The sequence below is a fragment of the Lagopus muta genome, chromosome 4 (genome assembly GCF_023343835.1).
Source record: "Lagopus muta isolate bLagMut1 chromosome 4, bLagMut1 primary, whole genome shotgun sequence".
In the NCBI taxonomy this organism is placed as follows: Eukaryota; Metazoa; Chordata; class Aves; order Galliformes; family Phasianidae; genus Lagopus; species Lagopus muta.
In genome coordinates, this window is record NC_064436.1 from 18,859,987 (window position 1) to 18,912,110 (window position 52,124).

At 38.0% G+C, this 52,124-nt stretch overlaps 1 protein-coding gene across 1 annotated transcript; it reads left to right on the plus strand.

The window, feature by feature from the left end:
• Nucleotides 1–6,318: 6,318 nt before the first annotated feature.
• Nucleotides 6,319–43,994, plus strand: PAPSS1 (3'-phosphoadenosine 5'-phosphosulfate synthase 1). The gene is made up of 12 exons (XM_048942481.1): nt 6,319–6,604; nt 13,521–13,635; nt 14,724–14,959; nt 16,239–16,377; nt 18,089–18,207; nt 24,832–24,945; nt 27,427–27,538; nt 29,340–29,545; nt 31,067–31,202; nt 33,072–33,340; nt 35,658–35,887; nt 43,143–43,994. Exons 1-12 carry the CDS (start codon nt 6,545–6,547, stop codon nt 43,279–43,281), a joined length of 1,875 nt encoding a protein of 624 aa, XP_048798438.1. The 5' UTR covers nt 6,319–6,544; the 3' UTR covers nt 43,282–43,994.
• The last annotated feature ends 8,130 nt before the right edge of the window (nt 43,995–52,124 follow it).

The following is a 52,124-nucleotide window of genomic DNA, read 5'->3' on the forward strand; positions in this document are numbered from 1 at the left end:
ATAATATTTAGGATGAAATGTCTTCCTTTTCAAAGCTTTTTCCTCAAATTAAAGCAACGCAAAACACTAAAAAGAATGAATATTCATATGCTACAGAACAAAAAATTGAAACTCAAAGCTAAGTCTGAAATCCTTACAGTCAAGCACTAATTGTGCAGACCTATTTGAAGTGCTCTGTTTTTCAAAGGTGGTTAACATCTATGTGCTTTTAATGGTTCCTGGCTTTTCTCCAAAATTTACATCAAAAGGTCTGATATTCAGCGACAAATAATGGAGATTCAATGTGTAAATATCTTTTTTTCTTTGCTAGCGTGCATTCCATGATCCTCGTCCTGCTTTCTAACAAGCAGATCACACTCTTCTGGAAGCCTTTTATGCACTTTTTCAGCAGTGACTCTTGTGAACCTGTCTTTCAAAGCTTAGTGATTCTGTGGCAATTCACTGATCTACTACAGTCCTTGTGTACAACACTTGTAGCTTTAAAACTTTTTCATGCAGAATGTTTTTCAGTCTTTTAAAGCTGTAACTGCAGTGTTTGAGTATGAATTATCCTGGGACTTGCTAGCTCCACTTAGAATACTTTAGAACTTAAAAGTCCATGTATTTACCCAAACTGATGAAGACTATTTATTAAATTTTCTTTCAAATAAATAATTTCAAGGGTAATAATCAATTAAGTTGCATTCCTGAGCTGTGCCATTTTTTGCACTGGCAAACTGGGTGTTACACAATGGGGGGGTATGATTGAGATAGTTCTCTCTTTAGCAGCCCAAAAATCTTTTCAGGATGGAGATTTTGCTCCTAAATGACTTATACTTCGTTGATGGACTTGTATGTCGTGAGTAATAAATTATTGAAAAGCATTCTAATAGCTCAGTTTCCATTTGCAATAAATCAAATGGCTGAGGAAGAAACTACATTAAAATATTTCTGAAAGAAATTCTTCTCTCATTAAGGAAATTGTTTACATTCTAATTATAAAAATTATAATGATATATGTATGTAGTGAGTAGCAAGGAGGAAAGTGATTGAGCAGTTAGGAAAAGCTGGTGGGAAGGCAACTCTGAAGTACAGAGACATAAGAATTTACTCTGCAGATTTCTATGTGCAGTATTTTTACATCAGATGAAAACCATCTTCTAATGGGAGGAACATCCCTTTCAACATGGGAAACAAAACCGACTTGGCAAAACATTCTTAAGGACGTTATGTCCTAGACTTGTTGATGAGAGTGAAAGTCCTTTGTATGCCCTCTTCCCTAAGAAAACAAGCTGTTAGTACATGTTTGCTTTGTTTCCCAGCTCATCTTTCCTAGCAGTTTCATAGCTCAAAAGAGCTCTTCCTTCCTTGGCTTTTGGCTAAGAACTATTGTGTTTTTAGCCTTTGCTCACCTGACAAGCTGAATCTGCTCATCCCTCTCCCAGTTTTCTTCCCTAAACACCTACCTGTCTTCCTGCCTTCTTTGTTTCAGTCTTAAGTGTAGAGTTACAAACAGGTCTAGCTTATTTGCAGGATTGTCATGAGGTTTTTTTGTCTGTGCGCTTGTTTGTTTTCCCATACAAAAAGCATTTTCTGCACACGTACGCACTTTTTTCACCTATTTAAGAAATATTTAAACTGGAACAGAGGAGAAAATCTTTAATTGTCCTATCTTTAGTTTCATTTCACCAGAGAAACCCTATGTGCAACTTGTCCATCTTGCTCCTGATGTTTAAGGAAAAAACACAGTGGTCCTTTTATCTACTGAAGACTGATAAAAAAAGTGAAATTATATGCTACAAAAATTTTTAAAAAGACAGTGTAATTTGGAATATGCATAGCTACCAAACAGATTAATACTTTCAAACTTTCCAACGTTGGAATTAGAGCCAGAGTTTTTAGGCTGTTACTTACCTAAAGACAGAAGTACACAACAGACTGACTATTCAGGTATCATGCTGTATGCCTGTGCTCCAGTCCAAGTAAGCAGCACTCCTGAAAATGTCAGCAGTCACTTAGTGTATAAGATACAGGGATAGACAATTGTTCAAAAGACATTTATCCTTAGAAATCCAGTACTTAGTTTTCTTGTAAATTTAACTGTTTTTAATTATGAACAAAACAATTGAAATGCAAAGCAGATCACCGAAGTGAAAAGCAACTGCCTTAAATATTTCTTATTCACTGAATGACCCCTAGTGGTCATTCTCCAGAGGAGTTGTGTAATTTTTTGCAACATATGGAGTGTGCACTATGTGCTTTTGCTTTACACTTGAAAGTCTTCCTTGTACTTGTAAAGTGAAATTAAATGCGACTTTAATGAGTGAGCACTCTACTACCTCAATGGGAGTTTTAAGCTTGAGTTCGAGTAGCTGTTCCCACCCCTTGCTGTCCCTCTTTGCAAGACAATACCTCCCCCATCTACTTCTCAGATTTGCAGCAGAGATGGCAAATGGCCACCAAGTGTAATCTCTCACCACTAGCTAAAATAGATCAAGGCTGACCACTTCATTCAAAACAGAGACTGAGTTCATCTGTCCAAAGAGCCAACGCAGCAGAGGAAATGCTGGTAATGTAATTGGACAGAGATCTCTAATCCCCTGTATTGTAGGACATAAAAAGAAATCTCAGCTGAACGTTCAGCAGCACACTGGAAAGCAAATGGCATTCTCATCACCAAGGATTTTGATTAGCAATTCTGCTGATCTTTTTGTGGGTTCTTTAAAAAGCTGAGCTGGATTGTTCTGCTGGATGCTTTTATCAATCCAGACACAAGAGAATTTATTAAATGCTTTTGCTAAAGATGGAGAGTTGGCTCCCAGAAACATTTCTTGTATTACAATCTTTCTCAGGTGTACAAAGAACTTCCTATATTTGTGTATTCTGTACTTAGATGAACATATATTGCCCACAAACATGAGCTGCATTACAAGAGAGCTATCCACATGTTAATTTGGTTAAAGTCAGGTAACAATTTAAAAGTGGTGTTGGCTGTCAATTTTTTCTTCTCCCAGAAGGTCTGTATGCTGGAAAAACTGCACCTTCAGTGGGAGACCACTGAATAAGCAACCAATGGTTAAGAGCCATTAAAGATTGCTTCCAGGTCCTACTTTTAAAAGTATTTGACAGAACAGCAATAAGCCTTTTCTATGCAAGGCAGCAATATCTATATTAAAGTTACCCTTCTCAAATAAAACACAAAGAAAAACCTGTCTGCCTGACTACTTGAGTTATGCTGTTGTAGTTCGCCTTCTTTTTCCCCCATAGAAAAAAAAAAGCGTTGAATGCATGCATGTTTACATGGGCATGTCATGTCATTGGAACTGGATGGCTGCCAGAGAAGGAATTCTAATATATATTCTAATTCAGACATTCTTCTTATGTTATTGATACCTGGAATCCTTTCAAAATAATCTTGCCTAATTTTGGACACTTTAAAGACTGATTTTAGCTGTGTTGCTTCATTGAAATCTTGGGAAAGGTTGCCTCCTGAAGCACTACATTAAGAATGTTAGATATAATATTTCAATATTTTGACTATATAAATCATTAAAAATAATTGGGTTATTTTTCCTGCATTTCTTCAGAACATAACTAAAAATAAATCAATTCATCGTTTTCTTACTGTTGTTAGTACCTAGCTCAAATTTTCTGAAGACTGAAACTGTATGGCAACATACAGTTATGTATACAGTGTTATGGTGCCATGTATCTGATAGGTAATGCAGTACAGATTGAGACTTTTACTGTACGTTTAGGATTGATTTGTATTGCATTGTGTAAGTGGCCACATAGAAGCTGGCTCAGTAGAGTTATTCTCTGTGGCATTCTCCCTATGTAAAATTAAAAAGTTTTCCCTGTGAGCTGTTGTTTTATGATTTCTGATTTCTGTATGTAAAATGTGCTCTGAGCTGACAGTCCTTTTTCAGTCCTTTCCTAGTATTGTGCTGTGATACTTTATCTAAAACTTCTCGTGCTCAAGCCTCTTTCTCAGCTTTCAAATTAGAATCCAACACAGTTTCTTTCATTATTCTCTGTGCTAGATTCTAGTAATTACCAGATTCTACTAACAAATATCTTCTTATGTTATTTACTGTTTTGAAATTAATCACAAATAGTAGTGGATGGTTTGTTTTTGTTGCTCTCAAAAGAACATTAAATTCAAACTCATTATGCTAATTTTACAGAGTAGCTGTTTGGCAGAAGTATTCAGCATCACAATCAATTCCAGAATACTGAGTCTTGGTGGTTCTTTCAAAGGCAGAGTGGTCACTTTCTTCTGGGGTCTCAGACTAGCCAAAGACTGTAGGTCATATTATCATTTCTGCCCCTCATTTTCTTGCCAGGCAACATTTAGTAAGGCACAGGCACACAGCATGATGGAGAACAGTTGCAAGAGCATCTGCCACCATGAGAATGGTTTTTGAACTCTGACTGGAATCAGATTAAGAAAATAACAGCAATTCATCAGATTCATTATATTATTATGAATTTCACTATGCTCCCATAGAAATTTGTTTTTGGAGTCCAGAAAACACCTGGCTTGTATATCTAAACATTGAGAAAGATTTCAGGAAAGTGGTATTGGAACTTACACCTCAATAGCCATGCAGCCATACATGTAACCTCACAAAGAATTCATAGGCTGTGCCTTTTCTCCAAATCTCTGTATAAACAAACACATCTTTATTTCCTACATTTATAGAATGTTGTTCTTATCTCCCTCTTCAACAGCTTGAGGAGGTTAAGATCTTAGAGAAGCAAAATGCATGGGCAGTTCTGGATGGACTTACACATCTACCTTCTTTATATCAAAACCATCATCACATTTTCAGTGAAATGGTTAACAAGAACTGATGAAATATGGCCTATGCTTGTCACATGAGCCTCAGTAAAGCAGGTAAACATAGATTGCCTGATCTATCTAATCCAGGTGTGTGGTTTTACTATATAGTTAATATTTTACTATACTACATACACAAGAATACACAATTTTATAAAATTAGTGCGATAAAAAGGTGGTCTTTTTAAAAGTTGTTCATAAATGTTTGCTTATTACCTTCAAGATTACGTACCTTCTCTGATCGTGTATCTATATTTCGCTAATATAAGGTCCATTCATCATCTTTCTCACAATGTTTTGTTGAAGGAATCATGCAGCTCCCTGAAGTCATCGTCCCTGGAGGTGTTTAAGAAACGTGTACATGTTGTACTTAGGGACGTGGTTTAATGGGTAAAGTTGGTTATAGGTGGACAGTTGGATCAGATGACCTTAGAGGTCTTTTTCCAGTCTTTATGATTGGAAATAAGATCTAGGATTATTCTTAAGCCACATAATACAACGCTGTGCAGTGTGCAGTTAACCAAGCCTGCCTTCAGTGTGATTCAACAGAGAAGCTCCCAACTTGCTGTTCCACAGAAGCATGATAGTTTTCATTTCATGCCTGGGCGAACATCATGTGAGAAATTCGGCTACATAAAATCCAGGCCCTCTCCCTGTCACTGTTTGTCAGAATGTCCCTATACAACAGGGGATCGTCTGCTGGACAATTTTTTCAGGGCACCGAGCAGTACAACGTTACTGTTTAAGTCAAGACCAAACAATCAACTTCGGTCACTGCATATCTTAGTTACACAATGATAGTTCTGTCCTTCAAATTACCTGACAGCTTTTTTTTTTTTCCTTCCTGATTTCAGAAAGGTCATTTACCTTGCATTAGGTCCTTTGCAAGGATGTCTTTCTGACAAAGTGCAGTAAATGCAAGTAGGGCCTTTCAATTTCCTGTTGAAAACGTCAGAGGACAAAAAATCTACAGATGTAAATGGTCTAACGTATACACAAAATGCAGTTTGGGTTAGCGTGATACCGTTTTCACCTTTAGCACTTAAGTGCTAAAGCAGTGCCTGTCTTGAACTAGTATAACTAGGTCAATATTTACACAGTAAATGCCACTCATGCCAGTACAGCATCACCTCCACCATAAGCTTAGCACCTGGGTGTGTGAGAGCAATTCCCTTCTGAACTAAGAATCCAGAGACACACAGTTGTAAATTCAGGCCAAGAGTCGTTTCCCAGCTTTACTCGATGGAGAAGACCGGCTGAAGCAGGGGTTTAATGGAAACCATACTCGCCGGGGCCACATCGCCACCAGCGCCCACTACTGCGACGCTCCAAGCCTAGCTTTGCGGCACGGTCCCCTCTTCCCCTGCGACGACGTGCCGGTCCGCGGGGACGCAGCCCCGTGCCGGCAGAGCCCCGCCGACCGCCGGGGGCAGCCGAGAGCGCTCCGCCCAGCGCGGCGGCAGCGGAAATGGCGGCGCCCCGCGGCTGCCTCCACCCCTCGGGCGCGTCACGGCGCTGCGCACGCCGGGCTGCCGTCTCCCACCGCGCCTCCTTCCCTCCTTCTCTCTTTTCCTCCTCCCTCCCGCCGGGTCGCGGCTCCTCCCTGCCCTACCCGCGGCACAGCAGCCGGCGGCGGCAGCAGCAGCTTCGTCCGTATCGAGCATCAGCGGGCACCGCGCGTCTTCGCCCTCCCTATTTCCCTTCATCCGTCCTCCCGCGGCCATGGAGCTGCCCGAGAGCCAGTGCAAGAAAGCGAAGCTGAGCAACAGGGTGCCGAGCTGGGTGAGCGAGCGGGCGGGCGGGCGGAGAAGCGTGGGTAGGAGGGAGACACGGCCAAGGCTCTGAGGTGATGTGGCGGCCGGCCTGGGTGCTGCCCTGCCCCGCAGCGGGAGGGATGAGGAGAGACGCGCGCGAGCTGGGACCGTTACCAGAGCGGCCGCGCGCTCCCTCAGGCGGAGTCGCCGCGGTCCCCCCCTGGAAGGCACCGTCTTGCCCCGGGGAGCCCGGGCCGCCTGTGAGGAAGGGCTGGGGGCTTCGTCCCCGCTGCTTTCGCCGCCAGCACTCTTCTTCCAGCGATGTGGCAGAAGGCAGATTCAAGAAGGTGATGCACAATGCGGGTATTCACACAGCTAGGGTGGCCAGGACTGAGGTTCTTTGTATGCTGGGTGTTCTGTGGAAAACTGTCGAGACAGGGCTTAGAAAAAACTTAACTAAAGCCTTCATTCAAAGGAGGAGAGAGATTGGCTTACAGCACAGATCAGAATGCAGCTATTTAGCAGACACATTGCAGGCCTTCACTGGGCACATTTGATACTTCTGCTGATGCAAAGCAAGTAAGAGGCAAAAAAAAATAGAGAAATAGATGCGTGATTATTGTCAAAGAGCTCTGAGCTGAAGCGGATGAGAGATAAGGTCTGGAAGTTATTTGGTATGGTAGCAGCGTTGCAGAGCTGTTGCTGATGCTTGCTGTGAGCAGAACAGGCCCCAGCTTTCTACTAAAAGAGTAAGAAATCGTCATCACTGTCCTGGAAAAATGAGGAAGCTGCTTCTGTACTGTAAGAGGTTAAGTAGGTGCTGTGCCATTCAGGTCCTCCTCTGCTGTGTGCGAGTTCCAACTTGTTTATGTAACAGAGTAATGGGTAAATCACATTCTTCCAGCTTCTGTGAGGAAAAGTTGAAATCAAATATTATCAAGAAGAAAGTGAAATGAATCCTTTCTAGATGGAGGCAACGAAGTTTATTCTAAAGTTACACGACATCATTTAATTTGTCTGAAGCAGAATTGTGATGGATTTGCTCAAAGCAGGGAGATTGTGCTAAAAAAACTTAATTAACATTAGCTGTTTGCTGAGTTCATTGAATGTCAGTGAGGGCCAAAAGATACGTGGCAAGCAGAGGAAGTCTTCCGTCTCTTCCTTTTTCTTCAGAAGGCCTCAGCTGAAGTGCTTTCTTAAATCCAATATGATTTGCTGGAAAAAAAATATCCTGATTCATGCACTCTGCAAATATTCAAATGTCCTGGCACTTCTGGCTGTGTCTGTTCCTTGGAGAATGAGGTCATAGCAGCTTCTGATGTCCCATTGGGACCGGCAGCCCTTAGGAGAGCAGGCAGAGCTGTGTTGTCCTGACTTTGTCTGGGCATCTGGTGCTCTTCAGAATGCCCCTCCATCTGGGTAAACCCCTGCGTGTGTTCGTGGACTTGCCAGACCTACCTCTGAGCACAGTGTGCTCAGAGTTACAGAGCAGCACACAACACAGTACAATGCCAGTATTTGTGGCTCGCTCGGCTGGAAAACTTGTGTAACGCTTTCCTTAGTACAGCTTTGAGTCCTGCAGTGTTAGGAATTACCTGCAAAATGAGGCATTGATAATTTTCTCCAGTATTTATTTTTGGCTGAGGCATTTCTGCAGTTAGTACTTCATTTTGATTAGTTCCTTCTGCCAGCTAATGACTGGATTCAACACTGGTGAATAAGCTGCCGGTGGTGGTCACAGCAGCTGACGGGTAAAGATAAACTCGTTTGTTATCTGGTTGTTGCAGAGTCACTTATATCCACAGTTCTTCAAAATGTTCTGCTTGCTTTCTGTCACCGTGATTTTTGAAACCACCGCAGCATTCAGACTCCTGACAAAGGCAGCCTTGTGTGAATCTTGTCTGCGTAGGTGGCAGGGGTGTGTGTGTTTAGCTAATTGGGTGGCAATGTACGAAGGTACATACGTAGGTACATAGTGTATGAGCATCACTGTAGTGAAACATGTTCCAGTGAGCAGATATCAGGATGAAAGTAAGATTTTTTTGCTGTAAATCTTGGTGGGAGAAAATGTGATGCTGTAGGCTATGGCAGAATATGGATTGGTGCTTTGTAAGTTTCTTAACAATGGTAAAAATCTTAGTGTTTGGCTGTCAATTCTAGACTCGCCCTTCATTCCAAAGCACAAATTTTCAAACCTGAATTTGAAAAGGTAGTTTTGGAAGGCGTTCTTGGCAGATCTTTTAGCCATCAGCTCTTCATACCTCATCTGAAGAGTTGAGCGGACAGACTGTGGGCTGTAGTGCATTTGTTGTAGCACATGTGGCATTGCAATTTTGCTAAGTTGTGTGCAGACAGAGAAGATGGGAAATGTTCTGTGTGTTTAAGTTGCTGTTTGGCTATTGAAGAGAACAGGTTGGAAGGAAAAAGAAACATACAATTTGAGTATAAATGTCATACGAATATATTGTTATCAGGATATCCCTGTCTTACAAGGGATGGGTGGTGAACAAGAAAGCAAATGGCCTAGAAAATGTCTGGAGCGGTTGGGAAGTGGGGAAGGCATTGAAGATAAGACTGCTTGAGGGAGAAGGTGGTGGATGTGTTTGCTGTTAGCTTGTGGAAATTTTTAGCAGTATTAGGAGTATTCACACTGTGTTCTTAATGGAATTAGTCCAAGCTTCTTGAATATAAATGATTTGTTTAGAAACTTCACCTGTTGTGTACACGGTGCTTTCCTGATGCTTCCAGCCTCAAAGCTGACTGTCTGGAGTTAGTGCTGTAGCTTGGGAAATCTCTACTTGACATTGGAAGCTTTGCTTCTTAACCAAGAGGTCTTGCTTTTGTGAAAAGTGAAGATTTGCTGACAGGTGGCTGTTGAAGCATGATGGAACTTTTTATTTTAATTCTTCTTTTTTTTCTTTTTTTCCCCCATCTTTTATGCAAATAAAAATATGAGCTTATGATGGCATTTCAGATTTCATATGAGAAACAAACTGGCGTAGTGAGGGGAGGGAAGAAAGGGAAAAGATGTCACGCTTCTTGTCTGACATTACAGTTACCGTGTAACAGGGGACTGAAGCATTATTATTATTTAACATGGGGAACAGGGAGTGTTTTTAAAAGCAGTGTGGAAGCACTTGAACTGTAACATGGGGAGAAAGAATTTTGTGGGCAAATCAAGTGATGAAATTACCAATGGTTGTGGGGAAAAAAAAAGAGATAAGTAGGCCTTTGAGATTGATGCCATTTTTCCTTACAAAAAGAAAAAAAAACCCAACAAAAAAAAACAACCAAAGTAAAATCCAAACTGTCTAGTGTGTCTTTTCAGTAGAGATTATTATAAGGACTGTAATTAGGCTAGAAAATTTAAATTAGCTTTTTTTTTTTTTTAAAAAAAAAAAAAAAAGAAAAAAGTTTTCTCATAACATTGATATTACATTAATATTTTTTCTGTTACTCATTTTAATATGCCTCACTTCCTTTAACATCCATTATAGTGTTCTCCAAGGTAAGCAGTGCTTTGCTAGAGAATAAAATGAAATGATTGTTCTTTTTTTTCTGCTGTTGTTTTGGATGACCATTAAATTTCACTAATCGATACTCATCAAATTTTAAGTACAGGAATTTGAAGACTGGCAAAGTAACTTATGAGCACAACCAATCTCTGCTCCTAAGTACTCTTCTGTGCCACAGCAGTGTTTGTAGTAAATGTATGTGCCAGTAATTAATTGTCAGTGATTGATTGCTCAGCTTTTGCTGTTCAGTGTTGGTAGTGGATGACTTAGTAGGAAGGTAGACGAGATTAGAAAACATTGCTATTTTTGTCAGCAATGAGAATAACTTGCTAGATTTTAACACTCCAATGTGCTTCTGTAAGAACCTCTTTTCTGTTGGAAGTTAAGGAGGATTTTGCCACTAAGCTGCATAGTTGGTGTACATGTGTGTGCACCCATCCTGCTGGGCATGGGTGAGTCTCTGAATGTGTGCAAACTATTTGGGCATTTTAGTTTTCAGATGCCTGCTTTGGAGGTATTAATGCAGGTGTATTTTTGTTGCACCACTGAGCTTGCTGACTGTTCTACTGCACTTGTGTGCCTTTTTGTTTTAGCAATCTTTTGGCCTTTTCATTGCTGTGATTTGTCTTATTTGCTAATTCCTTACTTGATGCCTTTTTTTTTTTTTTGTATTTTCTTTTTAAATGTATGTCCTTCTTATCATTTTAAAAATTACCTCTGCCTGCTTCTTCAGGGTTTTATGTGTTTTCTAGGTGTAGGGCTAGTAAAATATCTGGATCAGTTTTGCTGCTGCTTTACTAGTTCTGGAAAACAAAACAAATCAAAACCCTCATGTAATTCACTGAATACAGACTGGAAGAAGTCCTGTTGTGTGGCACACTTAAAGTATTTATGCTGATAACTGAGCCCATGCTATGAGTTGAATGCAAAGCATGGGTGTGTTTTTTTTAAATATAATTTTGTTTTGAAGGGTGGGAGATTTTAATGGAAATTCTTTATTTTTGGAAATTATTTAAGTACATATAACAAAGCAGTTGTGTTAGGCAAACCAAGATACCTCATGTTTGAAACTGGAGGAAATGTTACTTGTTATGAATATCTACTGCAGCTCTACTGAGACACTGGCAGGGGAGCTGTGTTTTGGGACTATACAATATGGTAAAGCTTGACTAAATGAGAGAGAATGTTCCTAGCAACCTATTAGTTTGGACTGATGTGTGCATTCATTGCCCACAGTGTATCTTTCCTTTTAACTAAAGACAGAGTTCTTAAACAGTTTTCATTGTTTTTTGTTACGCAGTTTGTGTCTACTCAGAGCTTTCTGATTTTAGGTAGTGCATCGTTGTTTCTATTACAAGAAGAAAGACTTGTTGACTTTTGCTTTTTTGGACTTTTCTTTGATTTAGTTTTAGTTAGCTTTATTGCACTGACTTTATCTGCAAAACAGCTTTGCAAGTAGAAGATAATTTGTTTGAGGATAATGCAATTGGCGAATGGAATGTTGTTCTACGTGGCTATACCCTGTGCAGGTGGTGGTTTCTTATGGATTGTTACTCAGTCTTCCTCTAATTTTAGATGCTGACTGTCACTGCTGAGTTACAGAGTTGATTTATTTAAAAATCTGAACATCTGTTCCTACCTTGAGTTTCTTTAATAGCCATGAGCCCAGCTGTGCAGGGACAGACACAACCACTCAAATAAATACAATCCTGTTATGTTCTAATAATAAGCTGAACTTCGAAAAACTGTTCTAAAGAATGATGCAACAGTATTTCTTGAAGTCATAAGTAGATAATGTATTTCTGTTAACCCTATTTTGTGATGGCGCTAAAACTCTGAGCAGCTCTCTGCTAGTACTCCATTGATTGATATCCAACTTTGTTTTTTTTTTCATTGTCATCTTTTCCAGCTAGCATTGTTGTAATGATGGAAGAGAAGATAATGCAAATATTTTGCAATCTGTAAGCAAGAGAAGTCAAAGCAAAACATTACATAAGCAAACAGTCCCACCCTCAGCATGTTCTTGAAGCTTTCATTTCTGTTTATTAGATTGTTTGTACTGGGTCTGGTTATCTAAGATCTTGATCTTGAACGAACAAAGTTGTTGTAACCGGGTGCCAGCAAAGCTCAAGGGGATGCTGAGGCTGATTTTCCTGTTCCTTTGGCTTACACTAAGAAAGGTGCTTGACAACATTGTCATCTTGTGTAAGATGATGCAGCAGCTTATTGTGATGATAGTTTTAAGAAAGTCTTTAACCAGATTTGTTATGAGAGAATTTTGTCAGAAAATCTACTTTGTAAGTAAGTTCTTTAAAAAATCATTTAGAAACATTATTTGATATAGAATATCAAATATAGAATATACAGTAACTGTCTCAGATAGGTCACTCTGGAAGTAAGGTCCTGTGTTCGTTTCCATGGAAACTACAACAGACAGAACTCAATAATGCCACTTAAAGCATGTATGCTCGGCTACAAAAACACTATTTTCAACACAGTCACCACCATTAGCTATGCATTAAGCAGTGAACGAGAGTGTGCATGCCGTGCTTGTAAAAATTTGCATGTCTAACTGGAGCATGGCTTGTCTGTCACATCACTGTTGCCACTGCTGAAATGCCTCTCTGTGCTCACATCCAGTGTTTGGTCTCCATAAACATTCAACAAGTGTACATGAATGTCAATGGATACCATTTTTTCCCCATGGAAGGATTCAGCTCCACACCTTTGCTTCACACACACTTCCATGTCAGACGCCATTTTGTCAGACCGCTGCTGCCATCTGTCACACAGCAACAGCGTGCAAGGGAATATTGGTGGCAAGGTTCAACCTTTGCTGCCATACCACCAACATCCATCTCTGATATCCTGGGGCAATATAGTAAAATAGGAGGCATTACCTTCAGAGCAGCCCTCATAATTTTGGAGACTTAAGATCTGGGTAAAGGCAATGTGGTTCAGAGATGTGACTGCTGAGCTGAACTGAAAGGTGAATCGCATGCATAGTTTGCAGTGAAAATGTGTCTTTTTTTGAGTTGAAAGTGGGCTAATGTTTGTCTGTTTATGACAGGAACCTTAATTTCTGTGACAGGAATCCGCTTGATCTTCTTAGATTTAAGTGACTCAAGTAGGATTCAAATATAGCAGTTTATCTCTCTTTGGTTAATTTTCATAAGCCAGCTGCATTTGAAAACAATAATTGACTAGCCTGTAAACCCAGGTGTCAGAGAAGGAGCGCAAAGTACCTGGTTTTCTGTGGGTGACTTTTGTAACTTCCTTTTATCCTTTGAATTGCTGCAGCAGATGGATTAGGTATTGTTTTTTCTTCCACTGGCAGGTCTCTCAGTCTTTGTGCCTGTGAATAAGAGTTTATATGTGCCAGCTTACCTTTTTAGAAGTTAAAGATCTAATCAACTACTATTTCTACAGGGAATGCAGAGGGCAACCAATGTTACCTACCAAGCTCATCATGTCAGCCGAAATAAGAGAGGCCAAGTGGTAGGAACAAGAAGTGGTTTCCGTGGATGCACAGTCTGGTTAACAGGTACATTTATGGAATTCTGAGGTTCCTTGTGTTTTATTTTAGTTTTTCTTCTGGAAAGCTGTTTAGCTGTAGTTCCTCTTTTCATCCAAAGTGGAATGTGGCACCTGAGCCCTTGATGCTATTTTATTATTATTTTTAGGCCAAGAAATTGCTTTGGGACAGTAACTTGAGAATCCGCCTTGTTTGGTGCTCTAGGAACTTTAAGTTTACTTAGCCTTGTCCTTTGCTTAATTCTAGTTCTTGGACCATGTTGGTACCTCTTGTGATTTATTTATTTTTTTAAAATCCATTCTGCCTCGTCCTACTTCCCATTTCACCTATTAATATAGGATATATATATTTTTTTCTTTTAAGAGTTTATGTTGCTCAGTCTCTTCTGCAAAGATTTCCTCTCTTTATATTCTTCTTGCCTCTTTGGGTCGAAATAGCACTTTAACATGAACCTTTGCCTATTAATGGCAATTGCATGTTGATGCAATGCATATGATGAGGTATTTTAGCATAGTCTTTTTCCACTGAATTGTTTTGTCTGTAAAAAGAAGGAGAAATGAATTCTGGAAGATGGCTTTGTTTTTGTAAGCATCATTTATTTAGATTTCTCTGACTAACAGACTAACGTGTTGTTTTTGTTTTTTTTTTGTGTGTGTGTGTGTATGTGGTATCTAACTCAGTGCTGTTACTCTGCAAGGAATGTGGTATGGTTCCTTTCTGTCGACTGAAATTCACTTCAGTGTGAGATCTTTCTTTTCTGATGTAAATGTGACATATCCTCAACTTCATTTTGGATTTCAAAATGTTTTACTTGCTCAAGTAAAAACAACTGCCAGCAGCTGGGAGTTAGGTACTACCTCTAGCTGTAAAGGCCAAACTCTTCTCAAGTGGCAAACTTAGCTTTGTGTTTATTCTCCCTATATCTCTTGTCTGTATGAGGCATTTAGCTTCTATTGCACATAAATACCTTCAAAAGCCGGAAGCGTGCATTGTTGCTGTCACTTTATTGGGCTTTTTACACCAGCAGTGTACATGCCCTGCAATTTTCCCTAATTTGTTTCTGTGCTTATGATACATAATGATATTTAATATTTTAGGTCTCTCTGGTGCTGGGAAGACCACAGTTAGCATGGCCCTGGAAGAATATTTAGTATGCCATGGCATTCCGTGCTACACATTGGATGGTGACAATATTCGTCAAGGCCTTAATAAGAATCTGGGTTTCACACCAGAAGATAGAGAAGAAAATGTCCGTCGGATTGCTGAGGTTGCTAAACTGTTTGCAGATGCTGGTTTGGTGTGCATCACTAGTTTCATCTCTCCTTATGCTCAGGTAAATGCGAAAACCTTCCAGAGATTGTCAAGAAAGCAAAATGCAAAGCATCATTCTGAATTTGAGTTTTTAGGAGTTTCTCACTGAACTTAGCCAGGATGAAATGCTTCCTTTTTTTCTTCTAAAATGACTCAAAAGTCATAAGCACTAAACTAAAACATCAAAAAAAATTTAGAATACTTTTAAAACTGGAACAGTTCTTCAGTTTACTAGGTAGAATTACTAATTTAGCATTAGGAATAAAAGCAAAAGATACTATAAAAAATTGTCCAAAGTTACAATATCGTTTGCTCCACTTAAATGCCAGTACTTTATAAATGTAAAACTTGGTATACATTTCACCTAAATCCTCAGTTTAACTGTTTTTTAAAAGCAGCTCTTCCTTCAGTGAATTGATGGTGGGAACTCTATTTTACCAAGTCAAGTAACAAGCATGTGGTTGCTCTTAGTTCTTTAGTTCAACAAGACATTAGCTAATCTGCAGATTAGCTGAAGTCCTTGTTCATTTTGTTTTTGAAGACTTTTTTTATATATGAGAACAGGATGGCTGAGACAAGTAGAATACATGAATGCAAAGTATCTTGAAGAACAGCCCGATGGCTGTAGCTCAGCTACATAGCATGAGAAGATGTCATTTCTTTGGTCATAGTGAAGAACAAACAATTCTTTTGATAATGACTTGTGGAACTTGAGATCCTGCAGTAAGACTTAACATGGCTATTTTTTTTTCTCATTCCTCTTTTATGAAAGATGGTTTTACTAGATTTTTGGAAAGTTTTTTTTTTTTGTTATTTTATTGAATTCACGTATGGCATTCACGAATTGTTTCAACGATCAGTAAGCCATGCAAATAAAGTATTTGGAGTGTACAAGTATGTCTGATAAGTGAATGTGCAGAAATCTGGTGATCTGGAGAGAAAGTTGATCATAACAGGAGCTGCAGGTAGTATTTGCCTTGGCTTTACTACATGAGGTAGATGAACTCTGAGGATTGGCACTCTTAGTACAGGAGCAGGTACAGATAATTATGTACTCTGTGGCTGTCAATAAAAACCAAAACTGGTTAATGTAAAACCTCTTTTATCTTCATGTCAACTGTTAACGTGTGAAGAACTGTAGAAAAGCTAGTCTAGCTGGCAGAGCTACATTTTTGTTCTTTTTCTTCAAACTTGCTTACATTTTACTATCAGTGTCTTTAAAATGAAGCTCAAAAGCAGAAAAGCAATACAGATATTATATGGGTGCAGTCTTTCATATTTCTTTTCCCATTTTCTTTCAGGATCGTAATAATGCTAGACGAATTCACGAAGGGGCCAGCCTGCCTTTTTTTGAAGTATTTGTGGATGCTCCCTTGCATGTCTGTGAACAAAGAGATGTTAAGGGACTGTATAAGAAAGCCAGAGCTGGAGAAATTAAAGGTAAACCTGGATATAGTTTCATCCTTCCTATATAAGTGTCATGTTGTGATTGGACTACACGTAAGTGACTGTGCTGAAGTGTGTGAATGTGAAGCAGAAACAGGTGATCTGGGGATAGGATTGAGCAGGATATTGGGATTAACTTCCAGCTGGGAGAGCTGACTGCTTTAAAAGCAAAATACAGTAACAGAGCAAAAATGTCTGTCCTCACATAGAAATATAATTTGCTCCAGGTTTTTATTTGCAGACTCTCAGAATTAAAGATTAGTCTATCTTTCTGTGTCCATTGACTAGTTAAAAAAGAGCCTGATTCTCTCTTTGAGTCCATAAAAAATGGTATTAGTAAGAATTACTGTCTTTTCCTCCCAAAAAGTAGAGTGTAGTCACCATCACTCTGTAAAGACTCTTCACTGAAAATGCATCTGAAGAGAATAACTTCTATTTTGAAGTTAGGATATTGTACTTGTGCCCATGAATGTGATTTAAAGTCCCTCACACTTGAGTGAAGATTGCTTAGCCACTGGCTTAATTTACTTTTTTTTTGGTGCTGCTTGTGCATACATGCAGCAGGTTTGTTAGAATCTCCTGTTTCAAAGCAGACTTCTAAGAGGTGTTGTGAATTGCTTACGTGGTCTGTGAAAACAGTCCTTACAACCACAAGAGTCAGATGTCTATCTTATTCTATCTAGCTATCTTAGAATTAGTATGTTAACTGCAAACTAATTCAATAAAGGATTGAATTCCCTACTCTGCAAGGTATTGCTTGTGTGAATTTAAATACACACTTGTTGAAAATCAGACCTTTTTTTTTTTTTTTAAAAAAAAATAAATCTAAAACCTACTTTAAAAAAAAAAAGTGAAAAGAAATCACTGGTAGTGACAGACAGTTGATGAATGTGTTGAAGTGCGCAGTTCTTTCGTAAGTGCTACTATTTTATTCACAATGTAAATCGAATATCACAGAATTGCAGAATGGCCAGGGTTGGAAGGGACCTCAAGGATCATGAATTTCCAACCTCCTGCCACAGGCAGGGCCACCAACCTCCCCATTTAATACTAGAACAGGCTGCCCAGGGCCCCATCCAATCTGGCCTTGAACACCTCCAGGGATGGGGCATCCACAACCTCTCTGGGCAGCCTGTTCCAGCACCTCACCACTCTCTCTGCAAAGAACTTCCTCCTGACATCCAACCTAAATCTTCCCTCCCTCAATTTACAATCATTTCCCCTTGTCTTGCAGTTATCAACCCTTTCAAAGAGTTGATCCCCTTCCTGTTTGTAGGCTCCCTTTAGGTACTGAAAGGCTGCAGTGAGGTCACCCCGCAGTTTTCTTTTCTTCAGGCTGAACAAGACCAGTTTCCTCAGCCTGTCTTCGTAGGGGAGGTGCTCCAGTCCCTTGATCATCTTTGTGGCTCTTCTCTGGACCTGTCCAACAGCTCTCTGTCTTTCTTGCACTTTTCTTGATTCCTTGAATATCAGCAAACATATTCTGCTGCAGAATGCTGAATTTAGATGCAGTCACGTGGTAGGGATTGGCAAATGGCTCAATAAAGAAAAAAACAGTTGGTTTCCCTATGAAATCATTTCTTAATAAAGTTAAAACTTTGTACTCTTGCCTGGCTTATGTCAAGGAAACTGCTACATGAACACTGTTAAAGTACAGTCATCTTTCTGAAGAAATCATTTCAGATGTTTGCCTTCTGTTTTGTAGGCTTTACTGGGATTGACTCTGAGTATGAAAAACCAGAAGCCCCAGAGCTTGTGCTCAAAACTGATTCCTGTGATGTGAATGATTGTGTACAACAAGTTGTGGAACTTCTTCAAGAGAGGGTGAGCAACAATGCAGGTGTATCTTAGTGACTTTTTCAAAGCATGAGGTCTGAATACGCACACTGAAAAACACAGATGGAATTTTTGAGTTAGACTTCCACATTTTTAAGTTTCAACTTTTAAAACTGTCCTCTTCTGATCTAAGCCTTGCAACAACAGTGATCACCAAGTGAAATAAGCTCTGTAGAAGTAGAGAATTATAGTCATTGCCATAAATGCAGTGTAAGGGATGAATAATAAATAACAAATGTAAGGGAGAACATGGAAATGGTGAATGCTAACTTTTAAATTGTTTGCTAGCATAGGAGAATTACAGAAGATTATTATTAGATTCTGCAACAGACTGTTCCTCATGTTTTTTGTGAGGTGGATGTCTGGGACATTTAAGGTGTAGGCAATGGCTTGAGTAATGCTCCACCAAGAAAAAAAGACCTCATTATATAAACAGCATTGAGTTCATTTTACTCTACTGTTGCCAGTACAGCTTTGGAGACATTTAGTTCCTGTTTCCAAATTTTCAAGAAAATGGTTTTAACAGTTCACTGTTTGATCAGTATTGCTTGGGAGCTCTGGCAGGACAACAAGCCACAACACGGTGCTAGATGTGTATCCTAGTGCTCATCTGAATACTTTCTGGAGGGAATAAGGAAAGAGCTGCCTGAGTCCTACTGTAGGAGGAGGCACTTCCTGACTGTGAGAGGCCCTGAGCCTCCTGTTCAGAAGACCAATTCAGTACATTTCATAATTCTATAAACCAGTGTGCTAACATAGTGATCCCCAGTCTCTTGCGTTGGTACATTTGGTACACAATAGTGAATGGTGGCTTCTGGCCCAGTCAGCTTGGCTCTATCCCTTGCTTAAAGCACATTTTAGTATTTTATTTTCTTTCAGGAGAATGGTGCCATGAATAGAAACATGTCTTGGTGGTTGCTTACTTCAATAAGACATTGAAACCAAGGCAAGGCTGAACAGGCTCATCTTGTTCTCAGACCATATATAACCCAATGATACCCTCATGATATAATTTCTATAGGATTTTTTGAAGTGGTCATGGTTTTAAACAATTCACCATGATTAGTTAGGAAAAGGGTTGTAAACCAGCAGCATTAAAAATCATCTCAGAAAAACATGGTTCAGAAGTCCACTCAGTATTGGTGATACTGGAATTTCAAGAGCTGAAACACAGCTGAACTGTATGTGTGTGTTGAGCTAAACAGATGGATGTACACAGATATATATTGAGAATTTGGAATATTTTTATTTCGTAGGAAATGGAATGACTTAGTTCTTAAAACTTTCTCATAATACTTGCGAAGAACTCTAACAAATTTATCCAGCATTCACCAGAAATGTGTTTCTTCCTTTATGGACGAAAAGGGAAGTAACCCCATAGAGGACTAATAAGCAGCTGTTGAATCTGGAAAGTTATTGTGTGGTGTAAATCAGTTTTGAGGAGCATTTGGTAGGTTTCTTTACATGTAAATGCAATGAGTGAAACACTTCGAAGTTCTTTTCAGGGAGTTAGAATGCGAGCTACTGATGAGTATCTCTTAAAGCTACTGAGTCGGAGTCATGAAAATTTCCTTTTATTCCTAACTGCTTTCAATACAATACAAAGGTGTTCTTGCTCAATTTCTTTTATTTTTTTTTCCCCAGTCAGAAAGGCATGAGTGGCTTTGGGCTTGATAAATTTGGCTCTTAGTGTGCTGATACCATCCAATGGAGTCAAACAAGCCTAGTGCAGATATTTGGCTGTAGAGATTTCATTGTTCCCATTTGTTTTTTTCCTGTCAACAATTGTAGCTGATCTACCTCGTTAAACAAAGCCGGGATTTTGCAGTAATTATATCAGCTCAATATTTAAGCAGGGAGATATTTTTTTCAGGAAGTCACCTCTCAGGAATGCCACCTTTATTATTAAGGAATGCAAAAATGTATAAAGAAAGTATTGGGTTTCTAGTATGTAACTTTCAACATACTGAGAAAAAGGGTCTTTTAACAGCTTTTGTACAAAAGTCCCATTCTTGGGGACAAAACGCAGCTCTCCAAATACCACAAAAGCAAACCACAAATTTTGGGAATCTGATTTTATACTTCTACTATTTAGATCAATCTACTGTGGGTATAAACCTTCACTCTTCCTTTTACCACCCAGCCCCTGAATTATAGCTAAGAACTGAATTCTTATCTAAGTTCAGGGACTTTCTGTTCTGAGACTTGGCGCTGCACTTGTTGGAGGGAGGCTCTCCATATGGTCTTTTAAAGCGTTGATTTCCTGACTGTATTCATACAGTTCTTTACAAGTGTATTCAGAACAAAGTAGAAATGGAGAGTAACAATTCCAGGAAAATACACAGAAATGAATTCTTCTGTTCTGTATAATCTCTTTCTATATACTTTTCTCTGTTTATATTACAGCTATCACTGTCACGTAATTATTCTTTTTGGATCAAAGTTCTCTGTCTTATCTAAGTTCCTCGTTTATTCATTGGTCAAAAATGTAACAACAAATACTCTGTGTGATCATCTTGGTTATGAAATTGGGTTGCAGCAGGCCAGAAACCATCTTTCAGTGTTTTTTGAGAAACCTACAAACATAGCAGATCAGTATTTTTAGTATCTTAACCTTTATGTAGGGCAGACGTTTCACATCTTCAGCCCAATTCACAATTAATTGACTACAAAGTGTACAGTCAGTAGAGTGTATTTGTCACAGCTGATTGTACTCACCTGCTGGCTGGGTATGGAATAATTGTTTTACATGCAGCCTTGTTTTCCATCTCCTTTCAAAACTACTTCAGTGGAAAATTTGTATGAATACGACTTCTTACTTTTTTGACCATGATGATAATACCAAATACCTACAGCAGTAGGTGACTGAGTGGGACTTTCTGGGTTTTGTAAGATAAATCATGAGGATTTACAATGATTTATAATTGTGTAAGTAAGTTTTTTTCCAGTTGCCTTTGCAACAAAGAGGGCAATAGCAAATTTGGCTGTACTCTTGCTAATACAACAACGGATTAAGGGAAGTGATTAGAACAAGTGACCCTGAGAGTTTGTGGACACTTCATCCTTGCAGATATTTGAAACGTGATTGAGCAAGTTTCTGAGCAGCCTCTTGTAATTGTTTTAATTTTGAGCAGGAAACTGAACTAGGTGACCTGCAGAGGTCCCTGTGTGATTCTCTGCTAAGGCCAGTAGTTATTTTGTATGAGAAGTAATGGAGAAAAAAAAAACAAAACACGCCCAGTGTAAACAATTTACAAGGCTGTACTGGTAGTTTTGTATTGCTGCAGTGAAGATTTACACACAACAATAAATACGTATTTATTGTTATATCCACAGTGAGCAGAAAATGACTTAAGCTTTCAAGTATAATTACAAAAAAACCCACCCACCTCAGTATTCAACTTCAGTAATTCCTGCATCAATAAAACATTGATTTCTTCTCTTGCTTAGGGAAGTAAGCACAGCCTTCTGTATTTTAAGTTATGGATTTCTTACTATGGGGGTAGGTGTACTTTGGTTATTACTATTTTCCATTGGAAGTATAGCACAGAGTGATTTTATTGAAATGGATTTCAGCAGCTCCAAGTGTGTTTTCTTTCTTTTGAAAAAGCACGTATAATTTTGTGGTTATTAAAAAACAAAACTTCAGTTATGGTGAATTGTGTAATTAGAGACAGTGCTGATGTCATTTTTATTGCTGCTAAATTACTTTTGCTTTCTTTGTTTTTTAACTTCTGTATTCTGGGAAAAAGGAGTGGCAATTTTTTAGTCCACAATCTTGGTAGGCTTCAGAGAGTCCATTTGGAAGGTAATCTTCTAGTTGGATTTCCTGACTAATTGGCTTATATGAGTATTTCCTCAGTGTGTTGGGGTCTAAAAGTTTTGTCTTAGTTAAGGTGTTCTATTTAAGCTAAACACGGCTTATTTTGACCAAAACAAATGTGTGAAAGGCATAGTCAGGACAGACATAGCAGTGAATGTCTGGGGTCAGAAATTTCTCTTTTTGACACAAGGAGGGGTGCTTTTGTGGCTCGAGTGAACTGAAAATGTAACAGAGATGGGAACAAAACAGGTGTTAGTACAGAAAACCTTAGTTCTCTTTAGTAAGATTGCAACTGTCACTGCACTTTTTATTCTTTCCCGTATTTAATATTCTGATAAACCTCCCTGCAAGTTCTAGATAGCAGTAATTGTGTGAAACAGTGATTACACTTAAGCAAATAGTTCTGTCTCTTTCTTTATGTAAACTGTTTAGTGGCCTCACCCATCAGTTAATACAAACTTACATTACTGAATGGCTGGTCTTATAAGTCAGCTGACATTGGTGAATGCTTGTCTACCGGAAACTTGCCTGAAGGCTCTTTTTTTTTTTTTTTTTTTTTTTTAATAGACTGAGAAGGACATTGCTATTGGCAAGGAACTGTCACCTCAGTCTAAGATGTCAGTGACCACGTTAAAGTGGTCACTAGGTGGCCTACTAGCCTAATATTTATCTAAAATTCATTCAGTTCAACGATCTATGAGCTTCTCTTGCTGATGTTTTAAGTCAAAAATACTGCTTTAAATCCCATTTTTATGTCTGCTGATGAGTCTAGGTTTACTCATCCTGCAAATCCTCTAGATATTTAGCTTCTATTTAACGTCTTAGCGCACCATAATGTTTGTGTCATTCACAAACAAAAAAACAACAACAAACACCCAAATTTAAAAAACAAAAACAAATACCACAACCACCAACAAACCATCAAAATCCCACATCTAACCATATAACCTCCTTGGTTTCAGTTGAAACATAAGTAACTCTAGATTAAAAATACCATGAAAATGTCTTTGGCTGTTTTATCTACTTGGGTAGAAATACAGATGCATGTGTGGCCATGGCTGTAGTTGTAGTTTTCTACGTAGTGCTTTAGATAATGGTGGTGGGGCTTGAGCTGTTCTACAAGCAGGGTTGAATTGCCTACTCTGGATTTATTGCCTTTCACTGTGTGTAGAGCTGCCTTCATGCTGCCTACACCCTCAGTATGAGGCAGAGAGATTGTTCACAGAAAACACATTCTGTAACGTTTGTTACTTCCGCTGTTTGGCCCACTAGAGGGACACTAAAAGTAGGATAATATTGGAGAAAACTTTTCAATAGACACATTTATTTAAAGGTTTTGGTGGTTTGTAAAATAAGAACATTATACTGTGGTAAGGAACTAGGGTCCAGAGCAGAATATTCTCTGAAGCTATCTAATGTGTACCCAGGCATTACTCTTTGCTTATAAGATCTGCTGCTCTTACCAGCAGGCAGCACTTTCATTTGATTCCAGGCTTACTGCTGTGGAAAGTCTGCTATGGCTGTCTTGGGCTGTAAATCTTCTGCTCAGAGAGAAGACAAGACAGGTTTTACCTCATTTACCTTCTAGTAAAATCACTTCTCAAACAAAATCTGATTGTAATGGATTCAGCTTTTCCTAATATAACACAGTGTCTAAGTGCTAGTTTATTTTTCTTTTATTTGTCTTTGGAGACACAAATAGTGTAACAGTTTGCTGGTCACACTGGCTCTTTTCACTCATGACTGCATTCATTTTATCTCTCTTTCTTCATGCCATTTCCTTTGAGTTTCCATGGAGTTGGTGCCTGACATCAGATAAATGCTTGACTAACTGCTTGGACATTCTTGGGCAAACTTTGTGTTTCTACAGACACACCTATTTACTGTGGGCTGCAAATACAGGAGTCGTTTTTAGTTTTCCGGTGTATCGTTGTAGATGTGTGTATACCTTGCTGTATGGGTGAGCCCCTCCCTGCACCCCAGAAAGAGTTACTTCACAGAAGATTTCAAAAATCTTAAAAACCTGCTTTGAAAAGAACATTTTCTTACTGTTCTCAAAAGAATATTTTCCTACTAAACACCACTGGTGCAATTTGACTGGGTTTTGACAGTGGGCATCACCCTGTGTCAGGAGGCTCTTGGAAATTTTGTCATGATGACCTTCCTTTCTCTTCCCCTTTTTCCCTTGGAATTGTGTCCTTACCCTTATGAGGGATTTAAAATTTAGATTATATGAAGTGAGAATGTTTGGCTTAAAAAACCATAGAGGAAAAATGCTTTTTTTTATTAGTGATATTTTGTGGTATTTGAGTTATAATTAGAACACTGCTTTTATTTCCCTAGCTGTCAGAACATTCACTTTATACTTGTGTATTAATCAATTTCAGTTTTATTTTCATATTAGCACTGTTATATACTTGATTACTTAAGATTTCAGAGACTGAGCATTTATGTATATGTTTTACTTCTTTAGCATGTATAAAAATGTAAGCTCTTTCTGCTATGGCTAATGTAAACATTAATAAGTCTTGAAAACTGCACTTAATTCAGTACTTAAATACTTAATAGGTAAATGTTTTATAGTGATATGGGTTTTAGTAATACTTTTTGGCAGACACTGTTGCTATTCAAGCCAGCAGCTCTGCTGGTAATATGTACAAATCTTGAACCAGTGCTCTTAAAAAGTTAATAAAAATTCCTTACTGCACATATTCTTGCTAGCGAGCAGCGCAACATAGAATTTTACTTCTTGACTGTATATTTGAATTGTGATTATTCCTTTTGTACAGGACATCGTACCAGTAGATGCCTCGTATGAGGTGAAAGAGCTTTACGTGCCAGAAAACAAACTGAAGTTGGCTAAAACTGATGCTGAGTCTCTGTTAACCTTGGAAATAAGCAAGGTACTGTGTGTTCATTTATCTCCTTACTGAAGATGACAAAACAGTCTGTGGTTAGGCAGAACAGTGTATAGTCAAAACACCTGTACTCGTTACAGACTGTAACTTGATACACATTGTCCTTCTTTTCTTGAGGAACATAATAGCATGTTTTCTTTTGTCGTTTTTTAGAGATAGCAGTTGACTAATAACTTCGTAAGTATTGGCTGGAATTTCAGATAATGCTACTTAGTGTGTCCTAAGTCTGGAGATTAAAATTTGGTAATTTTTTTCCCCTTTGAGCATTGACCAAACCATTCTTTGCATGCATCCTGTGCATAGTTGTTTCTAGATGAATTATTAATATATACATTTTTAGATTGCTTACATGATTTTATTTTGAATTGTAGTGACCAAGGAGTATTATCCTTGTTAGTAACCTTCAGGTTAAAGTACTAACCTTGTATATCAGTTGCAAACTTTCGTCTGTAGGTGATCAGACCTACTTCATTAGTTTTTGCTTTAATTTTTTTTCTAATTGGAATGAATTCATGCTATGTGTTCTGGCTTCCAGGACAAAAATAACTTGGAAAAGCGTGGATCAGTGTAATGCTTTTACTTCAGTTAAATGTGTGATTTTCCAATGTGGTATTTAATTTGACAAAGCTGCTTCTGACTGTGTTTCTGTTCTTCCTGGTCATCTTTTTATGAAGAACTAGGCCTAAACGCAGATACAGATGCTTTTTTTCACTGACTTCTGACTTTTTAATGGTTCTATTTTAAAAGTGTACCCTGGCAGCCAAAAAAGCAAGCTGCGCTTTGGGCTGAGTTTAACACAGCATAGTCAGCTGGTCAAAAGAGATGATTCTCCTGCTCTATTTAGTGTTGGTGCAGCCTCAACTTGAATTTCATGTGCAATTCTGTTCTCCGCAATACAAAACAGTGTTGAGGTTCTTGAAAGCATCCAGAGAAGGGCAGCAAAGGTAGTAACAGAGCTGGAAGGCTGGAAGGCATGTCCTGTGAGGAGAGGCTGAGGACGCTTGGATGCTCCAGGGAAGAGGAGGCTGAGGTGTGACCTCATTTCTCTCTGTACCTTCTTGAGGAAGGGAGACTCTGGGCTCCTCTGCCTGGTAGCTGAGGTCAGGACCTGTAGGAACGACAAAAAGCTGTGCTGGTAAGGTTCAGACTGTACATTAGGACAGATTGCTTAAACGTGAGGGTGATCAAGCACTGTGACAGGCTTCCTAGAGAGGTGGTTGATAGCCTATGCCTGTTAGTGTTCAGGAGGCATTTGGATAATGCCCTTGATGATATGCTTTAACTTTTTTTTGTCTCTGATCTGGCTGGTTAGTTGCACTCGACGATGTTCATATGGTCCTTCCAACTAAACTTCTCTGTTCTATTAAAACTTTTAAGTATTGTATCTGGGACCTGAGTAAGCATGTGCAGTGAATGACTTTGAAGTTCTGAGACATCACACCAAGCACTAAACTAAATAGTTTTAAAACTGCTTAGATTTCTAATATATTTTAATAGTTCCTCTCACTGCATGTTACAAAATTTCCTTTCGCGTGCATCAGTAAAACTGTATATTGCTTTGCAGAGGAATAAGTATTTAGGGTCATCATTATTGAGTTTCTGTAGGGTCCCATTCTGAAATGCTTCTCATCTAGCAAAACCAGCCTTTTCCCCCTCCATTCCTAACTGGTGTTTTTTCAGATACCAGCAAGTATATAACATCAGCTAGGGAAGAAAATGTGTGTTTTATTTGTCTGAACGTAAACTAAATGATGCAATAAAACTAGTCATGCTTTTTGCAAGAGATTCTTAGACAAGTGGAGTCAGTGGGCTTTGTCCTTTGTCAAAAACTCTTACAAAGTCTTAGTAATGCACATGCAAAAATAATAAAGGCTGCACACTAAGTCGCAGTGTGACAGTTTTAATGTTAAGGAAGGAAATTCCCTGTAAAATGTTGCATCTTACACTAAAATAAATACTTTCCTGAAAGAATTTTAGTTCTGGATTTTTCTCACTACTTTCTGCAATAAAAATCTACTTACTAATCCGTACTAAGATCAGAAGTGCTAGTCTTCTCTCTCCTTAATTCTGTTTTGTAGTTACTGTATGTGTTATTGTCTTTTTTTTTTTTTTATTTTTTTTTTTTTTAAGCTCTTCTTTATCTTGCTTTATTGAAAAATAAATACAAATGAAACTAGTTCTGGTAAGATAAACTTTATCAAATGTTTATGAGTAAAGCTTATTTGTTTTTAACGCTATCAAGTTTGATCTAGTGTAAGAATTGGAAAGTAGTTATAAACACTAAGGAGCAAGTTGTTATTTTTCTTACTTACAGAGATTTGAAATTCCTTGATTAAGACCATCAACTGAGAAATCTTCCATTCACGTTGCGTTTTATGCATAAATCATCTTCTGTTATGATTAACACCTAGCGTCAGACATTGAACAATGCCTTTTATTTGCTCAATTTCTCTGTTTCTTTACAAGGTGGATATGCAGTGGGTGCAAGTGTTGGCAGAAGGTTGGGCAACACCCCTGAGTGGCTTTATGAGAGAGAGAGAATACCTGCAGTGCCTTCACTTTGACTGTCTGCTTGATGGTAAAGTACTTCCACTAGTAAATCTGAGCAAATGCTACTTGTAAAATATTATTGATGCTTTGCTTCTTAGTAACGGTGTGGGGAAAATTTCTCAGGTTTGTGCACAATCTGAGATAAGAAGATAGAATTGTAAAATCATTACTTTTAAAACTTTTTATTTGTATCATTATGTTTGAAAAATCAGCACCTTATCTTTTTGCCTGTACAAATTAGAATTTACATTTTTTAAATGCTTACATTTTGGAGAAGATTTTAAACCTGAAATCAACATTTCTAATTTGTGTTGAAGAAATCTGTGTTAGAACTCAGAATTGAAATTTAGTTGCTGTTTAGCTTTGTGCAAAGAATGCAAAAAGGTTTCTTCCCTGTCGGTGATGAAGGAAGAGACAATGAAGTGACTTGAGTACTGTAGCTCTGTTGGGTATAAAACCAGAATTGGGAAGAAGGCCTGACTGGATGATTGTTGCATGACACTGAGTGACTGTGCCTTAATAATTACCCAGTTTTAACAAATACATTTTATTTTGCATTACCTATAGGCTAAGAGCAAACATCAGTTGAAGCAGTTAAGTGATAACATCATCAAGTTTAAAATTCGATAGTGATTCTCTGTTATTTCATTTGTTCTTCTTTGAAGATTGTTTTACATCAACTTTTTGTGTTTTTGCATAGTTTATATGATAAAAGGGATAGCAAAGAGTCCTGCTTCCTTCTGTGTCACTATTTGCTTTCTGGAAACCAAATGGCAGAAAAAGGTTGCCATTTGTCTTGGACTCTTTTTTTTTTTTTTCCTATTATCCTTTTCACCCAGCCTTGTCATTTGTAACTGCCTATCTTGCTTAAGATATGATTAAAAGAAGGTTTAAAAAAAAAAATGCACTGCTCAAATAATAAGGAAACCAGCTGTATTTAATTTCACCTCAATTACAACCAATAGCAAAACTCCTATTAATTTCAAGGGGGCCATGACTTTTCTCTTGGAGAACTCCTAAGAGTTTTGCACTTTTTTTTTATGCCTGCACTTATTAGACTTTTGTCACTGTTTGATATTTAGAGTATTTACTCTACTGGTTTTTCAGATCTTATACATGTAGTCAAGAAAAACAACGCTTCTGGGATTTAGCAGTGAAGTAAATGGCTAAAAATGAAGGACACGTAACATTTGAGTTCAGATATATTGGGTTATTTTTGGAAGTTAGTAGTTGGTAAACTTTCAGCTGAACGAACTATGCAAAATATCTGACTCTGCAGTTTCTTTTGAGGTAGATACATTTGAGACTGAACTTAATTTGGTGTAAACAGCAAAAGTCACCTTTTGAAATGTTTGATTTACGTATGCTAACTACAAAGATGTATTTTGCTGCTTCCATCACAGTGAGCTTTTCTTACAGACTGAAATTAGGGCTACGGAGGGTGATATTTGTATTTGTAATAGTCATAGTAGTAGCAGTCTTGAGTAATATTTGAAGTTACCTGGTTCAGTTTACTGTATTGCTGCCTGAACAAGGTATTCATTGTTTTGAGATCCCCCAAACGTAGTTTCTTCACAGTATGAATACTTAAGAGCAGCTATAAGTACTTGCCATTTTCAGTAGTGTCTTTGCTCGTTCCCAAACCTCAGTGTTTGCACATCCTTACAGCACATGAATCCAATGCAAAAGTGCATTATAAAGTCGTCCTTATTGTGAAAGCTAGAACTACCTGTTGTATTATCATACAACAGCTAGACTGTAACTTATTAGGAAATTTGATGTCTGGACTATAGCTGATAATATGGGTAATGGCTTTTCTCACTCTGTAGGGGGAGTCATTAATCTCTCAGTGCCTATAGTGCTGACAGCGACGCAGGAAGACAAAGACAGGCTGGATGGCTGCACAGCAATTGCATTAGTGTATGAGGGTCGCCGCGTGGCCATTCTCCGTAATCCAGAATTCTATGAGCATAGGAAAGAGGAACGCTGTGCGAGGCAGTGGGGAACGACGTGCAAGGATCATCCTTACATAAAGGTATGCGTGTGAAGTTGAAAAGCTAGTCTGATAAATTGTCCTGTCTATGGAGATGCAAATTAGTTAAAGTTGGTGTCTGTGACTTGTGTATTTGGAGAACAAAACTTTTTTGAGAAATAATTAAAACTTCTGAATGGGAACAGCGGTGCTCTTCTGTTCAATGTAGCTCTTGAGTAGTCTGTGCTTAGTGTGAAAACCTGATAAAAATATGAACATCTGAAATGAATTTGGGATATAGAATCTGTGCTGCAGAGGAGAGGGACTTTGCCCTACTGTGTGCCTAGGAAATCCATTTCCCTGTGGACCCAGGTGGATCATCAAAGCTCCTTAATATGCAGTGTGGAGTCAAGAAAAGTTCTTTTCTGGCTGCGTGTGGAGCACATGAGAATTGCCTTGTTTAAATTCTTTTGAAACAGACACCCTTCCTGAAGAGTTCATGATTTAACTCTCTGAGGAGTTATTTCCCATCTGTTGTGTTAAATATGTTTTACTATTTTGACCTTATGTGCACGCCATACTGAAATATTTTAATCATAACATACTCAAAGCAGTACTGCATTTCGTTTTGAAAGCTGATGTAAATGTTACATTATAGCTCTGAAGAGCCATCAATGTATTACTCTTCCTATTTCTCTTTATAGTATCTTTTTGTTTACTATATGATTTAAAATCAGACAGAAAGAAATCAAACAAAACTCCAATTGTTATTTCCCTATGGAAAGATAAAGCCTTCTGTGTGTTCTAAAAGCATCTGTATGACCAATAGTTATATGTATGTGAAAAATGTGTTTTTTTTTTTTTTTTTTTTGACATCTTAGTCTTTTTTCTTATTAACGTGTAATCACTTAATTTTACTGAATGAAGTTACACAACACCAACTATGCAGTTAGGAATGTATCTGGAAAGGACATCTGCTAGATACAATGTGTTGAGAAAGGTGTGTCCTCGGTGTGTTCTGTGCTGATGAATGTAAGATTTTTGTTTTACTGAAAAAGTAACACAAATATAAGAAATGCGGAGAAAATCTTGGGCAGAAAAGATTTGGGTGACTTGTTACAATATATTAACAGTTACAGAATGTCACTACTGAAATTCATGTAGAAGATGAGAAACCATGTTCTGGTGTGTATATTGGCTTGTATAGTAGTAGCACAACAGCATAGTGTGTGTTGTAGTTTCATGACACTGCATCCATCTGGTGGCCCTTCTGAAATTGTCAGAAATCTTTGGGTGCCTCAGAGCTTACACGGTGGTGAGTTTTCTCAGTTTCATTATCTGTCTCATGCCTTCCCCTTCCTCCTAGTTGAGATGTGAAATCTGACATTTACCTGGGGAAAGGTATGATGAATGCAGTACCACTGAACCCCAGCAGCTCATAATTTTTTTCTTATTTTTTTAACATTGGTGCTTGGCTTCAGAATATCAAATGCAATTAACCTGGAATTCTCTCTTTTGTGAAGATTGTGTCCTTTGCAATGGTCTAAATGCTCAAAACAAGCTGTTTTTCCTTACTTCTCCTAGATGGTTATGGAGCAAGGGAACTGGCTTGTAGGTGGAGATCTACAGGTCCTTGATCGTATTTATTGGAATGATGGACTTGATCAGTACCGTCTCACTCCAGCTGAACTAAGACAGAAGTTCAAAGAAATGAATGCTGGTGAGTAACTTTTTACTGTTTTGTTTCTTCATACAAAGGTTTATCCAAATACCTACTGCCTTGATACTGCAAGGACAAGCCTTGTTTCAGGGATATTAATTTTGAACCCTCTTTTAAGTGGTGTTCTTTGCCTTTTACTGGTATTTATTTTTATAAGTTCAGGCTTTGCCTTGCCTGAATGAGAAGAGAAGCTGGTAACCCTTAAGTTTCTGAATTTGTTTTTTCCATGCACGCTCAACATATTATTAATGCAAGAAAAGATAATGTTAAAATGTGGTAGAGCATGATTTAAAAATCATCAGATTTGACTAGAAGTGTAGAGGTATGCTGATTGCTGGGCTTTTATGCTCTTCTGTTTTTAAGTCTGCTACATGCTGCTTTTGGGGAGTAAAGCTTATGATGGCTATGTAAATAAATGGATATTAAGTATCACAAACAGCCAGCTAAATCCAGCAACTAGCAGACAGCTACAAAGCGCTTGAAGTGTGAAAGAAGAGAACACAGACTGCAAAAATGCATGAAGAATGCAAAGAGATTGGTCTTGAGATCCTGTCTTTTTTCAGTATTGTCAGTATTACTGTGATCTTCAGGTTTGAGATATACCAGTCTTGGTCTTAACTGTTCCCCAAATAAACACGTTTGATACCTGTAAAAAAGCTTACTATTTATATTTCACTGAACGGTTGAGGTTGTAAGTGACTTGTGGAGGTCACCTTATCTACTCCCCCCCCTGAAGCAGGGCCACCTAGAACTGGTTGCCTAGGACCACATCCAGATGGCTGCTGTTATCTGGAGAGATAATCGACAATCTCCCCATGAACCTATGTCAGTGTTTGCTCACTCACAATAAAAATCTTTTCTGCTGTTCAAGTGGATTCACCTTTGTTTCAATTTGTGTCCACTGCTTTTTGTTGTGTCACTGGGTGCCTCTGAAAGGAGTCTTTCTCCATCCTCTTTGTACCCTCCCTTCAGATATTTATACATATTGATAAGATTCCCCCCTGAGCCTTGTCTGAATTGATGAGCCCCAGCTCTCTCAGCCTGTCCTCACTGGAGAGTTTCTCCAGTCTTTTGTGCCAAGAAGCCCAGCTCTCTGTAGCCTCATCACTGCTGAGCAATGAGAGGGAAAGGATCACCTCCCTCATGCTGCTACTTTGCCTAGTGTAGCCTAGGGTACGGTTAGGTGCCTCTACTATAAGAGCACACTGTTGTCTCGCATTCAACTTGGTGTCCAGTTGGACACCCAGATCCTGTTTTGCAGAGTGGCTTTCCAGCTCGGTACAAGCTGTTGCTCAGATGCAGGACTTTGTGTATCCTGTTGTTTAACTTCATGAGGTTCCTCTAAGCCTGTTTTTCCAGCCTGTTGAGTTCCCTCTGAATGACAGCACAGCTCTCCTGTGATACTACTCACTCTTCCCAGTTTTGTGTTATCTGCAAGCTTACTGAGTGTATTCTGCCTTATTATTCATCTCATTAGTGAAGGATATTAAACAGGATTGGACTGAGTTTTGACCTCTAGTTACTGGATAGGTAGCGTAGTTCGTTTTCCTCTTACAATTTAATTTAGGTCTGTATTATGTGCTCATGCAGTTAGAAAAAGAGGTTATTGCTGTTGGAGAAACTAAAGTAATTCTACTGAAATCTCAGAAATGAAGGAAGCTGGTAAGTGAAGTTTGTTTTTTATTAGATTTGCTTATTGAGAATAATGACCTGTGACTGCTACTGTTACACTTGTTTAATGAAGTTCAGAGGAAATATTGTACCGTTTGAAGATTTTTCTTTGGTTGTACAACTTCTGATGAAATAAGTTGCCTTCCTTATTGTTTGTCTTCTATTGTTTTGTTTTTTTTTTTTTTCTCCTCTCCATAGATGCTGTCTTTGCATTCCAGTTACGCAACCCAGTGCACAATGGCCATGCACTTTTAATGCAGGACACTCATAAGCAGCTTTTGGAACGTGGCTACAGGCGTCCAGTTTTGCTGTTGCACCCACTTGGAGGATGGACAAAGGAGGATGACGTCCCTCTCATGTGGCGCATGAAACAGCATGCTGCAGTACTGGAGGAGGGAGTCTTGAATCCAGAAACAACGGTGGTGGCCATATTCCCTTCCCCCATGATGTATGCTGGACCAACAGAGGTAAGCATGTCAGGAGTTCAAATCAACGGTAATGGCAACAACAAAACCAGAACATACTTAAATTAGTAGTGCACTGAAATATTTCACGTTATTCCTGTGGGTTGTGGTTTTTTTAGAGGGCAGAGAAAGCTAGTTTCCCTTGTTCCAACAGGTTGTAAAGGATCTCTCCATCATCAATGAAAATGATATCCGTTGAAGAGACCTCTACAGTGCAGAATTTTTACGGAAAGGAGACAATATGGTTTTTGTGTGCTCGTTTTTCTTAACAGTTTTAAGGGTGTAATAGTGAATTAATCTTTCCTCCTTTTTTACAACCTTTTTCAAAAGATATATGAAATAGATATCCTGAATGTTAAGTATCTTAAGCTTTGTAACTATTTAGCAAAAAATGTGTATATTGGAGAGTTAGACAAATTCAGAAGAAAAGGCTTTGTTGTTTTTACTTTTGCAAGCTTAATTTAGAATTGTTTTGAGGCTTCTATGTGAAATAATTATTTGGGAATGCTTTATTTAGCAACCAAGATTTGGGTTAAAACTCGCATAGGTTGTGGGAAGCAATGGGAAAAACAAATGCTATTGCTTGAGGGCAATTCATTTAGGCAGCGTTGGTTTTCCACCTCATAAATTTTTTTTTCTTTTATGAGTCACAGGATTCTGACCAGGTTCAAGTGGTTAACTCTGTGGTAGCTTTTTGATAGAAAGGGGAGATACCTTTGGTGAGAAGAAAGTAGATAGTTGGCACTTTTTTCTAGTGATTGTTTGACTGGTCAAACAGTGCTTGCATTACTTTTCAACCCATAAGAACTGTAGTCCAGATCCAGATGAGGTATGTAACTGAGTTACTGTAAGAAATCTTCAGTGTTCCCTGTAGACCTCTTGTGGGAATTAATAGAAACATTATACTTTAATTTCATACTCACAAGCATACAAGAAGAAATGAAATCCCCAAACTTTGTTCTGAATAGAGTAAGAATTTTTCTTAATAAGTTGCCAATAATTTCAGAATACAAACTGACAATAACATCTGTAGCCAGGAAATAAGAGATTCTTCCTCTAATGGTTTTCTGTAGGTCATTTAAAAGGCATACATACAGATTTATTTCAGTAGCATGCATTATTTACAGGAATACACGCTGCTGTTGAGTCAGCATGGTTATCAATAGGGTGGATATCACCTTTCAATTTGTAGGATTTTGATGCATATGTTTCATGAGTGTGAATTTAGTGTTTTTCTGTTTTTTTTTTCTCCTGTTTTTAACTTTCCTAATAACTACTTTGAAAGAAAGCAGAAAGAAAAAAATCCTGTATCAGACTGCAGTGAGCTCACCTGTGTAAGAAAGTAAATGTGTTCTGAAGTAGCACAGAGAAATGGACAAGCTGTTTGTATCTCAAAAACGTGATTTGCATTGCTCTAAATTTTCTTAAAGTTAGTCAAACAGCATCATTTAAGAACTCCATTCTGTTACCCAAATGACAACATGAAGTTTAAATTCTGAAACTGTAGTAGGATAGTTTTGGAAAACCTACTGTTGTGGTTTGTCGGCATTTGGTGAGATTGGCCCATTCTGTGCTTGTGACATAAATACTGAAGTAGTTAATGCATCTGTCGGCATCTATAAAACTCAGATGTTTGAATAGCAGTTGAGTCCATCAGGTGTAGCATCTGGATGTGGTCCAAGCAAAAACTGATACCAGTAGCTTCATTACTCATGGCTGCTTCCTAATTCCATTATTTGAGTACTGGTTTAAAGGAATCTTCAAACTGATTGTAAACCATCCTCCTTGATGTCTTTCTAACAATTAGCTATAGAACTTTAAATGACTAGAACAAGAATTTCTCTTCTGAGATATCGTTTTTAGAGCTCCTTACCAAAAATTAAGATAGAACAACATATGAAAGATTGCGATTTTGTCTTATATGAATTATTTGCAGTAGAAAAATGTAGCTGCTTTTCCTAAGAACAGCTGTACCGTGGTCTCCCAAGCAAGAATGTAAGAATCGAGACGTTTCATGGTTTAAAATTCTTACTAAACCATTATTAATAATTTAGTTTTGAGACAGCTTTAGGCTGGACCTAAATCCTCAGATGATGTTATTCCAAACTCTGTACTGAAGTCTTTTTTATAGCATCCTGCTGTGCGAATGACACAGGGAATGGTGTGTCTTAGCTGTATGTTTGGTGATTCATAAAATTGGTTGGGTGTGACTCTGTAGTGAAAAGAGTGTTTGTTTGGCTGGGGGGTGGAAAGTGCTCATGTTATAAGGATTGTATTTTTAACTGTTTTCTTTTAACTTTTCACCTTGTCTGTGTTCTAGGTTCAGTGGCACTGCAGGTCACGGATGGTTGCAGGAGCTAACTTCTACATTGTAGGCCGAGATCCTGCAGGGATGCCGCACCCTGGTACTGGGAAAGATCTGTATGAACCAACTCATGGTGCCAAAGTGTTGACAATGGCCCCAGGCCTCCGAGCACTGGAAATTGTACCCTTCAGGGTTGCAGCTTATAATAAGAAAAAGAAGTCCATGGACTACTACGACTCTGAGCAGTAAGTCGTATTTTAGTTCTAAAACATTTTAAACAACAACTGTCTTCTCCTGCCCTCACTCCTCAAGGAAAAAGAAGTATTAGATGAATATTGCTACAATATATCAGTTTTTAGAGACATTTTTAGACCACTAATGCAACTTGACTTCAGTGATGATTTGGGTGTAGTTTCACAGCACAACTTCTTTGATCCAACTTCAGTTACTACTGGAAGCTCCTGTGTTTAAATTCCAAGCACCTGAGTTGACCTGCTCTTGTTTTTGAAAGCTATAAAGTATTATCATCTTTTGCATAACTAAATCTAATCTTATGTTATGTTCTTGTGTTCCTTGGAAATGATGAGTGGAAGGACAATGGCAAATGTGTTGAAACCTGGTAAGAATTAATGGAGCTTCACTGTGTATTACTCTACAGTGTTCATAGGTGATTAGAAACTTGATGATTTGCTGTACAGAAGATGTTTTGAAATAGAAGTTAGTCAAGGAAGTTTGTAGTTTGCTCTTCCTTAACTCCCATCTAGGCAGCAGTCTAGCATGAGGCTCTCCTCAATGCTCCGAAGTATCTCTTTGGATAGCACTGCAGCATGATTTCTTTTTTTTTGTAAATGAAGCTGTGAACAGTAGCATCAGACCAGACCTACATAATGATACTTTTACTTGAGGGAATAACATCAGAAGGAAGCATTCTTCTAGCATATAGGACATTAAAATCTGTTCCTGTGTTTATTACCATTTAGACAGCTAGCTCGTGAACACTTGAGTGAAGTGTGTGTGTGTGTGTGTGTGTGTGTGTGTGTGCAGTTTGTTATCTGAGATGTACCTAGAAATTCTCATTGCTGTTCACAGTAATTAAACTGTAATGTAACAAAGCCAGCAAAATTTACAACTTGTATGTTTTATACGTAAGAGTCAAAAGGCTGTTGTATTAGACTCAATGGGTATTTGTCCTATTTGTTTGTTATCCAAGTGATTCAACATGTTTGTTTTGAAAGATAAGCATGCCATGATCAAAATGGAATAGGTCTGACGGTGTGTCACTTTCTACTATGTTGGAATAGGGTTAACGATACCAGACACAAGAATTCTCACTGCACAGAACAGGAAAATTGTATAGTATATTGATTGTGATTGTTAATACTGTACTCTTGGCAGGATAGGTTTGATTTAGATTGAGGGGAGTTAAATTTTTATCTCTGTCATTAGTTGGACCAGATGATTTAATTAAAAAAAAAAAAAAACCCCAAACCAACAAAACCCCTTGTAACAAGTTTTGCCTTAGATCACAGACTGTGGAATGTGTACTCTTATCCTTTTGTGATATCTGTATGCACCCTTGAGTTGGAGTTGTCTTAGTTTCAGCTGGGATGGAATTGTTTTCTTCAGAGTGTCTAGTATGATGCTATGATTCCATGCTTTTGCTTCTAGGAGAAAAGCAGTGTTGATAAAATACCAATGTTTATAGTTGCTACTAAGCGGTGCTGTACAGAGCCAAGGCTATTCTCACTGAAGGGCCCAAGGAGCTAGGATAGAACAGAGTTAGGACAGCTGACTTAAACTGGCCAAAGGGACGTTCCATACTGTATGACATCAAGCAGAAGCAGTTTTGAAAGAAATGGGAATTAATCTCACTCTCTTCTGCCACTTGAGGTGGCTAGCTGGGCATCAGTTGGGGGATGGTGAGTAATCGCTTGTGCCTCACTTGTTATATACATTTAGGTATACATTTATGTGTGTGTGTGTGTGTGTGTGTGTATATATATATACACATATATTTATAAAAAATTGTCATAATTACTATCTTTTTTCCTTTCTCTGTCTTAGTAAATAGTTTTATCTGAACCTGTAAGTTATACTTCTTTCTTTTCTTTCCTTTCTGTTCTCTCCCCCATCCCACTGGGAAGGGGAAAGGTGCAAGTGACTATGTCTTTTTTTTATTTTATTATATATATTTATATATATATATTTTATATATATCTTTATTTTATATATTTATATATTTATATAAAATATCATTTATTTATTTATTTATTTATTTTAATTAACTACCTGCTGGGTTAAACCACAACAGGAGCTTTTTCTGTTTCTGCCACTATCTTGGAAAAAAGTTAATGCTGCTGTTAGCATGAACCTTTACCTTTCTTCTGTTTGAATGCAGGACTACTTGTCTCATCCTCTAAATGTTGCTTGCTAACTGTGGGATAAACTAGAGTGTGACAGCAATCCTCTAGATGGCAATGCAGCTGCATGCAAGCTCCCTAAAGAGAAAGCCGGTATTGTTCCTACTCACCGTAGCCAGAACACTGTGGTAGGCTACAGACAGTTTGGGTGGGTGCAGCTGGCTGTATTTCAGGGTAGTCTATGTAATGCCAAAAACCTGTCAGATTCCTGGACCGAGTGGTGTTTCAACTCTGCAAGAAGGATGGTAGGGAGTAGAGAGTTGTCTGGAAATGTGAGAGGGTCAGTACTGGTGGAGGACCTCAGGAATAAAGTAACGACTTCACTCCTCATGAAAGTCTTTTCTTAGCACACTACTTAACTCATGAAAAACGCAACTTGAAAATGTGGAGAAGGCATTCGTTTGCAAAAAAGCGCTACTCTGACTTATTTTAGAATTGGATAACTTGATTTCTGTTGCATCTTATTTAATTGCTTAAGGCTTGGAAGCTTCACAGCCAATAGCCAGTTAAAAAATTTGCAACACTAACAGAGGTATGGAAGGTTATGCCAAGCAGGTATTACATGAGTGTTCTTGAGACTAAGCTGTATCTGAGCTTTATCTCTCTTAGCTGCTGCCCCTAGGGCTTCTTAATTCTACAACAGCAGGTACGTTTTATGATACAACATTGGAAAACCACTGTAGATATTTAAATCCTAGATTCTGATCTGGGAGACTTTAGTCTTCTGATTTTGCAGTTCTTGTCCTACAAGCAAGAGCAGTTATGCTCATGCCTTGAAATCTGAGGGTGCTGCCCTGCTAGCTTCCTCTAGTGGCTGTACCTGCTTTTCACCAGTCATCCATGGGGCCACATCACATTCCAGCTAAGCAGTGACCAAGGAAGTTCCTTTGGACGACATGTGGCATGTGCACTGGTAACTGCAAACAAGAGGCTTAAGTTCCGTCATTTCTTTGCCATTTTTGCCATTGTTCTGTTCATTGTATGACTTGCACAGTGTCAATAAATCAATGGAACAGATGTTAGAAGGCCACCAACAGCATTCTGAAATAGAAACGTCTGTAAGAACAAAAAAAGGAGTCAGAAGAAACCCTTTGCACTTCAGTAGCCTAAGTTCAAATGTTCCCGGAAGAAAGAATTGAAAGGGGATCAATAATTGAGTAAGTCCAAGCATGATTTGAAGAAGTGCACAGAAGGAATTGTTGTTATAATGGAGAACTTTCAAACGAATGTCTGATCTGAGAACTACTGAAGTGGTTCAGGCTGAAGTGTAAAAAAACAAAACACAAACAACAACAACAAAACCCCGCAAAAAAAAACCCAAAATGCCAACCAAAAAAACCCCAAACCCCAAAGCAACTAAAGTAAAAAACATAAACTACCACTAAATGCTGAAATCCTTTCAGAAGAAGTCACTATGTTTCTTCAGCCAGCAAGGCCGCTCAGTTACCACAGGCAGATGTAATTTAGTATTGGTGGCTTAATAGTTGTTTGGGCGAGCAGAGATTCCCAATTCTCTGCAGAAGATCGGTCCTAAAAATGCAGCCACAGCCTGCTGGTGAGAAAAAAACTCAGTTAAGAAAGGAAATTAGTCTAGCTACTAACAATAAAAAGCCAACACACATGCACAAGCAATAAATAAATTAATAAAAGGGGAAAAAAATCCTCAGCAATGTCTGGAAAAAAAAAACAGCTTTTTTTTTTCTTGAGGAAAACCAATGAGATCACTTCAGCTAAAAGGAGCCCATAAATAAGGCTACTGGAGCAGACTGTTCATGCTTTTTGTAAAGTGTGAATGTAGCATGGGTATCTGAAGGGTAGGAATGATTGTGACTTTTAAAGTTTGAAAGTCCTGGGAATACACTACAGAATGCGGTTGTCACAGCTACCTTCTTACTGTCAAGTCATTCTTAGCTGTTTCAACCAAGTGTGTAGCATTTGCAAACTTGTTTGATGTGATGTCTGATTTTAAAAGTGGTAGTAAAGAGACTGAAAAAGACATATTTGGTTGTCCTCCTTCATTTCGTTATGTGAAATAGTAAATATTAGTGCATCATTTAGGATACTTTAGGATAGATATCACAGCAGCTCAAATGATTTAAACACTTCTAGTCAAAAAGAAGTTTAATGTGTGTCAGGTAAGGGATTTACTTTCCTTATGTTGATATTAAGTATGTTGATTATGTTCTACTCTCACATGATGTTTGTTAATAGCCAGCTAGGTTTGGAACCTGTGTGATACTAGCTGGTTTACTCAGCATGGCAGAGAGCTCCCAAGACCTAAGTGGAGTCACAGTTTCATGCTGCAAAGACAAATTTTAGTTCAATGGAAATCCTTTTGAGAGTGGTTAAAAGGTTGGGTTTCACCTCCTGACTGATCTTGTTCAGTAGGGAATATGAAGCTAGAGGAGTAGAGCTATTAAAAGGCTGAACCTGAGAAAAAGAAGCCTGTGAACTGCTCAAGGAAGTAATTGCTTCTGAAAGTTTGCCAGCTGAGTAGAACATGGCAGTTGCTCTGGTGTCACAACAGTGAAGAAGTCATGTTTCTGTGTAGTAGAAATATTAGTTTCTGTTACTCTGGGAATTGAGTTTTCACAATTAGTAAAGGCATTGAGTATTTAGCTGTTATAGAAAGACCGTTTTAGGTATGAATGTGGAGATTAAGCTGGAAAGTTAAATAGCAAAATTAGTGATGAAAGAATTCACAAAAAAGGCAAAAATTTACTGAGCCGTTTCAGTATTCTGTATGCATTACTAAAGCCTTATAGGAGTCAGTTTAGTGATTACTAATTTAGGAGGTTTTTAAAGAAAATTTTTTGACAGAGAATTTTGGGACATAGATAAGGGGCCTCAGCCAGTATTTCTGTGCTTTTAGAAATAGTATTTTTGAAACATTTCTTGAAATTTTTTTTAACACTGAACCTAATTAGTTTCTTAATTGATCCTCACTAGATTTTTCTTTTTCTAAGGCTTCTATGGATTTTCTTTTTCCTTTCTTTCTTTTTTTGCATGTATATGTTTTTTCTAATTCTTAGAACTGCTTCTTGCACAGCTATGGAGGAGGAAGCTGAAGGAAGGAGGGTCTTACTGAAGCAAACTTACATGGTATATGTAAGTTTCTTGGTAGCTTTATTTCTTACTAAATTTGTAGGGCATTTAGAAGGCCACAAACAGACAGGGAGTCAATAAATCAGCTAATGTGTTTTTCATGCTCAGGCTTTGATATCGTGAAAAACATGGAAAGCGCTTTACTCCTTCCATCCCAGTTGTCTAGAGACTTCATATTTTGTTTTTGCAAGAATAATAACCAGACTTTGCGTTTCGTTGTGTATGTTTTGTAGAAATAGCTGTCTTCAAAACAATCAAGTTCCCTTCAAGCAGCATTAGTAAATACTAGACATCACCCTACCAAGCAACAACATTTGCAGGTGTTCTGAGTGGTAGTGACATAACTCTTTCATGGGCTTACGTAAGCTGAAGGGTTTGTATTTTTGTGTCGTTTGTGTTTTGCAGAATTGAAGCGCGGTAGGGTTTTTTGTCTTGTCTTTGCACTTCAAGAGCGCACAGTCCTAAATTGGAAGCAATAAGAAAAGAGCATGTATGGCATTGCTGCTGTGTGGATGCACACAATCCAAATCAAAAATTTATGGGGTTAGTGGTTTTGTGAAAGGAAACTGTGGAATGCTTTCTGCATCTTGCTAACTTCCATACCCTGCTGAGCATAGCTCAGCACTTAAAGCCAAGTTCTGCCCTCTGATGCGCACACTTGGCTCTTGTTTCTGTCTAATGCATCTGAGATCAATACTTGGCTTTTATTTCAAACAGACAAGTAAAGAGTGCGTAATGGTTACATGTTGCAAATTGAGCAAATGGTGTAAGTAAAATTGCCATATTTAATTCAAGAATAAATCATTTTTCTTTGGAACATTTGGTAGAATTCTGGCTTTCTTGTCTTGGTGTTCACGTCCATGAGGAATAGTGTTTAATTTGACTGGAGCTTTTGCTGCTTATAACCACATACCTGAGAAGTTCATTTTAATTTAGATTGTCATGTTAATAGCGATAATCAACAATCCTCATCTGGGTTCTTTTTTTTTTATCTGCCCAATTGAAATCTTTCTTTTTTTTTTTTTAGGAAAAACATCTTTATGGGACGGCAGTTTTATTATTCCTCCAGATAATTTTATGCTTTTTTTCTTTTTTGGATCTGTATATACCATGTGTACTTCCATATATATGTGTATATATATACATATATGTATATATACATATGTATGTACATGCATGCTATGTGGCTTGCACTGGCCAAGCTGCAAAAGCTATAGAAAATAGAATCACAGGATTGTTTGAGTTGGAAGGGACCTCTAGAGGCCATGTGGTCCAACTCCCTGCAGTGAACAGGGACACCTACATCTCCATCAGGTGCTCAGAGCCCCTCCAGTCTGACCTTGGCTGTCTCCAGGGACAGGGTATCCACCCCCTTTCCAGGCAACCCATGCCACTGCCTTACTAACTTTACTAATAAAAAAATATATTATAAAACTCCATTATTTTATTTTGAATCTGTAGCACCTGCCTCTATATTTCTTTCTGTTCTGCAAACTGTCTATCATCAAGCAATTTTCTGCCATCTTGTTCTTCCACATTCTGCAGTGGAACTGAAATGATCTTCTGCCAGCACTGAAATAGCCTACAAACAGCATATAGTTTCCTTGCTTCTTCTTAAAGAGAAAGCTAAGCTAGACGAAAGCACAGACTTGATTCAACCTGCAGGAGATCAGTTGGACTAAGCTGCTAAACTTAGGAGCTACCTAAGCTGTTTGCTGTACAGAATGTATACTTGTAGAGGGTGTGTATTTTTGAAGATGTACTGTCATCGATGTACAATGTCTGGAAATAACAGTTGCTTTCCAGAATTATAATTCCAAGAGGAAATGTCATTGAAGTTTTTTTTTTTGTTTTTTTTTTTAAAAAAAAAGGCAGAAGAAATATGTACAGCTCATACTGCTTTTTAAAACATTTTCTTGTTTCCCCCTACCTTCTCCTCTCCCTCCCTTCCCTTAATCCCACTCCCATCTCTCAGCCATGAAGACTTCGAATTTATATCAGGGACCCGCATGCGCAAGCTGGCTCGAGAAGGACAAAACCCACCGGAAGGCTTCATGGCTCCTAAGGCTTGGACTGTGCTGACAGAATACTACAAATCCTTGGAGAAGGCTTAGGCCTCTTATTAACTGCAGATCAACCTTTGACGCCTGATTTATTTACGAGAAGGGGACCACACAGTCACCGTTCATGTCGCTTTGTTGTGGTATCTGTCAGGAAGTTCTTCTCTGAAAACAGACTCTTTCTCTCTAACTTAGCATCATTCTTTGCCTGTCCTTATGGGTTCTATTATATCCTGGCACCTAACTAGCTGCTGTTTTTAATGTCTTTTCTTTTATTACAGTTAATATTCTTACAGTGGGATTTTTAACTCTGGTTTTTTTATATTATTTTACTGCCTCTGTCTTCTGAGTTCTGCAGCTGTTAAATAGATGCAGCTTTTTTCATATTATTTAAACTGCTGAATATTTTCTGGTTTTAGTAGTTTGTAGGAGAAAATGTAATAGTTAGACTCCTAACTATAGATAGATGCTCCATAAATGAAAAAAGTAAATAAGTTTTAAACTACCTTAAAAGTGTACTCTATCTTATTCTCATCAGCATCTCCAGAAACATTTAAAATTAACTTTTCAGTATATGTAATCAAAAAGCAGATTTCTTTGCATAATTATGCAGCATAATTAACTTCTGTTGCTTTCTTTGTTTAGTTTTAGAGTTCTTGGAGCTCTGTCCGGTAGTTTTCTTCTGCTGTGGACCTGTAAAGATGACCAAGTAATGAATAAAACAAAATACTTAATTTTCTCTTAATAAACTAAGATATTTATTTTAATGTGTGCTTGTTGCAATGAATGTCAGTAAGGATCATTTGATCCCATTTGATTTCACTTACTGGTCTTTGTTCCTGTTACATTCAACAGTAAGCATACAGTAGTACTGATCTGTGGGCGTCTTTTCCAGTGTTTGTAGGTAATCAGAAGAACAGTCAAACTGTTCTTAGCTATTGAATAGGAACTTGTCATATCCTTCTCACTGAAACTCTCTTCTTTAGCAGAAGTTGGACGTAGGAGGAAAGAGTAAAAAATTGTTTTTAGAACATTGAAACTGGCCTGCTGTTGAACCTGAACGAAGCATATGATCATACAGAATTTTGGGGGGGGGGATTGTGGGTGGTTGTGGTGAAGGGACCAGTGCAATGAGTGGGATGAATACTAACTGCAGTCTTCATTTACTTGTTTGAAGTAATTTTAAGACAGATACTTTGGGAGTGTCTTCCTTCTCTTTTCTTCTTCTGTCTCCTTGAAAATATGTAAATAGTAACGTTTAGGGCGATTTATGCTTCTGTAAGATGCAAGAAAATAAGGCAAAGTTGGAAAAAAAAACAAGAGGCATATTTATCAGGAAACCACAATGATTATTGAGACTGCGTTTTGATAGCATAAAATTTTAGAATCACTAAATGTGTTACTTCCTCTCTGTGCAGGTGTTTGTGCAATACTTCATGCTTAGCTACAAAGATGAACAAAAGTTATGAGCTGCTAAAAAGGGATTTGCTGTTGAAAGTTAGAGTTTGGACTTTTTGCTGTCAGGTATGATTCTTATTAATAATAACATCCATCACAGTGTATTTTAGCAGAACGGCAAACACAGGTTGAAAAGTACAGAAGTAGGTATTTTACAAGTGCTACTTCAACTGTAGAAGTCTGGAAAATAACTTGAATGGTGAGCAAGAATTTGAATCATCCTTTAAAATTAATTTAGAAGTAGGAATAAACAACTTAATACAGTGATAACAAGCAGGTCCAATATTCATACTCAACTGGCATAGTGCTGAGGCTCTGTTTTTACAGTGCTTCTGGAAAACATTCCTTTCAGTGCTTTGTGTTAATGATGCCTTCATGTTTATTCTAACTTGAAGGTAACAGCCATGGCATTCCTAAGGAATTCATAATTAAGAACAAGAACATCTAGTCACTTTGTGGGTAGGACTTGCTCTATACAACTTTTTTCCATATCATGCATGTTTTCACTGTAGAATTCTAAGTTTTCCTCTTTTCTTACTCTCTTGTGTATGAAAGAAGTACTCCACAGGAAAGGGCTACCCTAGAAGTGATTAAAAGAAATGTTTCCCTTGCCTTCCACCTCCCAAATGGTTCTTTACCTGCTGCTCTTGTGCAGAGTAATTTGTCTGTTATCCAGTGCTGTTTGTATAGTCCCACAAAGACTGTTCTCTTCTATTTTCCTATGTGAGGCACTTTATGCCTGTGTTTGACTGGTATAAATGCTCATTCAGGGAGACTTTTGAATTAAGAATCTGAGAGTCTCAGTAGAAAAATACTGGCTATATACTGAGGGGTTTGGGTTTTATCTGGTTTATTTCCATAGGGGGGTTTTAAACACTAGTGACTTAGTAGTACATTAGACATACAAAATGGAAAATGTAGATCTGGTCACATTTTTTTTTTTCTAGACACAGTTTGGAGATATCAAGCTTATGCATCTGCAGTAATTAAGTAGAAGTCAGGAGTGGGAGGAAGTGAGTGAATATCTTGGGCTGGTGGTGGAAACAGAACAGAATTAGCATGAGCAATGCAGGCAGTAAGCCACTGTATGTGGCTGAGTTTGGACCTCTTCTGTATTTCATGTATCCTTAATTTCAGGAAGTTTCACATGTGGGTCATGCAGAGTTTAAACTTTCTGCGCTACAGAAGGAATAAAAACTACTTCAGTAACCCTGACAAAAATCTTACAGTAGTCTAGATGCTTTTCCCTTCCCTTGGATTAAAAGTGCTAATCAGTATAACATAATCAGATAATCAGTATATTCCCTTTCCCAGTATAAGCTGACAGCTTTGAAGACAGTAACGTGTTTGTCTCCTGCATTTATACACACTGTATGCCTTGCCATCTCTGGTTATGAACCTTTTTCTGCTACGAATCATAGGAACACAGAAAGAAGCTCTCATCTCTGTTATAAATTAGTTTCTCTATGAGTCAAAGATGAGTTTACTGCATCTAGGGCGCAAACTCCAAAGGCAGGAAAAGAAGAAGTTGTTGTTCTTGAAGTTGGAGAATTGACAAGAAAAAAAAAGAGATAATTAATGAAAATTCAGTTTCTATGCAGGGATTTGTGCTTATTCTTTTACAGGAACCTGATTTACTGTGGTGACTGAACAGTAATAAGAAATGTGTAGGAATGGTGTTCTATTCTTGAAACCTGACGCAGAATCCTTTAGCGCCACCCACAAAATAATGCGGACTTAATAGGCTGGATGAATTGCCTGAGTTGAATGTCACAATTAATACAACTGGAGCTCAGAATTAATGTTTTGTTTCTAGTTTATTAATTGATCTTGGAAATTTATGTTGCAGAACTCCTACTTCAGTTGCTGTGAAGGAGGGTGGTGTTAGTGCTATTTTCTTCACATTTAGTTTTAATAATATAAGATAGGTTGCCAAGGGTAACTTTAAAGCTTTCCGTATCTGTTCTGTTGGATATGGGAGTTCCTGCCAGCAGCGAAGCAGGTGTTGGCTAAACATGTGATTTAAAGGAAGTCAGTGCTAAGGTTTCTGCTCAGTTGTGCAGTTTTACCTTGAAGAAAGCCTGAGGGCTGGAGTAACAGGGCCTCATTTTTATTTGCTCTCTCCTTTTATGAAGAGCTTTTTGACTATGAATATAGCGCTAGATTTTAAGCAGGCTTTTGAAGTGTCCATTGAGGAGTTTTCTTTGTGTCTCCTGCAAGATCTCTGTCTGCTCTTCTGATATTGGAAATTTTTTACCTGTATCCATTTTCATTATTTAGTCTTTTATTAAAATCACTTTTTTTCATTATGGGAGGGTGTGTATGTGCATGGACCAGAGTTATACTTTCAACATTTCCAGAACTTTTTGCCCTAGAAAATTCATCTTGATATAATTTTGAAGCTGAAGAGGGAAGGCAACTGCCCTGAAAGCTAGGAAACAGTGCTTTAAAGCCACATCTGGAATTCTTAGACAATAAATGACTGCAACTTAAAACGAGAATGTGGAGATTTTAATATATCATAAAACTTGAGGAGCCTTGGATTCAGTATAAGAACTGTCACCCAACCTTTATGTTGAAATCAAACTATACAACACTTTGAAGTATATCTAGTCAGAATGCTACTACAGAATGTCTGTATATAAAAGGAAAAAAAAACCAACCTACATCCTTTTCAGCCTAATCTTCAGTGGAGTGGAAATGGTGCCTGAATCTCTTTTATCCTCTGTGAAGTTATTTTGTCTGTGGAGTCCTACACTCATCAGTCTAAACTGCACCTCATAAGAAGAAAATAAGCATTTTGACCACGTCCATTTATTTTCATCTCCTGAATGTAAAAGGCTTGCAGTCTAAGTTGTGGGTTTTTATTTTTCTTTCTGACCACCTGCATATCTTCAGTCTTTCCATCCAGATGGCCTTCGTCCAAATTTTTGTGGGCTACACATCAATTATTTCTGTAATGATTTGATATTCAAGCTTATTGCAATAGCTGTGATGAGACAGATGAGAAAAAACATTGTCCAGGTATTAACACTCTGGACAGCATTGTTGCACTTATTAAAAAATATGACATTTCACTCAGAAGGACAAATCACTTCTAACTTAGAAACATTTCTGATTTCAAGAGTGCTAATCAGAGAAAGAAAGCATTTAGGCTTTTGTACTATTAATTTTATTTCATCAACAGTTTTCTCAAAGGTTTTGTGTGGAAACAGAAGAAACTCCTTGACTTTCAAGCATTGGATTCGAAAGAGCTGTCTGCTGTAGAATGGAAGACTGCAGTCAGTCCGTGGAAGAGCATTGATAATGTGTCACTGAGGTCTGCCTTATTTCTAGCTGACGAGCACAATGTTCTACCAACTGCGAAAAGCAGTGTTTTGATCATTCGATTCATTTGTTTTCCTAGACAATCGAGATAAGATCACTTATGTTTAAACATAACTTTCTGCCAGGAGAAAACTTACCGCTATTATAGTTTATATTTAAAATGTGGCATAGTCTAAAAAAAAAAAACAAAAAACAGTGTTATAATCACGCGAGCAAATGTCATGCTATGTGACAGCAGAACAATAAACATACCGTCAGTGTCAACATCAAAAGTACAATGCAAAATGCAAACTGCTATTGGCTCTTTTTCATTAGAGATAGTTATTTATAACTCCTTTGTTCCTTATTTCTACAAGGAATGATACTGCTACTTTCTGGAAAGAAATACTGCTTCTTTCTTTGCCTTACTTGGTAGTTAGAGAGACACAGAATGACACTCTTCATAATTTATACTATTTTCAGTTAGTATTTTGGAAGGCATACTTGTGAGCTCCACAACAAAATCGCTTTGCAAAGAGTATTACAGGTTTAAATTAAAGTTTTTCTCTGTAAGTGGTCTTGGCTATTTTACCTACAGTACCATTAGTTTTTTCTCTCTTTAAACAAACAAACAAAAAAAAGCAACAAAGTTTTATACAGCTCAGTCTTACGTAGAGATTGGGTACACAATTTTTGTGAAATATTAAAACAGCTATGGCTGACTTTTTCATAAAAAGCTTTTCATTCAGGTGTGTCCTTCATGCTGTGATGACTTCTTGTGACACACTTCGTGTGCTGGATAAGAGTATAGAAAAGTATAATTTCAGGGAAAGGTGATTAATCGATCAGTGTCGATCACAGGACAGCATTATTCAAGCACTGACAATAAAAAAGCCACATCTCTTGTAACATGCAATTCTTTCAATATAATATCTTGCTTTTTCTTTAATGATTATTGAAATATAAATGGAAATTCAAAGCAGCCTGCTCCGTCTACAAGGTATGCAGAAAGTGATGAAGGTTTGGTCACTTGTTTTCTGGAGAGATGAAAGTGAATTCCTTCTCACACTTTTAGTGTATTAAATAAAAAAAAGCACTGAGATCTTTCCATTTTTGTAAAGATGTGTCTTCATGAGGAACAATGTGTTTTCTGATGTTCAAAGAGTTGCACTGTTTTCAGTTTGAGGTTTTGTTGAACATTGGCAATGAACTGCAAATACTGGCCTATGTAATCCAATTCTGCGCTGGATGCTTTAAAAAAAGCAATCTTGCCTTTTCTCTTAGATCGACTCAGTTGACTTTTTTCACCTGTATTTAGTTTGAAACAACTTTTTGTTTCAGGTTTTTTCTCATACCTATGTAATTGCTAAAAAGAAGATTCAATCTCATTCTTGGTTGATTATTATCCTAATATGTTTGTAGATCTTGGAACTATTACTGAGGAAGTAGATATCTTTCCACATCGATTTTGTGAAATTAATTCTGGAAGATATCAGCTTAACTTTAATCCTTTCGAAAAACGAACTTGAATTAAGATCTCACTGTCTTTCAAGAAAGCATGAATCTGATTGCATTGAGAGTGCACTACTTTTTTTTCTTTTTAAAGTTTGTGAGTGATTGCTGGAATACACAGTCTCCTTTTTGACAGGAAAGGGTAATAGACTGTTTCCTGAGGTGGGATAATGTAAGTTCCAAACAAAAATCTTGGCTGATCGTAAACGAAAGCATGAGATAACAGCTTTTCAGCCAGTGGATGACAGTATTGTTGATAAAAGTCAAAGAAGGCCTGGCTGTGAAACCCAAAGACCTGTGCTCCACTGGAAGACCTGCACTGCTGTAAGCAATTCTAGCCTGGTAGTGGACTCTGCAGCACAAGTGTGTTATCTACTTTCTGGTTTCTGCGGAATTTTCAATATCTCAAATCTCCAGATGTAATTTTGATACAATCTGTGTCCTTAGTACATTCCACTCATGTATGGAGTTTCTAATTTTGTTCAGGGCTGGTATAATATGGGCCCATAGTCCTTCTCAGTTTGCAGACTACTATGGTTTATGAGTGTAGGTTTTTTTCCTATTGTTTAATTTTAGTAAGTATTAGCCAATGATCTTGTTGTTCACTTGTCTTCTGAGGTTCCCTTAGCAGCTGTTTGTGAACTTTTCCATTAAGTGCAACTCACAAATTTTAAATTATTGCTCTAGAATAACAGCTAGTGAACTCATTAATTTTGTCTATGCAAAATTACAAAATATAGAAGCATTCAAAGGAAGTATAAGGAAAATAATTGAAAAAAATAGAATTGCAGATGGAGTAGGCAAAATCTGAGAGGTTTCTGTATTTTTGTTTAGTCCAGACTCAATTTACGCTCATCATCTAGAAGAAAGTTGATAGGTGTTGGCAGTCAGTGTTTGTATGCTACTACAGACATGGGGGAGAGCCCAGTGAAAGCAATGACAACTCCAAAAACCTATCAAGCCTTAGAAGACTCAGTGAACGAAATGGAGTGAAAGAGGAATTGAGACCCTGAAACTTGGGAGTGCTTCTCTTGTGCAATGGATATGGAGTTGGAGCCAAGGCAAATGCCAGTGCATTGTGTGGTGGAATGTTTGCTTGCAGTAGTCTTATGGACACAAAATGTTACACCTCCTTGGCATAAGAAGAAGCCACGTTGAGTGTTAATGTTCCAATGCTTGCTTTTTCATTGGAAAAGTGACATGGAAGCCAGTGAAATTCTGAACTGAAATGAAAGAAGCGAGGAGCTCACAGTTACCCTTTTAATGTTACTTACTTCATCTTTTGACTTGGTATCTCCCTAGTTTTGTATTTCATTTTCTCTACTGTTTCCATGACAAGCAATATGGATCAAAGAGATTAAAACTAGTTTGAAATAGGCCACGATTCTTCAGGATATCAAGGTAAAATTTTAAAATAATCATCTTAGTTGGGAAAGCGTCTTTGTTTGCAGTGTGGCTGAGCTGCTGCTGGTAGCACTTTGTTTGCAAAGCGTTCTCAGAACCGTTATAACAACATCCACATTACTGATGCTCAAATTGGGAAATATTAGAAAAATTCATATTTTTTACAGGCTTTGTTAGAAGCAAAGAGCAAAAAGGAAGCCCGCTGTTTTTGAAGTAGAAACATTTTAATTCTATAATGGGTAGAGGGATGGGGGGACACAAAAACTTCAACACAAGAAAAGGCTACAGGACTTAATTGTTTTCACTGCTACTGATCTTAAGCAGGGGTCTTTGCTGAAGAGCTGATGATATGAAAACTGCGAGGGCAAGTTTGTTATAAGAATAATCATTATTTCTTATCTTAAAACTGAATTTCAGTTATCCAAGAGATGCTACATTTGTTTTAAATGCACTTCTAAGTTTTAGAAGGACAGGAAAGCGCAATCAGAAAGTGGAAAAATTCTTGTGTTAGAGTTTTCTTGTCTGTACCAATCCAGTGTGAAAATAAAAAGCTAAGTCTTGCAGATTGATCACCATCACACATGAGCGTGTTTGTGAGCTCCGTCACAGCATCTCGTTGGGCCAGTTGATGTTGTACTAATTAGATGTCATTCCCAATGGGATAATGGCAGATCTGCCCTCGTTGCCATGCTCTGGGATTAACTTAATGGGTGTAGTGCAAAATGCAGTGTGGGTTTCCACGAGAACAGGCTGCTGTAGGAACAGCTAGCTTGGTGCATTCTTGCCTCGGTAGACTTTGAAGTCATTTGGACCTTTTTTCTACAGCAGTCAGTGCTGGCAGATACCCTCTTGAATTCTGAGGTCAATCCATCCATGGCAAAGTCATTTTGTAAATACAAAAAAAAAAAGGACATTCCAATTTCACTGCAGGAGTCACTCCTTGACTTTTTCCTGATGCTGTGAAACAGGCCTTGCTGTCTTACGTATTAGAATGACTTGATTGAGATATTACCTGAAAAATTCAGTTGTTGTTGAGGGATTTTTTTATTCTTTCTGCCCTATTTGATAAGAATGAATGCTGCCCTTAAAAGTGTGTGGAAAAATAAAAATCTTCATTTTATAGAGTTCTGCTGAACAAGCAGGACTGTAATAGTCTTCGTCAAAATTAAATACCAACTAGTCCTGCTGCTCATATGGGACACACTTATTTGCATTTG

Coding starts and splice junctions, on each gene's coding strand:
- PAPSS1 (XM_048942481.1), top strand. CDS start 6,545: ATGGAGCTGCCCGAGAGCCAGTGCAAGAAAGCGAAGCTGAGCAACAGG. Junction 27,539..29,339: donor CTTTGACTGTCTGCTTGATG/GTAAAGTACTTC, acceptor CTCACTCTGTAG/GGGGAGTCATTAATCTCTCA. Junction 33,341..35,657: donor TGTATGCTGGACCAACAGAG/GTAAGCATGTCA, acceptor TCTGTGTTCTAG/GTTCAGTGGCACTGCAGGTC.